Source organism: Cibotium barometz, chromosome 21, assembly GCF_041138505.1.
Source record: "Cibotium barometz isolate CiBa-2024 chromosome 21, ASM4113850v1, whole genome shotgun sequence".
NCBI classification, from domain to species: Eukaryota; Viridiplantae; Streptophyta; class Polypodiopsida; order Cyatheales; family Cibotiaceae; genus Cibotium; species Cibotium barometz.
In genome coordinates, this window is record NC_141066.1 from 16,279,976 (window position 1) to 16,352,064 (window position 72,089).

A 72,089-nucleotide genomic window follows, 5' to 3' on the forward strand; every position below is an offset into this window, starting at 1 on the left:
CCCATCAAGGACACAACTTATTAAGGTTTAGCTAGACTTTCTCCTAGTTAAAACCATGAAAAGAAGACAAGTTTCTAATATTCGCTTGGAACATCTATCTTGGGACACCTAGATATCCCTAGGCTAACCAGATCTTGACATGACAAACACTCATGACACGTGGGAAATACATAAAAAATTAAAAGCGTTGGCTGTTTTTCTCAAATTTCTCATACTACAACTACCCTTACGTTTGCAAGTTTCATGTAATACCAAGTGCCATCAAGGAAGAAATTTCATGTAATACCAGGAAGAAGTCATCCTTGGGAGACCTAGACATCCTTATGCTAACTTGCTCTTGACTCAACAAACACTCATGTACAGTGAGCAATAAGTAAAAAATAAAAAGCGTAGGGTGTTTTTCTCAAATTTGCCATACTACAACTACTCCCCTTGGTTTAAAAGTTTCATATAATACCAAGTTCCATCAAAGAAGAAGTCATCCTTGGAGGAATTTAGGTGAGCTTAATGTATGATCAACTTGACCAATAGTAAAGCTACCCTATAGTTCCCCATACATGGGCAAAGTAACACTGCTTCTTTGTGAAGAAGATATTATAACAAAACCAACTCATGTAACATATTCACCAACATGTAAGACCTCAATGCTAGCAACTATAGTAAGGCTTGTGCCACGCACTCCTCTCAACATGTACATTACAAGAAAGACATCATACCCCTAAGGTTATGGCATGGATTTCCCATTGAGAGTGATAAGTGGTTAAGGTAAGATCTTGTTCATTCAGAATGAGAGCATAACCTTATGCTCTTAATAGCTTAGAAATCCTTATGCCAGTGTGCGCTTTCTTGAGCAAAACTTGCATTACTTTAAACTATGAAGTAAGTTGCCATATGTTGGATTTTTAAAGCAAATAATTGTGTTTTTAATAATTCATGGAAGTATAGATTTTCATAATTAATGACAATGCACTTCAAGACACAAAGTGATGCTTGGAGAAAACTAGATTGAAACCAACAAATGCCACATCAACTAGCAAGATTGCACTATAAATAATGATGGTCACTTCTTTGCAAAATTGATGTGGCCTCCTCTTTTATCAACCCCCACAAATTTGAAGTCTCATCATTGACTATCCCTCGCACTCCAGTCCCATCCTTGTCACTAGAAGTCCTCTTTGACAAAGATACCACCTCACCCATGAATGCCTCTATGATGACATCCCCTGTCTAACCTTATTGTTGATGCCCCCTTTCTCAACTAAAAAGCCTTGACAGAACAACCATGGTGATCCTTCATCACTACACACCCAATCCCCATACCATTATTGAGCAAACCCATGGTGGGGTGACAAGGGACATGCTCATTGCCTAGGGCCAACTTTGAAGGAATTAATAAAATTTGGGTACGCTTGAGATCCTAAAGAAGAAGCTCCAGAAGCAATAGTCCTAGACATGAAAAAAAAGATCAACAATAAAGAAAATGGTGGGTTGTATCTCATAGGTTTCTCCATGCCCATGTATACACAATGACGGTAACACACTCATCTCACTACCAAAGTGGGCCCATGCCCTCACCCCCAACAAATCCCCATGGAGAATCCATAAAGGCCACCAAGGCCAAAGATAAGAAGGCAACCTCATGTTAAGTGGAGCCAACAACATTGGGTGTCCAAATGTCTACAGAAACCTGAACACTTCCATGAGGAGTTTCTAAGGTAAATCTTGTAATCTCACCCTTAAAAAGGCAATAAGAAGTTAAGGAAAGAGCCTAAATAGTGCCAAGACATCTCGTTTAACAAGAAACACCCATACTTGACAACAAAGAACAAAAGGGTTGCATATACACATCCTTCTCTACCTTTCGTTCTGAAGTTGTGCTTACGGTTTGGGTGCCTAATTGTTTAAGCGAAATTGGATTCCCTTTTTTTCCATGTTACCGATTGTGTTCAGCCATTGCCACTTGTGTTAGAACTTCCCCCATGCATATGTTTATGGGGTCTATTAATAAGGTCACTCAAGGGGGAAAAGAGAGTGAGTGTGTGTGTGTGTGTGTGTGTGTGTGTGTGTGTGTGAGAGAGAGAGAGAGAGAGAGAGAGAGAGAGAGAGAGAGAGAGAGAAGGGAGAAGCTAAGCTGGGTTGGAGGGGAGAAGGTGGGTTGGTTTGAGTGGTGGTAGTGGAGGTAGTGGGAGTAAATGGGAGGAGCTAGTGGTGGAGGGGTTGGTTGAGAGCTAGTGGTGGAGCCAAAGTTCACACTAAAAAAGCCCCTTAATTCTAGTTTTAATCAATACTTTATCACAATTATACCTCTGGCTGAAAAAACAAGTTTCTCTTGAGAAGAAACAAATGTGAATAAGCAATGAACATGGGATCGCTTGGTCTTCACTTAAGGAATTATGTTTCCCTTAAGGGTGGATGATTAAGAACAATAATTGAAACCTCTCCTCTATCTTTGCATCATCATGTTACTGGGATTGTCTTCAGATTGTGTTAAAGTTGAGGGGGGGGACGGGGAGGGGAGTGTTATATGTACATTATGTGTGCTATGTTATATACACATTATGTGTGCATATACTAGGAGGCTAACCCACATTAGGCTTGTGAGCATGGGAGCATGGGAACAAGCTCTAGTGGAGCATGGGTTAGGACTAACCTTAAGGTAAGGGTCACACATGAGGAATGGAAAGTCAAGAGTCACTTGAGGGCCCTCCTATATAATAGGGGCATGGGGCACACTCAAGGGGGCTTGGAGCTTGGAGGCTTATGCTATGGTCTCTTGTGTAGAGGTCCATATCTACTCACCTACCATTTCACACTATAGCTACATGCTATTGGATTGTGTTATACCTCTTGATGGTATGGGACATCAAGGTAGAGGTATGATGTATTTCATTCATTATTCATGTGTGCATTCCTTGGGCTCGGGGGTGGTTGGGTGGTTGAGTTTATGCCTGATTTATGCATGTTTATGCATAACAATTATCTAGAGAGATCTTAGGGTTTTAACAGTGGTATCAGAGTAATCTCTATTTAATTGTTGATTTTTTTAGTAAATTTTAATATTTACTAATAAAATATTATTTTATTGATTTGTGTTGATGAAATGCACATGGATCATCGTTATGGTGATTGAAACGTGTGGTACTTCAATTCAATGGACGAATCGACGTTGCGGGGGAATACCGTGAGTTAATGCCATTTTTCTCTATTTTTTATGATTAAAATCGAGCATTAATGGAATTTTTTACAAAAATACCATAAAGTTTATGGTGGATATTTTTGTAGAATGGATTCCCTGAATTTCTAGAATTTTTAGAAATTTTTTCTAAATTTTTAGGAATTTTTTGAGCATTTTTATGATTTAAAATGTATTTTTATACATTTTTTACGGTTTTTTCCGCGGAAATGCGATCAAATTTCTGTCAATTTCTACTAAAATTCAGTAGGGGACAGCGTGTTGATGCATGAGATGCTCTCCCGTGTGCGTGGGACTCACTCCGCCTCTCAAATCTGATTTTTCTTTCTCTTTTCCGGGTGAAAATTCTCTTGAAAATGATTTTTTAAACATTAATCATAATTAATGCTAATTATGATTAAGGGTTTAATTAAAAAAAGCTTAATCAAAGATTAAGCTAATCTCTCTCTGATTAACAGAGAGAGAGAAGAGATTGGAGGAGGGATAGGAATGGAGAGGAAAGGGAGGAGAGAGGGGAGAAGAGAGAGGAGAGAGGGGAGAAGAGAGGGGAGAAGAGAGAATCAAATTCTCTCTCTCTCTTAGGCGCAGGCGGCGAGACGGGAGGGGGGAGGGGCTGCGCTGCAGCCAGGCGGAAAAAAAACGCCCCCCCCCTAAAAAATCAAATTGCTATAAGCTAATTAAAGCTTATATTTATTTTTTTTCATTTTTTTAAAAAATGAGTTTTTTATTTTAAAAAAATGCTTTTGGATTTATTTCCAAAAAAAGCTTAGAAAAAGCCTGAAAAATTCAGAAAAATTAGAATTTGAGGTAAAAAAATCTCCGAAAAATTCCTGGAAATTTCTTAATGAAATTTTTTGGCTTTTCATCTTCCGGAAAACCTTTGGCTTTCCGTTTTCCCGAAACCTTTTTCCGAATTCCGGAAAAACTTTTGACCTTCCGTATTCCGGAAACCTTTGACCTTTCACATTCCGATTTTTTTTGTCTTTTCATTTTCCAAAACTTTTGGCTTTCCGTATTCCGAGAAAACCGTTGGAATTCCGAAATTTTTTGACCGTTCGTATTCTAAATGCGTTCAGGGTTGATTAAAAATTTCAAAAAATTCCTGAAAATTAGTGGAAAATTAGACAAAGGTTATTTTAAATTTTGGAAAAATGTGGGGTTGGTGTTTGGCATGTGGTGTGTCCATTTGGGCGCCCGTGACCATTCAAATTCCTTTAAAAATATATTTTTTGAACCAGAAAATTAGAAAAATCCATTAAAATTAAAAATTTTCATTGGATTTGAGAATTGTCGGGCGGAATTGAAAATTTCGTGAACGATGGGATTCTCAGGGAAAATTAGAAAATTTCTAGAAATTATTTTTAGAAATCCTAAAAATTGGTATTTTTAAAATATCAATGGTATTTTGGCAAATTAAATTGCTAAAAATTTTCTGGAAAAATATAGGTTTGGAATGCCATGAGATAGGTTTGGTGGAATTCAAAATTATTATATTTTGAGGCCCTATAAATTTGGGAAAATTAGAAAAAAATCATGATAATTCTTTTTCTCGAGAATTTAATATTTTCAAGGGTTATTTAATGTTGAAGTACGTTTCCTCGTGCTGACATTAGATAGATGCGGGTTATTCCCACATTATTAATACGATTATACCTCGTATTAATGGATATTTATGTTTGGATTAATTTTAAACGATGTATTCATGATTTTTTTACCATTGTTTAGCCATTCTTTTTGGACGTGTTCCTTAATTTCTTTTGATGGCTATAATTTTCGTTCAAAGTGTGTTTCACCTTTGACATTTTTCCATGATAATTTATTTTGGCACTTATTTAAGTGTGGCTTGTGCTTAATTTCTTAAGCCTCTATCATCATGGATTAGTTGATCGGTTTGTTTTGGTGGATTTTATTGGATGTTTTCCAAGTTTTATATGGACTCATCAGGTTCTGCCTAGATCACTTGTGTCTAGGGTTTTTTTTTAATTGAGTGCTACACACATGTGTTTCACTTTCTTACTTTGGAGTTTTATTTGAACGACAAAATGTTCATATACTCCGGATTGATGAGTTGGCCACCAATTTTAATGCTTCTTTTGGCATGATTAAATGTCCATTAGATGGTATGCATTGTTTTTTATGATCAACTATGTTATTTATGGATTGAAGGAGCTTCTATGCTTTTATCCATGGTTTTATAAGGATCTTTTGATCTTTTGAATATTTACATGTGCTTTGAAGGTAGCATTTGCCTTCGTTTTTTGCACATAATTTTGGAGTATATTTCTTGTACTCTTGTACATTTTCCAACTCGGATACCTAGTCGCTTATATATCTAGGTGAGTTATTTTTCTACCCTAACTTTATTGTATTTTGGGTAGTTATCATTAGAAAGGCACCAATAATTCAATTTCTTTTCTAATGATGTACTCAGAAGGATTTATTCCTTGATGTAGTCTCAAGTATATAGAGACAGGTTTAGTATGTGAAAGTCTGGATAAGGCCATCTTATTCCTTTTATACAGGATTTTATTCATATTTTCCTAGACGGCATACTAGGGAGTTTCAAATTGTTAAGGTATGTATGGGTGGTATAATGGTGGTATGGGACGCTAGGGATCCCTCACATATATTATCTTATGGGATAATTTGGGCTCAAGATTGTTGCTTTGCTTACATCACTTAGCTTGTTGACCTCAACATTCAAAGACAATCTTATTTTCTAAATTCACTAGAAGTTATAGTGTGGGCATTCTCTAGATAAATTTCTTTTATCTATAGCCTGCATGTTTTGATGAGGGTAATCTCGTCGGCATTTTCACTTGTTGAAATCTCTTTCTTTAGAGTTCAAACAAGTTTATCTTATTGAGTTCGGATAAGAAAATTTGGATTCCTTTGTTGGCATTTCTTTCTTTAGTTCCGTACTTTAGGTGATTTACACAATCAACCTGATAGGTTTACGGATGGACATATGTGACTCATCGAGACGTTGATGACTCTATGTTGATATGGTAACTCGAGACGTCGATTATTCCATATGCAGATGTGGGTATGTCGGGGCACTGATGAATCCCTGGTTTCTGCTGTTATAATGCCATGCTTTCCTACTTTATTCCGAATGGTTTACAACGAGGAAGTTACTTTGAATGTGAATTGTTCTGATCATCCGCAGCAGCAGTCTGATGGGCAAACAGAGTGTATGAATCAGATTGTAGAGGATATGCTTCGTGCATGTCTCTAGAAAATCATCATATTGGGAAATATCTTCCAATGATGGAATTTGCCTATAACAGTTTTAAATATACGGCTATTGGTTTTTAGTCTGTGCATACTTATGTATGGGTATCAACCCAGGGCACCTATTGATGTCAGTCTTAAGGACATCGAGCTTGATGCATCGAGGGATTTCTTGCGAGATATGTAGGAAATTCTGACCGAAGCTCGGGATTCTATCAGGAGTGCTCATGATAGGGCACGGTTTTATGCTGATAGGGGACACTCATCTCGGTCTTTTGAACCAGGAGCGTTGATTTATTTTAATGTTCTTAAAGATTCTCAGACTTTGTTAATGGGAAAATGCTCGAATTTTTCTCCTAGATATTGTGGTCCATTTCGAGTTATATATCGGATTGGCACGGTTGTGTATGAACTAAGACTACCTCCAATTGTTAGGGTTCATCCAGTCTTTCATATCGATAGATTGAAAGGGAAACTGGGAGGTGAGGATGACACAGTTACTCCTCAAGAACTCGTTGAAGTCGATGAATTATCCTATGTTCCACATGAACCTGATAAGGTACTTGAATTCAGGGAAAGGAAACTTTGTAGTTGACTAAACCTTGAGGTTAAAATAAGGTGGAAAGATAGGGAAATTGAGAATTCGACTTGGGAGTCGGTTGAGATTGTTCAGCGCAGTTCTTCTTCTTTTCATTGCAAGAGTGCAATGTTTTGAGAGAGGGGAAGTATGTTATATGTACATTATGTGTGCTATGTTATATACACATTATGTGTGCATATACTAGGAGGTTAACCCACATTAGGCTTGTGAGCATGGGAGCATGGGAACAAGCTCTAGTGGAGCATGGGTTAGGACTAACCTTAAGGTTTAAGGTTAGGGTCAGGCATACAAGGGTCACACATGAGGAATGGAAAGTCAAGAGTCACTTGAGGGCCCTCCTATATAATAGGGGCATGGGGCACACTCATCAAGGGGGCTTGGAGCTTGGAGGCTTATGCTATGGTCTCTTGTGTAGAGGTCCATATCTACTCACCTACCATTTCACACTATAGCTACATGCTATTGGATTGTGTTATACCTCTTGATGGTATGGGACATCAAGGTAGAGGTATGATGTATTTCATTCATTATTCATGTGTGCATCCCTTGGGCCAACTTTGAAGGAATTAATAAAATTTGGGTACGCTTGAGATCCTAAAGAAGAAGCTCCAGAAGCAATAGTCTAAGAAGAAGACAAGGCCTAGACATGAAAAAAAAGATCAACAATAAAGAAAATGGTGGGTTGTATCTCATAGGTTTCTCCATGCCCATGTATACACAATGACGGTAACACACTCATCTCACTACCAAAGTGGGCCCATGCCCTCACCCCCAACAAATCCCCATGGAGAATCCATAAAGGCCACCAAGGCCAAAGATAAGAAGGCAACCTCATGTTAAGTGGAGCCAACAACATTGGGTGTCCAAATGTCTACAGAAACCTGAACACTTCCATGAGGAGTTTCTAAGGTAAATCTTGTAATCTCACCCTTAAAAAGGCAATAAGAAGTTAAGGAAAGAGCCTAAATAGTGCCAAGACATCTCGTTTAACAAGAAACACCCATACTTGACAACAAAGAACAAAAGGGTTGCATATACACATCCTTCTCTACCTTTCGTTCTGAAGTTGTGCTTACGGTTTGGGTGCCTAATTGTTTAAGCGAAATTGGATTCCCTTTTTTTCCATGTTACCGATTGTGTTCAGCCATTGCCACTTGTGTTAGAACTTCCCCCATGCATATGTTTATGGGGTCTATTAATAAGGTCACTCAAGGGGGAAAAGAGAGTGAGTGTGTGTGTGTGTGTGTGTGTGTGAGAGAGAGAGAGAGAGAGAGAGAGAGAGAGAGAGAGAGAGAGAAGGGAGAAGCTAAGCTGGGTTGGAGGGGAGAAAGTGGGTTGGTTTGAGTGGTGGTAGTGGAGGTAGTGGGAGTAAATGGGAGGAGCTAGTGGTGGAGGGGTTGGTTGAGAGCTAGTGGTGGAGCCAAAGTTCACACTAAAAAAGCCCCTTAATTCTAGTTTTAATCAATACTTTATCACAATTATACCTCTGGCTGAAAAAACAAGTTTCTCTTGAGAAGAAACAAATGTGAATAAGCAATGAACATGGGATCTCTTGGTCTTCACTTAAGGAATTATGTTTCCCTTAAGGGTGGATGATTAAGAACAATAATTGAAACCTCTCCTCTATCTTTGCATCATCATGTTACTGGGATTGTCTTCAGATTGTGTTAAAGTTGAGGGGGGGGACGGGGAGGGGAGTGTTATATGTACATTATGTGTGCTATGTTATATACACATTATGTGTGCATATACTAGGAGGCTAACCCACATTAGGCTTGTGAGCATGGGAGCATGGGAACAAGCTCTAGTGGAGCATGGGTTAGGACTAACCTTAAGGTAAGGGTCACACATGAGGAATGGAAAGTCAAGAGTCACTTGAGGGCCCTCCTATATAATAGGGGCATGGGGCACACTCAAGGGGGCTTGGAGCTTGGAGGCTTATGCTATGGTCTCTTGTGTAGAGGTCCATATCTACTCACCTACCATTTCACACTATAGCTACATGCTATTGGATTGTGTTATACCTCTTGATGGTATGGGACATCAAGGTAGAGGTATGATGTATTTCATTCATTATTCATGTGTGCATTCCTTGGGCTCGGGGGTGGTTGGGTGGTTGAGTTTATGCCTGATTTATGCATGTTTATGCATAACAATTATCTAGAGAGATCTTAGGGTTTTAACAAGGAGGGAGTAGGACTTGAGGTTGCAATCATAAACCAATGTTGCCCTTAAGGGTGGATGATTAAGCATAATAATTTAAACATTTCCCCTCATCTTTACATCACCATGTTATTGGGATTGTCTTTTGGTTGTGTTAAACTTGAGGAGGGACATTGAGGTAGCAATCATAAACCCATCACATAGCATCCTTAGCGCGTGTGCAATAGTTTTTCTCTTCCATCTCCACTTTAGAATTTCTTTTCTACATGTAAAAAATGATCAATTAGCAGGCAAACAGAGTGCCTCAAGCAATCTTTCATCTCCACTTTAGAATTCCTTTGCTTCATGTAAAAAATGGTCAATTAGAGGGCACATAGAGTGCCTCAAGCAATCTTTGTTTAATAAATGTACAAAACTCACATGTCTTCTACATCTTCTCTAAGACTTTTTCAAGTATTCCAAAAGTTGTATGATATATTGACTTTGACACTCTTATTACTTGTGTTGATAATATTCTAGTCACTTTTGGACTCTTAAATATTGAAAGTCTCTTCAAAGTATGGAGAAAATTTGTGTCACGCATATCAAGTGTGTGAGATCATTCAAAGAGAAAATCACATAACATTTCAAGCTAGTTGTAGTTTCCATTATTGTGTTTTAGTAATTGTGATTTTAATGTGAGTCTCTAAGATCATGATCTATACATTGACACAAAAGTCTAGCGCATATGCTTGAGGAGGTAGTAAGGTAATTTGCCACAACGTGGAGATAGTGAAGTTGAAGCTTCATCCTTATTCATAATTCTTAGCCTTTTGCATACCTCATAAAGGAGGATGAGAATGAGTGTATTTGCTTTTATTGGATTAACCATTGAAGAGAACAAGGTCCTAGTTCAACCCCCTTCCCTTTGCTAAGACCACGATACTTTGGTTGATCATGTTAGAGGTTTTAAAGGGATTAGTAAGGTTAAGATCATTTTAAATGCAAGAAAATTCATTTCGTAATTCCCAAAGGATGTACACTACAAACTCATCTAGTTTGACTAGCTTGGAAGGTCCATTGAAGTGGCAATTTTGACTAAAGTTCTACTCTACATGCTATATTATTATTTGCAATATATTTGTTTCGTCTTTCCCATCCATGGTGCATATTGCTATTTGGATGTGCACTCCAATGGTTGCGGTCTTGATAGGCTTACATTTAAGTTACTGAAGATAAAGGGATTGCCTAAAACTGGCCCAATCTACCATTTCTTTTTGGGGCGGAATGAGATGCCCTAAACACCTATGCTAACTACTATTTAAGTCCGATTACATACCTCTTCATTACCAACTAGTCAAATCTTGGACACTTGCTAGTTTCTCATCCAATGACCTATAGAATGAGATCACTTGCGGCATGACAAAGTTCACACGATCCGTGTAAGAGATGGGCATTGCTAATGTGTAAATGCCATAAGGTATCAACAAGCGATGGTTGATGTGGCACATCTATGCCATCCCCTGAGTGACTTAAGCCACTTCACAAAGGTCGCTTGTCTCTGACGTCTCTTGGAGGGGTGGGGTGGTGTCGTTGTGCTTGCTAGAGTTGTGATGGACCCTGTGTGAAACCAGATGGTGTCTTGACACATGGATCCAACTGGCGACAAAGGTCGCTTGTCTCTGACGTCTCTTGGAGGGGTGGGGTGGTGTCGTTGTGCTTGCTAGAGTTGTGATGGACCCTGTGTGAAACCAGATGGATGTCTTGACACATGGATCCAGCCACGCCTGTTTTTGAGCATTTTGGCCGTAAAATACTTGCAAAAATTTTAAATGTTAAATACATAAAGGTTGCCATAACCTGACGGCAGCAGATCTTTAAATGCCGATAGAAAACGCCTATTGAAAAAGCTCCGTGAGCATACGCTGCATCAAAGCTTCCTTGCACGTGCTCTTCTTTGTCCCATGGAGCCTTCATCCCCCAACCACTCCACGCCTTTTCTGCGTGCGGCAGAAACTACAGAAGAAAGACCATCTCCGGCAGTCCACCTTCATATCCCAGTAAGTCCTTCATATGCATCTTTTTGCTTTTTTTTTTCCTGCTTTATATGTGCTGCTTTCTGTGTGAATCAGATAATCGTTAGTTGCCGCATGAGGTTGATTTTTAAAGCTTATGATTTGTTCCCCTTCCCCTGTTTGATGCTGCACAGTATCCTGATTTTTTCCCGCTGGTTTCTTAAAAATGTAGTTGTTTTTTTTTGGGGTTCAAAATCACACCATAAACACTGGGTTTCATGTCTTAATTTATCTACTCGATGATCAGGGTTCACTCCTAGATTCCGAGCTCGACGTGATGTTATATACTCAAGACGGTTCTATGGACAACCATGGAAGGCCAGCATTAAAATCCAAGACTGGCGGCTGGAAGGCATGTCGTTTCATATTAGGTGCTTCATTGCACTCAATCTATTGATCATATATTTCAGTAGGGTTGCAGGTTTCAGTTTGGTTACTGAAATATGTGTATGTATAAACATGAAGAGAGAGAGAGAGAGAGAGAGAGAGAGAGAGAGAGAGAGAGAACGTTGTTTTAATGTCGTAGGAACAATCCCAAGAGACCTAAGTAGATCTATCCGACAGGAGTGAGATTCGAACACAAGACGTGTTGAATAACAACTCCATGAGCTAACCGAGAGAGAGAGAGAGAGAGAGAGAGAGAGAGAGAGAGAGAGAGAGAGAGCACTAACACTATGTGTCACTTTGAGTAGCTAATTGCATAGCAGAAGATAGGGCTATCCATGGTAATCTTTTTCTGCCCTCTAGTGTCTATCCCATCTGTTGAATCCTCTGAATATATGTAAGCAACTGAAATGATGCATTTATATGAATTGGTGGTGTTGCAAACGCTGCTAAGATGACATGATGTGGAATAGAGGGTGTACTTTGGATAACGTGTGGGAGCTTCAATATCTGTCTTATGAGGTCATAGCCTAGCCAGCAGATCCATATAATGGTGCTGAAGGAAGAAGAAAGTTCTATTAACATCTATAAAAGACCAAAGGGTCTATGAGACCAGAAGTGTTACAATGAGTCCATGAAGTGACAAAATCATGATAAAAAAACCCAACTAGAGCTAAGAGAAGAAACAACAGCCCTATAAGTGCCATTGGTACAATGCTACAATGATACAATGTGAGGGGATCCAAGTGTGTCCTCGACATCTATGATTGTATAGAGACTCTCCACATCCATTGCGTGTGGAGGGGCACTCCTGTATCTCTGGAGGATCTCTAGGATCTGAAGTTGTTGGGTGGAGCATCTCCTTGGACCAGCGGGTCTTGGCCGACTAGCTTGCTGCACATGTGTGGCACATGTGTTGAGAGTTTGCGCTGCTTGTTCGGTCGGATGAAAGAAACTCTGGGATGGTTCGCTTTGAGGTATCTGGGGTTTGCTTCTGTGCCTCTTTGCATAGTGATCTCTGTGGTGGCATAGTGTGACGAGTCCCAAGCATCGCTCGTCTAGTAAATCAATCACTTGAAACAGTCGCCAAAATCCCTCTTTGAAGAGGCAATGAAGCCTCCCTCGTATCTCATAGTACACTGGGCACGTGCAATGGTAGTGCTCTTCTGTCTTGACCTCTAGCGGACAGAATTGGCAGATCTTGTTCTCTCTGGTAGTACCCTTTGCTGGCCCACTCCTCTGTGTCGACCTCTAGCTCACTGGAATGGTTGGTGACATTATGGGTGATATGCTGCTAGTGGTTTACAGGTTGTGAGAGCCATTTTGGTTCATTAGAGTTACGGGAATCGGCAGATCGTGTTCTCTCTGGTAGTGCCCTTTGCTCGCCCTTGCCCAGTCTCCACCCTCAGGCGATGTGAAGAGACTTTGATCTGGCTGATCGCAAGCCTCATGGCATATTACATTTGTCTATAAAGATAGCCAGGCTTCGGACTCTATAAGTCTCATAAAGCGACCCGGTAAAACTACATCTTCGTAGGAAGCTGTAGTGGATCCAACCATGTGATACGGTCTCTAGTCTGAAGAGGTCAGCTTGGATAAATTGAGAGGTAATAGTGCTGCATCCAAACTGTAGTGGAATGGGAGCAGGTGATCCATATGAGCCCGTCCTGGCATACCAAACCCCAACATGTCCCGTCTTGGCTAGTCGCCTAGACGGCTCTAGTGCCAGCCGAGGGAGCCTACCTCCGCCCTAGGTATAGATGCAGTATATGAAGGTCATTGTCTGGAAGAGGGCATCAACTACCAAGGGGGCTGCTCCAAATTGTGCAAGAACAATGGAGTGGGGCACTGCAAGCTTATTCTGAATCACTCGAGAAAACATCATGATGTGCAATTCCTGGAGTCAACATCCCCAAGGTTTGGTCCCCAAAAGGAGGCCCCATACATTACAGCTGGTGTCACAAGTGTGTTAGAAAGCCACCCCTTAGTGCTAGGCTCCTGAAAGTGAGCTTGGAAGCACTGTTGCTCCAATCGAGTCGAAGCCCTATTGTTAGTTGAGCCAGAGCTGCTGGCCACATAGTGAAGTAGGGTCGAGAAAAGATGACTCCCAAGTATACATAAGATGAGACTGATAAAGTTGCACAATGTGGAAGCAAAACAAAGGGGAGAGGGAGAGAAAAGGAGTGAGAGCACTTGTTGACAAGATCACCTTTATTATAGCACGAGGCTTTTACAATGGCAATAGCCAACAAAGAGCATTACAATGTGCAAGGATTGGTTGCTGGGTAGGACATCATCGTCTACATAGAGACACATCAGAGCCCCGAGAGAGGTTTGACACATGTTGTAGGATATGTATGGGAGCCAGTATGTATGCAGGGGAAGTCCAGGACATGTAGAGGAGTTCGAGAGTCTGGGGGGGTCTCAGCTGTCATGTGCACACACATGTACATGCTAATCTCAGGACTAATCTTGGAGAGCAACGAGATAAAGACTTACCAGAACTGTGAGGATTATGTTGTTAATCCCTCATATTGTGTACTAATTACTACTTAAGTACTTAACTTAGAGAACAAGAGACTTCAGGAAAACACTTGAGACAAGATTGAATTGAATTGTCATGAAAGTGGCCGGGGCATTGGTTAACCCAAAAGGTATGACCAAGAATTCATAATTCCGAAAGGCTGTCTTGTATTCATCACCATTACGGATACGAATTTGATGATAGCCGGATTTCAAATCAATCTTGGAAAACACCTTTGCACCAAGCAGCTGGTCGAACAAGTCATCGATGCGAGGCAAAGGGAATTTGTTCTTGATTGCCAGCTTGTTGAGAGCACGGTAATCAATGCAAAGCCGCATTGATCCATCCTTCTTTTTGACAAGCAAAACCGGGGCTCCGAAGGGACTTTTGCTGGGACGGATGTGACCTTTGTCGAGCAACTCTTGTAATTGCCTTTGTATCTCCTGAGATTCAGAGTAAGAAACACGGTATGGAGCTCGGGTTGGAGGAGGTTGAGCTGGGACAAGATCAATCGGGTGATCCACAGGGCGACGAGAAGGCAATGTCGTCGGAAGATCATTCGGAAACAGATCCTAAAAAGGCCTGAAGAAGGGTTGCTCCAAGTAAGCAATTGTTGATGACGAGGCTTGAGATTGCTCACTAGTTTCTGCTTCAATCTCCTGTAACATGACCAAGGCTGTTGTACAGTCATGTTTGCGGACGCTTGACTTGCAGAGCAGAAAGAACAATGATGGGTTTGGCACTGAAAAGGCCACGAAGTTCCAGCTCTCGACCATCATGGTATAACTGGATCGAATGAGAACGAAAGCTGATCACTGGATCATATCGATACAGCCAAGATTGTCCCAACATCATGTCATAATGTGACAATGGCATTACTGAAAAATTAAGGTGATCTTCGTAATCTTGAATTTGGAACTGAAGCTGTTGCACCTTTTTGTTACAATTAAGGAATGAACCATTAGCAAGCTCTACTTGAAAAGCATCCACAAAATGTCAGGTCTGTAAGTGAAGCTTCCGAACCAAAGAAGTGCCCAATTAGTGGAACAGCCACTGTCCACCAGCACATCGATGGGATGGTTGCCAATGAAACCCAGAAGACTAAGGACTTGCTTGGAAAGATTCACCGGAACAGGTTGGTACTTTGCCCATTAAGCATCAGGGTACTGACAACTTTAGAAACTCGAATAGAGCAAGCTATTTGTTTGCCTTTGTCTTTCATAGGAGGTGGGTCATGATCAGCAACTGTCCACCTGAGAATTGCGTCGAGTGTTGGGGGGTTTAAGCAGGGTTTGCAGGTTCGGTTTAACCCCGATGGTTGTTATGTCAAAGACTTCAAAGACAAGTGCAGGTTGGTTGCAAAAGGCAACAGAGTGGGCAGAATGTTTACGTTGAATGTAGACATCCCTGAAATGAGTGCTGCGATGTTTGCAAATGGTTCAGGAATTGTTGCAGACACAGACATTTGGCATAAAAGGATTGGACATGTAAATGTGCAGAGATTGAAGTCTATGCAGACAAAAGGAATTGTGACAGGGCTGCCAAAATTTAAAGTGGAAGGTATGTAGAAAATATGTGAAGCATGCCAATTTGGGAAGCAAACAAAGCATGTGTTTCCACGTAACAGATATGTGAGCAGAAATGCACTAGATGTTGTGCATTCAGATGTATGGGGTCCTACAAAGACTATATCTATGGGAGGCTGCAGGTATTATGTGACGTTTATTGATGACCACACAAGGAAAGTGTGGGTATATTTCATGAAGGAGAAGAGTGAGGTGTTCACTCACTTTCAAAATTTCAGAGTTTTAGTTGAAAAGCAAACAGGAAAATATGTAAAGTGCCTAAGGTCAGATGGAGGGGGAGAGTACTTCTCCAATGAGTTCTCTGAATTTTTGAAGAAGAATGGTATTCGGAGACAGTTTACATGCAGATACACTCCGCAGCAAAATGGAGTTGCTGAGCGGAAAAACAGGCACATTGCTGAGATTGCGCGAGCATTGATGGAAGAGAAGAATATGTGTCACGTGCATCCCGCACTTGGATGCCACGTAGACATTCTGTACAGAAGGTGCAGGACCTGGGATGGTGAACTGGTCCCATGTGAGCCCAGTCCGGGACGAGTCAGCCAGGGATCCATCTCAGATGTCCGAGGTCAGGTGTGCATTGTCCTGCACATGAGTCTAAGGTCAGGTGTGCACCGTCCTGCACATGAAGCAGTGCCAGTCCGCGCTGTGAGTCTCCCTCTGGAATGATGTCGGATGTGCTGTGTATCTGGTTTGCAACTGGATGCCAGACATCTGTAGGCATGTAGTTTGCATGTAGAGATGGGGTCAGCCCATAGGGCTACCCCAGGACAAGGGTTTGCATGTGCATACTTAGATGGGCATGGGGGAGGTGTAGAACCACCCCCAAGGGGCCAGGAGGGCCCAAGACTTTGCCCACCAGCCAAGGCAAGGGCTGGAGGGGCAGTCGGCCAGTTCCAGAGCCTCTGGACAGGCAGCCGACAGAGGGTTTAAGCCCTAGACAGTAGGCAGCCAGGTGTGGGGGGCAGTCCCACACCTCTGCGTTGAATGCCCAGCAGCCAGGGTGCTGTCCCAGAAGGCTGCGCAGGCTGGACAGGCTCTAAACAGGTGTGAAAACACTTGATTAAAGTGTGAAAACAGTTATTTATTATAACACAGTCGTGAGGCTGCCAGAACCAGACGGGGTCTTCCCCAGGACAGAGCCCGGGAGCCTCTGGCTCCAAGAACTCGAACAATGCGTCTAAGCTTACTCCAGACCAGAAAGCGGAGGCAGGCAAGACAGGTGGCAAGTTGAGTGCTGAGGAGCTTTCTCAGTACAGGAAGGAGGGTAGATGTTACTTTTGTCACACAAAAGGACATACTTCTCGGGATTGTCCGAAGAAGCCTCCAAAGGCCGCCGCCGCCTCCACAGCTTCCGTGGTGAGCACAGCTCCGCCACAGATCCCAGCGGCTACCCCTAGTCCTTCAACCCCCGGTGCTTCAGTTGGAGCAATTATTAGCCGGGAGCTCGAAGATAAGCAGAAGGGCGCCCATGACCAGGAGTATGAGCGCAACGAATTGCTCAAGTCCTTTGGCTACATAGGTGGCCAGAGAGTCGTTGTCTTGTTTGACAGCGGCAGCACGGAGGATGTGATCACGGAAGAGGCCGCTAGGCGTGCCCGCTTCGAGCTCACTCCGGTGGACAAACAAGTTGAGGGATTTAGCACAGGTATGACTACGAGCGTCAAGTATGAAGCTCTAGGTGCTAAATTAGTCATTCAGGGCATAGAGTTTGTGCGTGATTTTATGGTTGCCCCTCTTGTAGGAGCAGACATAATTTTAGGTATCCAGTGGTTTCACAAGTTCCTTCCTGATGTCAAGTGGGACAAGCACACGTTCCAGATTGATCGGAATGTGTCAAACACCCCTGTGACCATTAAGTGTGAGCCAGGTATTCCAAACTTTCCGCTCATAAGCCACTTGCAGGCTAAGCGAGCAGTCAGGAAAGGCGCACAGTGTGCGATGATTTACATCCAGACAGCCCAGACGGTGGCCAGTGCTTCCGAGAAGTACTCGGTTCATGACAAGTTCCAGAAGATTTTTCTTCGGGACAGTCTCCCTCCCCAGCTTCCCCCGTCCAGACCGGAGGATCACAAGATTGACCTCCTCCCAGGCTCGGAACCCCCGAGCAAGTTTCCGTATCGCCTTTCTAAGGCAATGGAATCGGAGTTGGACCGCCAACTCCAAGAATTGTTGCAAGCTGGCTTCATCCGCCCCAGCGTGTCGCCGTTTGCAGCACCAATCTTATTTGTCAAGAAGAAAGATGGGTCTTCTCGGTTGTGTGTCGATTATCGTGCACTCAACAAGCTGACTATCAAGAGCAGATTCCCGATGCCTCGAATTGACTATATTCTCGAGAGGCTGAATGGAGCTAAGGTGTTCTCTAAATTGGATTTAAAGAGTGGGTACCACCAGGTTCGGATTGTTGCGGGGGACATCCCCAAGACAGCTTTCTGTACAGAACGGGCCCACTATGAATTTGTGGTCATGCCATTTGGTTTGACGAACGCCCCAGCTACATTTAACCGCATGATGATGCGTATTTTCCGGGAGTTGATTGGAGTGTGTGTGTTCATATTTCTGGACGACATACTCATATTTTCAGCTACAGTTGAGCAGCATGACATTGATGTGGAGAAAGTCCTTAGGTTGCTGGAAAGCAACGAGCTCTATATCAATGAAAAGAAGTCAGAATTTTATCTGTTCCAGGTACATTACTTGGGATATATAATCAGTGCCGAAGGCATTCGACTTGATCCGGCTAAAGTGGCCGAGATTGTTAACTGGGAAGTACCTCAGACTGCTTATGACATTAGATCATTTGTGGGTATATGCCAGGCATATTCCACCCACATTGACAAGTTTTCTGATCTCTCGGCAGACCTCACCGATCTGCTAAAGGGAGTGAAAACAAGGAGGCAAAAGATTCGAATGACTCCACGAGCGTTGGAGGCATTCCAGAACCTCAAGGTGGCTTTGTCTGAAGCGCCTTGTTTAGCCCTTGCCTCGTGGGACGAACCATTTCAGGTGATCACCGATGCGAGTAACATCGCAATTGGAGGTGTATTGCAACAGAATGGTCATCCAGTAGCTTACATGTCTCGTAAGTTACTGCCCGCCGAAAAGAATTACTCAGTCTACGATCGTGAACTCCTAGCAGTCATTCAGGCCTTGAAACATTGGAAACATTTTCTGTATGGCCGTGAATTCGAGGTTCGCACTGACCATCAGGCATTGCGCTGGATTCAGACGATGCCCAGTGCACAGTGGAGTGATCGACAGCACCGCTGGAGTCAGATATTCCAGCAGTTCGGTGGTATGATTGAGTACCTTCCAGGAAAGGCCAATCCAGTGGCCGATGCTTTGAGCAGGAAGGGACAAGTATCTGCGATTCAGACCACTAGACTAGACCTTGTTGGTACAGGACTAGAAGACATGAAGCACACGTACGCGGATTCCGAGGAATTCGGTACACAGTGGGAACAGGCATTGGATGCCACAGGACCATGCCATTTTCTGATACGCGATGGTTGGCTTTACTACAAAGGCCGACTGTGTGTCATGAAATCATTCCGGGCAGCTCTTCTCCATGATGCCCATGACGCCATTACAGGTGGTCATAGGGGCATGAGTTCGACTCTGGAGAAATTAGAACGGCAATACTATTGGCCAAAGATGAGGCGTGATGTGTTTACTTATGTACAACGCTGTGACATTTGTCAAAAGGTGAAAGCTCCTCGTGGAAAGAAGATAGGGTTGTTACAGCCTTTGCCAATTCCTGAGGGTCCTTTCCAAGACATTTCGATGGACTTTGTCACAAATCTGCCTCCCAGTCCGAGTAAGCGTAATACACAGTGTTTGACTATTGTTGACAGGTTCAGCAAATTTGTGATGCTTATTCCTTGCAGGGCCAATGTGACCGCCGAGGATGTTGCCCAGCTATTCATTCGGCATTGGTACCCGATTGGTGGGATTCCTAGGACCATAGTGTCAGACCGAGATGCCAAGTTTACCAGTCATTTTTGGAGGGCATTGTTTGATAATTTTGGTACTAAGTTGAATTTTTCCAGTGCATTCCACCCACAGACAGATGGCCAGACAGAGATATACAACCAGTTGGCCTTTGATGTGCTGAAGTGTTACGTCCACGATCAGCAAGGTAAGTGGGAATCGTTTTTGTCTTTAGTTCAAGCTGTTCTGAATGACTCTTTTTCTTCAGCTACTATTGGCAGGACTCCATATGAGGCAGCGTTTGGAAGGCCTTTCCAGTCGTTGTTAACCAGGACGTCGTCTTCAGTACCGGAGGCGAACAGAGTGACGGAGTCTTACCAGGAGATCCTAGAGTCCGTCAAAGACAGATTGGCTAAAGCGCAAGAGGCCTACACTCGACAGGCCAATAAAGACCGAAGGGACATGAAGTTTTCGGAAGGAGATTGGGTATATCTTCGGATTATGAAGCAAAGATTAAAGCAGGTGGGCAAGCGATGCCCAAAGTTGTCTTTCAGGAGCTTCGGACCATTCCCCATCCGGAAAAAGATTAATGAGGTGTCTATGCAGTTAAAGCTACCTCCGAGTTGGACTATGCACGATGTATTTCATGTCAGTTGGTTAAAGCCATATGCAGGTCCACCCCCTTCCGAGGTCAAAGACGAAGTGGAACCAGACATCATTGATGAAGCAGAAGTAATGGTTCCAGAACAGATCCTTCTGCACCGTTTCAAGCATGGCTCAGGCCGAAGACTACGACAGTTCCTCACGAAGTTTCAAGACCGAGGAACTCATGAAGCGGTATGGCTCGACAAGGAATTTTTCGAAGACTATCCGGCTTTATTGACGGATTATTTGGAGGCTATGCAGCTTCCGTCAAGTTAAGCAGAAGGGGATGTCACGTGCATCCCGCACTTGGATGCCACGTAGACATTCTGTACAGAAGGTGCAGGACCTGGGATGGTGAACTGGTCCCATGTGAGCCCAGTCCGGGACGAGTCAGCCAGGGATCCATCTCAGATGTCCGAGGTCAGGTGTGCATTGTCCTGCACATGAGTCTAAGGTCAGGTGTGCACCGTCCTGCACATGAAGCAGTGCCAGTCCGCGCTGTGAGTCTCCCTCTGGAATGATGTCGGATGTGCTGTGTATCTGGTTTGCAACTGGATGCCAGACATCTGTAGGCATGTAGTTTGCATGTAGAGATGGGGTCAGCCCATAGGGCTACCCCAGGACAAGGGTTTGCATGTGCATACTTAGATGGGCATGGGGGAGGTGTAGAACCACCCCCAAGGGGCCAGGAGGGCCCAAGACTTTGCCCACCAGCCAAGGCAAGGGCTGGAGGGGCAGTCGGCCAGTTCCAGAGCCTCTGGACAGGCAGCCGACAGAGGGTTTAAGCCCTAGACAGTAGGCAGCCAGGTGTGGGGGGCAGTCCCACACCTCTGCGTTGAATGCCCAGCAGCCAGGGTGCTGTCCCAGAAGGCTGCGCAGGCTGGACAGGCTCTAAACAGGTGTGAAAACACTTGATTAAAGTGTGAAAACAGTTATTTATTATAACACAGTCGTGAGGCTGTCCTGAAGACAGCCGACTGCATGATATGAGGGGTATAAAAGCCCAAGTCATAATTCATTTCATCCATCTCATATTTCACCAAGAGCTCCAAGCATTCAAGGGCCAGGACAGCCAAGGGTTTGCTAAAGCTAAGGGGTGAAGGACTGAAGGTCAAGGGCAGGTTTTCCAGCCAAGAAAAGGTCAAGTACTTTGTATTTGTTTTCAGATTTACATCATTCTAATAAAGCAAATACACCATCCGTGGTGGGGGCCCTACAGAGGGTAATTGGGACCCAATACTGTGTCCTTCTCCATCTCCCCCTTCTCTCTCTATTTTCTGCACATCGTCTTTCAGTTTTGTGCGTTAATTCCGTCGCGAAAAGAGTGCTGTTTTCTGAGTTTTGGAGTACCGATCCTTCTCCGAAGCTTCCGCATATCACAATATGCCGCATTGCTATTGGGCTTAGGCTGTTTCTACAGCAGTATACATCATGAACAGGACTCCAATTGCAGTCATACATGATGTAACTCCAGAGGAGAGGTTTACTGGCAGCAAACCAGATTTGTCTCATCTGAAAGTCTTTGGATGCATTGCATATGTGCATGTGTCAGATGAGCTGAGAACTAAGCTGGATCCGAAAGCTGAAAAATGTGTGTTTATTGGATATTCCCTGAGCAAAAGGGATACAGGTGTTATAACCCTGCTACACGTGAGTTGAGGGTAAGCAGGGATGTTGTCTTTGATGAGATGAGCAGCTGGTATGCTGCTGAAAAAGAAGCTGTTGGAGCTGATGTGAGTGGAAGTGTGGTTGCACAGAATCCAGGTCAGCAATCACAGTCTTTGAGTGGACCAGGAGAGTCCTCATCTAGTGGGTCTATTGATAGACCATGGAGTGGCAGGCTGCGTCATAATATCAGTCCTGCAAATGTGATTAGTACATCACGTAAAGGAAAAGAGAAAGTGGTTGAGTCCCTTGGTATGCCTGACATTTCTGCAGGGCATTCTCATGTTGATGGAGAGTCTAGTGGCTCATATATGAGCCTTGATGAGGAGCTTGGGATCCCAGCTATGAGAACACCTGGTGTAAAGAAGGCTATGGAAGCCATGAATGAAAAGCTGCGAAGATCTAGTAGAGTGAAGAACCCTGTGCAGAGGTTTACTTATGATGGTTATGTGGCACATCACTATGCATATATGGCAAAGGTTGTGCAGGTTGTTGAGCCCACATGCATTGATGAGGCTGTTGGAAATGTGTGTTGGGAGAAAGCTATGGATGAGGAGATGGATGCACTATATGGAAATGAAACTTGGGATTTAGTGCAATTGCCTGAAGGCAAGAAAGCCATTGGATGCAAGTGGGTGTACAAAGTTAAACATAACAGTGATGGAAGCATAAACAGGTACAAGGCTAGATTGGTAGCCAAAGGATATGCGCAGACATATGGGATTGATTATGAGGAAACTTTCAGCCCAGTTGCCAAGATGGCAACGGTGAGAGTTGTGATAGCAGTGGCTGCGTCAAAGCAATGGTCTTTACATCATATGGATGTAAAGAATGCATTCTTACATGGGAATTTGCAAGAAGAGGTGTATATGTTGCAGCCACGTGGATATGAGGATGTGGGTCACCCCGAACATGTTTGCAGGTTGAAGAAAGCCTTGTATGGCTTAAAGCAAGCACCAAGAGCATGGTCTGACAAGATTTCTGAATATCTTGTCACTATTGGCTTTCATGTAGCCAATGCAGATTTCTCATTGTATATGAGACATGGTGATAGAGGAGTTGTGCTTGTTGTCATCTATGTAGATGACTTGATCATTACGGGGGACCATGATGCAGAGATCTTTGATGTAAAGATCTTGCCTTAGACAGAAGTTTGAGATGAAGGATCTGGGGGAGCTTAGATATTTCTTGGGCATTGAGGTGATTAGGTCACCACATGGTATTGGATTACTGCAGAGACAGTATGGCTTGGACATGTTGTCCAAGTATGGTATGACAGGCTGTAAGCCTATTTCTGTGTCATTGGATCAGAATGGCAAGTTGAGTGCAGATTCAGGAGAGATCTTGGAGGATCCTACTATGTAGAGGAGCATAGTAGGAAGTTTGATCTACATGACGATCACCAGACCAGATTTGAGCTATGCTGTTGGGTTGGTGAGTCAGTTTATGTAGGTTCCATGGAAACCGCATTTGGATGCAGTGAGACGCATACTGAGGTATGTGAAGTCTACTTTGCATTGTGGACTATTCTATGAGACTGGGACAGAGATATGTGTACATGGGTACACAGATGCTGATTGGGCCGGTAGTATCTCAGATAGAAGATCTACCAGTGGATTCATGTTTTCTTTGGGGAGTGTTGCTGTGACTTGGAGCAGCAAGAAGCAGCCTACGGTTGCTCTATCTAGTACAGAGGCCGAGTACAGAGGAGCTGCTATGGCAGCATGTGAGGTAGCTTGGTTGAGAAAGCTACTTGCAATTTGGGTCTATCAGTGGATAGACAAGTTGTCATTTTCTGTGACAACATTAGCAGTATACAGTTGGCCAGGAACCCAGTCTTTCATGCTCGTACGAAGCACATAGAGGTCCACTACCACTTCGTCAGAGAGAAGGTCTTAGCAGGAGACCTTGACCTTGTTTATGTCAGCACAGAGGATCAGGTAGCTGACATCTTCACCAAAGCATTGGGTACAGAGAAGCTCCGCAGATTCAGGGCTTCCCTTGGTGTACATGAGATGGAGTTGAGCTCGAGGGGGAGTGTTGAGATATCGAGCTCGTCTAGTGAGGCGGTGGACACCGATGACCCGCCTGGGGGATAGGCCCCACACTTACACCACTGGCATGGTTGGTGAGATCTTGGGTGATATGCGGCCAGTGGGATGACAGGCTGTGTGACAGCCATTCTAGAGACTGGCATAGTTATAGCGCCAGCTCATTTAGTCGGGTTCACACTATAGAGAACCTGTGTATGTATTGGTTGAGTACCTTTCATATTATGTGTACTCTTATCATGTATATGGTGTGTTGAGTGTTGAGTAGAGAAGAAGAAGATTTTCAGCCTCTCACCTTGTGTGTTCTCTATTAGGGTTTTGTGAGTGTGTGCGCGCGCTTGCAAGAGCTCAAGCTCTCTTCCCCCCTGCATCTTTTCAGGGGCTGCCCGGACAGGGGAGTCTGGGAGATTTGGAATCCACCCAGCATCGGCGGGAAGTGGCACCGGTTCCGGAGTGGGGGCACGAAGAGGGCTGTGTTCGGGAATTAGAGCCTTGGGGATCTCGTCGATGTAACTTAGGTAGTGGATGTTCATGTAGGGCTTCTCCGGAAAATTGTCCATGAAGCATGCACATGAATGGCAAGAGCGCGGGGCACACAGCGTAACGTGGGTAGAGCCGGGAGAGAGGACGGCAGCGAACGTGCAGGAGGCGGCATCCTGATAGCCGGGAGGTTAAGTGTCGAATCGCCAACAGAAGGGGGGAGGGGGGCGCGCTTCACACACGCGCATGTAAGAGCACGCTATTTTTTTTTGTTTGTTGATGAGGGGCCCAAATGCCACGTAGCTTGCCTATATATATATATATATATTTGTTTTTTTTTATTTGTGGTTTATGGGTTACGGCTGCCTGGAAATGTCACGTACACGGATGGAAGAGGGGGTGTGCCTCTTCGAAGGGGCGCAACCTGCATTTGTACGAAGCGAGGAGGGGGCGCTCGATACTTAGCAGAGAGGGGGGGCTCATGGCCTGCAGCGAAGGAATACCACCACCAGCAGTAGGGAGGGGGTCATCCAGGTATGCAGAAAGGGCTCCGCTCTCTGAGACACGGAAGGATGCGTGTGTGGGGGTGTGGAAAAAAATATTTTACATCACCATGGGCAAAGCTTTACGCCAGGTCCACCATCGCTCCGCTGCTTCCATACAACACTGAGAAGAGGGGTGGAAGGGAGAGTGCCGCGGAGAGAGTGAGGGCTTCACAACCCACGGGTAGGAAAAGTTTTTGCTCTGATACCACTGTGAGGATTATGTTGTTAATCCCTCATATTGTGTACTAATTACTACTTAAGTACTTAACTTAGAGAACAAGAGACTTCAGGAAAACACTTGAGAGAAGATTGAATTGAATTGATTAAACTGAGTACAATAGGTCTCTTATATAGGAGATGAAGAGACACATTTGAAGAGGCATGTCCTTTAACGAAAGGACATGACCATAGACGAAAGGATACAACTTTAGGCTAAGGAATGTGTCTATTCGATGTAGAGGCACAACCATTCATCAAGGGATACAACCATTCGTCGAAGGGATGTGGCTATTCGATGAAGAGGTACATCCTTTGGCGAAGAGTCGCAACCAGTCGAGGGCAGGGGTTCCCTTGGCTGGTTACTCTTTGCATCTGCATTAGGAATCAGCAATGAAGAGAGAATCTGATACATACATACGTCACAATCGTGACAAGAACCAAGGATTTGGAGTATATGATGCTGATTTGGCAGGGATTTGACTGATTTGGCAGGGATTTGACTGATTGGTGGACATGGGGTGCTGTCGGCCAGAATACGTAGGTTTATATCCAGTCGGCTGCAGCAAAGGATTAAAGTTATCAAGGAAGTTGGCTGACTTTATTTGGTCATGTCCAGCCTATAAAAGGCTCTTTTGCTCATTGTTTTTGATCATTCAGCCCCTTTACTTGGCTGGATCATAGATTAGGCCTAGATGTATGTATTTCACCTTTTCCAGAAGGCAGCCCATGGCTGCAAGGAGTTATGTACCTTTTTGTACCATATGAAATACTGAATTTCCAGCTTTGTCTCTATCTCTCCTCTCCCTTCTGTTTGCGTTTTTGCATCAGCATGTTCTAGATGGTGTTTAGGGTTGAAAGAAGCATCTGAGAGCTTCTGCATGTAACATTGGTATTGGAGCATTAGGCTCAGCAAGGCTAAACCCTGATTTAGTCCCATATGAAGGTGTCAAGGTCCAAGGTACAGGAAAGTGCACAGGTACAAGGCCCAAGGCAGGGAACACAAGACCGGGAAGAGCTCCCAAGAGGTTGGTTGGTGGTGTTCCACAAAGCCCAAAGGGGATGGTAGTCCTGTGAGCCAAGAAAGGCTTTTGGGTAACGGTTCCAAGGGAGGATGATCCTCCAAGGGATGGAGTGAGAGTGCCAGACTCATTTCTCAGGAATGAAGACCAAGATAGTGTTCAGAGACAGGGCAAGAACGGAAAGGGGATTGGATGGAACAGATGCATAGATCTTCTTCAGAGTTAGAGTGGATTTGGAGACCGCTCTCATGTGCGTACTGCAGATGCTGCACATGAAGTTTGGAAGGCTTTTGCAGATCTCTATGAGATTAAGTCTCAAGGTCGGATTTTGGCATTGGAAAAGCAACTTATGAACTTATCAGTTTCTGCCTTTCCATCTTTATCTGCTTTCATCTCGAAGATGAAAGATCTCTGGGACGAGCTTGCTGTTTGTGGCAAGGACATCTCCACAGAGGACATGGCTATTCGGCTGCTCTCCAAACTTCCAGAGAGGTTTGATGCATACTTTCAGTCTCTTGTTTTTTCTCCTCGTCCTATTCCAGTTACTTGGGAGGAAGTTATCCTCTCCATTATGCAGATTGAGTCTCGCTTTGAGGAGCGGAGTGGCACCTCTGGTGGCCCTGATGGAGCTTTGGCAGCACGAGATAAAGGGAAGAATTAACAAAAGAAAGGAAAAGGGGGTTCTGACAAGAACTCCAAGGATTCCCACAAGGATAAAGACAACAAATCTTCAAAGAATAAGGACATTGAATGTCATTATTGTGGCAAGAAGGGTCACTTCACATGAGCCTTGGCGTCGTGCTATGCAGGCAGAGCTGGATGCTATCGAACAGAATGGCACTTGGATTTTGGTGCCTCAGCCACTGCAGCGTAAGGTGATTGGTGTGCGTTGGATCTTCAAATCGAAGTTTCGAGCTGATGGCAACTTGGACAAGCACAAGGCGAGGTTGGTTGCCAAGGGTTATGCTCAGCGCCTTGGTGTCGACTTCGATGAGACCTTTGCTCTGACGGCCCGGATGACTACTATTCGTACTGTTCTTGCACTTGCAGGACATCATAGATGGCCCGTTTTCCAGATGGATGTCAAGTCGGCTTTCCTGAATGGAGTGATCAGCCACCAGGATTTGTTGTTCCGGGCAAACAGGATCATGTGTACCGGGTTGAAGAAGGCTCTATATGGTCTAAAGCAGGCTCCGCGGGCTTGGTACCAACGGATTGATGAGTTCTTTCAGAAGCTCGGCTTGCGCCGTTCTCACGCAGATTCGAACCTTCATATCCTCCTTGAGAGGGGGTTGATTGTTATCATTGTGGTCTATGTTGATGACCTCATCTTTACAGGTTCTTATTTATGTGTGGATCCGTTCTGTTATGGATGCTTTGGAGACAAAGTTTGAGATGACGGATCTTGGCCTCTTGCATTATTTTCTTGGCTTTGAGATTTGGCAGATCTCGAAGGGCATTTTCTTCTCTCAGCAGAAGTACACTCGGGAGATTCTCGACAGATTTCAAATGACTGGGTGCAAACCAGTATCTTCTCCTATGGATATTGGTGAGAAGCTTTCTTCAATTGATGCTTCTCCAGGGACTGATCAAGGACAGTATCGAGTTCTCGTCGGTTGTTTGGTATGGTTGACCTACTCCCGATTGGACATATGCTTCGCAGTCAGTTTATTGAGTTCCTTCTCATCCAAACCCCGTCAGCAGCATTGGCGGTGTGCTCTCAGAGTTCTTCGGTACTTGTGTGGCACTTTGGATTTTGGCATCTTTTATGGCCAAGGATGCACTCTTGTTGGATGGTTTGACTCAGACTGGGCTGGAGATCCAGATACACGGCGTTCGACCACTAGTTGTGTTTTCTCACTTGGGTTTGGAGCCATTTCTTGGAGCAGTAAAAAGTAGCCTACTTCGGCGCTTTCCTCTATCGAGGCAGAGTACCGTGCAGTTTGTTATGCTGCATGTGAGGCGATATGGTTGCGGAGATTATTGGAGGAGCTCCTACCGGATCTACTCTTCTTTGGTGTGACAATCAGAGTTGTATCGCCATCGCCAAGAACCCTGTGTTTCATGCTCATACGAAACACATTGAGATTCAGTATCACTATGTTCGTGAACGGGTTCTTGCTGGAGATTTGCATTTCGAGTATTGTCCTTCCGCGGAGAATGCTGCAGATTTGTTCACCAAGCCAGTTTCTCAGGCTTCCTTGGCTCCTCATCTTCGGATTCTCGGAGTTTGTTCAGCATCTGGTGCTGAGAGGGGGTGTTAGCACATTCATCCCCATATTCTGCTCTTTTATGGTGTCCATTTGGTCCCTTTTGCATGGCCCTTGCTTGTGGGTTGGCCACCCCTTTTTCTAGTATTTTTCTGGGATTTTTCCTAGCCTTTCTTGCATTTTCGAGTCGGCCATGTCCAGTAGCTCCAATCGGTCTGTTTTGCAGCTCTAGTCGGCCAGCCTTCCCCTACTATAAATAGTGGGTGCTGGCCTCTCTTTTCTCATTCAGTCTTGTACATATTTTGCTCCCTCACTTCTGAGACTATCTGTGTCTCTTGCTTGGGACTGTTTTGCTTCAGTATATTCAGCATAGTTCTCTCCATATCTCTCTCTCTCTCTTGCACTCTCTGTTCAGCACATTCTAGTGCCACTTTGCTTCCGCTCTGTGCACTCTTTCAGTAGGCTATACACACACACTCATGTATCTAGATATGCCTATTGGCATCATCATTGTACATATAGCTAGTTGTTCTTTTCCATGATTTAGTTCTCTCATGGAACTATTGTAACACTTTGTTTGGGTCTTTTGAAGACATTTAATCTCTCTCTCTCTCTCTCTCTCTCTCTCTCTCTCTCTCTCTGTGTCTCTCTCTCTCTCTCTCTCTCTCCCCAACACACACACCCCATTATAACACACACACACGTGCGTGCGCGCACACATGAAATTTTTTGTTTGAGTCTGCGCTGGTTGATCAACATGTCAAATTCTTATTAATTATGTATTCAGATGTTATGCCATGTTTTTAAAAAAAGTCTCTTCTAGAAACTTTGATTGATGAAATCTGTTTGTGGTACACTTAATCAGCAAATGAATGCTGTGAAAGACTGGCATACTATGGGATAAACACCAACTTGGTTACATACTTGACAACGGTGTTAAATCAAGGCAATGCCACAGCTGCAACTACTGTTAACAATTGGGTGGGCACTTGCTACGTCACGCCCTTTATTGGGGCATTTCTCGCTGATGCATACTGGGGTCGATATTGGACAATAGCAAGTTTTTCACTCATCTACTTTATGGTAAACTCTACAGGCTTTAATTAATTTCTCAAACCTTGCCCTCTTAAGTACTATTTGATTTGAAATTAATGCAAAATCTTCCTGTTATGCTGCAGGGTATGACACTTCTGACTCTATCAGCAGCCATCCCCACACTCAAGCCGTCAAGCTGTTCGTCTGATACTTCTGGTTGCAAAGCTACGGCGGGTCAGCTATCTGTATTTTATATTGCACTATATCTTATAGCACTGGGCACTGGAGGCATAAAACCATGTGTGTCATCATTTGGAGCGGATCAGTTCGATAACAACGATGCAACCGAGGGCAAGAAGATGAGCTCATTCTTCAACTGGTTCTATTTCTCCATCAACATTGGAGCTCTTGTCTCAAGCAGCGTTCTCGTTTATATCCAAGATAACTACAGCTGGGCATGGGGTTTTGGGATTCCTGCTGCTGCCATGGGGCTCGCCGTCTGTAGTTTTGTGTTCGGGTCCCCTCTATACCGACATCAGAAGGCTGGTGGCAGCCCGTTGACTCGCATGCTACAAGTCTGTGTTGCAGCCTTTCGAAAACGCAAGGAGAGAGTTTCATTGAATTCAAGTAAACTGCATGAGACGGAAGAGTCTTCCATTACAGGGAGTCGAAAGTTGGAACACACTGATGCGCTTATGTGAGTACTGGCCGGGCACCTTGCTCATCTTCTTTACATGCTCTAGTCTAGGGCAAATTTTGAAATGCTTTCTTTTCTTGTTTTCCTTTGTGGCGTGTATTGTCATGGAAGATGGATGGCATGTGCATCTTGAATTGGTCTGAGTAGGACACATAGAGAAGGGGCTGGTTAAGGGTTTTTTAAAAGAATTTAGAGAATACTTAGTGGTTGTGTTCAGAATACAACGCTCAATGCTTTGGAAGGCAACATGGCATACAAACAATCAACATTATTCATCTGTTGCCTTGGGGACAGTTTACAACTTGAGAGCTGAAGCAGTGATCCGAGGTGGTATAAGATGCTAGAGTAAAGGCTATTGGCTGCACTTAGCCCCTCAAAAACAATGTTTATGATCTCTTCTTGCTAGCTGGCACTTTATTTCCTTAATCCAAGGTGATGTTGCACTTGTTGTCATGAACCAGGTCATAACAGGTGCTGGCAATATGATGACTTATTATTATAATAATAAGTGGTCTAAAGTGACTTTTTAGTTATGACTAGTGTGGAGTGCCCATAAGTAAGTGACACCATTAGTGGGTCTATAACTATGAGTTGAAAGCTCATTTGTGGGGTTCTCACAGGAGGATTCGTTGAAACACTGAAACCTAGAGCAGGAATATGCCTAGTCCAGCCAAATACCTAGATTGGTGGACCCTGTGGTATAGGATGCAAGGTTGTGGTCAGGAGAGGGCGGGGTGCTTGGATAGCTTCAAGATCAGAGGGAGATCCATGGACTTGGATCTATGGCTGTGTGGTGAGCTGCTAGGTCCCCCCTTATTGGTCCTTGCTAACGCTTGGTTTGATTCACAGGTTTGAGCTACAGGGGCTCGTTGGGGACTGGTTGCCCCTTCCTTGGATGCTTGTTTCTTTTGTAACCAATGTGGCCTTAACCAACTTGCTTACCAGCACTTTTGAACGCTATTCTCAATGGTGTTGAAAGCCTTGGCTGGCAAGTTGGAACTTGGGATGCAAATGTCTCAATGGCTTCTCTAGTGTTAGGTAAGCCATGTGTCAGGCGTTTTTCTGAAAGGCATTTTGGGCTCGTGTATATATGGATGCATGGCTTGTGTGAAGGGTTTTGCTATGAAGGGCGTTGCCAGGTGTTCAGTGTGGATGGATTTGATTTGAGGTTTGTGCAAGCTTGTCTGGAACGAGGTCTTCTGAGGTGATTTCAGCTCCTCAATGGCACGTATATGTACGCGTCCCTTTAAATGAGTGGCATGTAGGGCAGCTGCTGGGCGAGAGGAAAAGACCCTTGAAGTGGTGGTGATAAGCGTGAGACGCAAAGTGGGCATCGAGGTTGTATTTGAAGTATGTGGAGATTGGGGGCGCAATTGATGATGTGGCCAATGTGCCTTGACATGGTGTGAAAAGAAGCATATAGTGGCCATCTCTTAGGCATTAGAGGAAATAAAAAAATGAAATATGATAGTAAACGTGGCCATTTTGTGCAAAGGCCACTTGGGAGCTTTAGGTGGCTGCAAGCGGGTCTTAGAAGCTTGGCGAAGGTGGCGAGCTGGCAGCGTGCAGAAGAAAAGGAGAGAGGCCGCCTTGTTTTGTTGGAGGCTCTCAAGCGTAGCCGCGGATAGAGACAAGGTGAGCGGGGAAAGTAGCGAAGAGTTCTCGCCGTGTGGGCCGTGTGGAAGCCAGTGGACAAGCTGCTGGAGTGACTGGCGAAGATAAACGGGGGGTCCTCCCATGTAAAGAGCTGCTGGGCGCAAGCGCTAGTGGCAGAGGAGCCGCCTGGGTTCTGTTTGGTCCGCCAGAGAAGCGGGATGTAAAGGACTGGAACAGCGGGGCAGAGCGGCTGGCGAAGAGGAACTGGAAGGCCGCCAGGGCGTCAAGGTGCAAGGCAAGACTGAAGCGTAAGGCGTGAGCGTGGAGGGCACGCGTAAGAAAAGAAGCAGAGGAGCCGCCTTGGGGTGGTTAGCAGAGAGGGCCGCGTAGGTGAAGCCGACAGAAGACAGAGCAGGGTGCCGAGTGAAGAAGAGATATGGACAGGTGTTGCTGCTTGGTGGTGGGCCGGTAGCACTGCAGATAAGCTGCAGAGAAGTGTTCAAGGGTGAGGCTGACAGAGGATCAGCACAGAGAGAGAGAGAGAGAGAGAGATGGTGGTCGAGCTGCTGCTGACGACACATACAGAAGTGATGGGCTGCAGAGACTTGAGGGTTAGCTGGTGTGGGCGCCTTCTGAAGTGAGAGTGGCCGGGTTCATTCTGATGTGATTGGTACAGCAGGCAGGCCAGTGGTTCGTGGTGATTGGGGATGTGGTGTATCCTCGGCACTTTCAGGCCTGAGTGTTTGTATGGTGTGTGAGTAAGGCTTCTGTGTCGAGAGAAGCTTGTATGAAATGTTGTAACTGGGTATAAATTACTGGATGTTTGCTTGGGTCTATGGTGTCCCTGTTTTTGCTGTCTGTTTGGCGTGGGTTGGGTGGTGAAGTGTGAGAGAGTGTTCCAGCCGGTGGCTGGTGGTGCCCCCGTTCGTGTGTGTATTCCAAGTTTGCGAGGTGGAAGGGCTATAGAGGCAGGGTTTTCTTTCTTTTTTTCACCTCACATCCTTCTGGTCCCCCCACTGAGGATAGCTCTGGCGTTGTTCTTTGCCTAGAAGGGCGTATGTTTCACTGAGGAGAGCTCAGGGATTGGTATAGATTGTCATGATGTGGTCTTATCCAGAGTTTCATGGCAGGAAGGGTGAAGATGTGGTTGACTTTTTGGAGCAGATGGAGTTGGCATGCATTAGCAATCATGTGACAGATGAAGAGCAGGTTCTGAGGCTGATAAAGATTTTCTTGAAGGGAGATGCCCGAAGCTGGCTGAAAGATTTTGAAGCACAGAATGCTGGTGTTCTGACCTTAGACAGGTTGAAAGAAGGCCTTTTGGAGCGTTTCCAGCAAGTGGAGGATTCTAGTGTGATTTGGCAGGAGTTGAGCATCTTGAAGCAGGTCCATGGGCAATCACTGGACGATTTTGTGAAGGTATTTTCATGTTTGTGGAGTAAGTGGTGTATGACATTGAAGCAGGAAGTTCCTCCTATGTTTCTGAAGAAGAGCTTGTTTATTGATGGTTTGCTACCTCATTTGAAGGTCAGGGTTGAGTTGAAGAATCTCAGGTCATTTGATGATGCAGTTAGGGTTGCTAGGGAAAAGGAAGGCAAGATTTTGAAGCAGATGGAGATGGGTATTTATCCGTATGAAGGTATTGTATCTGCAAGGGATAAGCAGGTAAATTTGGTTGAGGTGGATAAGAGTCCTATGCAAGGTTTGATCAGACAGGAGCCTCAAAGGCCAGTACAGGTACAAAGGGGGATGTTCTATATGCCTTTTGATTTTTTTCCAAAGTTTTTAAAGCAGGTACAAGTGGATGAGAAGCATGTGCAGGTGGACGAAATAAAGGTGAATGAGAAGCAGGTGAAGGAACAAAGTGAAGATGAGAAGTTGCCAGTGGATTTTTCTTTGGATTTGGAGGTCGTAGCTGTGCAGGACAGTGATTTGGAAGGTCCTACTGAAGATCATTCGGATCTGGATGATATGCATGCACAGGGAAGTAAAGAGGATGATGCCTTGGGATTGGCTGATGATAAGAAGGAAGAGGAGCTGGATACAGAATGCTTTGAGGATGATTCTTTGTCAGATTCTACAAGGGAGGAGGATGGGGTAGAGACTTCTGATGAAGTGAAGATGGTTTGTGATGCGGATGTGGAGAGCATGGAGGAAGATCCTATTATCCTGGATTTTCTTGGACAGCTTGATGGTGGTCTGGTACCTGCGATGGATGATGTGGATGTTTTTCCATTGGATGCATTAGGTGCTGGGGAGTCTTTGGACGATGATACCAGGGGGGTTGGCAGCACTCAAAAGGGTATGCATGAAGATTTGGCTGATGAAGAGCGTTGTGAGGAGAGTGTTGTGCTTAAGGATGATATCTGGGAAGTTGCTAGCCTTGATGAACAGGAGCCAAAGGTGGAGATGGATGCAGATATGATTGAGAGTGTAGCTAAGGCTTCTTTGCGGATTACTGAGATGCTAAAGGTAAAGTGCATGGAGGACAAGGGTTCTGAGCCAGCTGAGCTGTATGGTTGTGAGGAGATGCCTGTTTTACAAGAGCTGGAAGTGCTGGTGGATACTGCTGTTGGAAAGGATTTGGATTTTTGTGTGGATAAAGGTCAAGATACTGGAACCTGGCCTTCACTGGTAATAATGAATAGGATGCTAAATGCTGCAATGACACAGGTTTTTAAGACGAGGTTGGTTGTGGGTGAAGAGCAAAGGCTTGAGGATGATGCTGTGTGGTCAGACTTTGTGAATGCTGATCAGATGATGGATAGAGATGATTTTGTGATGCATATGGTTGATGTTTGGTATGCAGTGATGCAGCCATTGTGTTTTACAGATGCTGGGGAATGGGATGGTGAGTTCTTGTTTCCTTTTGATCCTGGTGGATAGCTACTGGGCTTTGTGTTTTTGCTGCTGAGCATGAATGCTCTAGCAGATTGGGGGTTTGGCAAAGTATGTCAGGCGTTTTTCTGAAAGGCATTTTGGGCTCGTGTATATATGGATGCATGGCTTGTGTGAAGGGTTTTGCTATGAAGGGCGTTGCCAGGTGTTCAGTGTGGATGGATTTGATTTGAGGTTTGTGCAAGCTTGTCTGGAACGAGGTCTTCTGAGGTGATTTCAGCTCCTCAATGGCACGTATATGTACGCGTCCCTTTAAATGAGTGGGCATGTAGGGCAGCTGCTAGGCGAGAGGAAAAGACCCTTGAAGTGGTGGTGATAAGCGTGAGACGCAAAGTGGGCATCGAGGTTTATTTGAAGTATGTGGAGATTGGGGGCGCAATTGATGATGTGGCCAATGTGCCTTGACATGGTGTGAAAAGAAGCATATAGTGGCCATCTCTTAGGCATTAGAGGAAATAAAAAAATGAAATATGATAGTAAACGTGGCCAATTTGTGCAAAGGCCACTTGGGAGCTTTAGGTGGCTGCCAGCGGGTCTTAGAAGCTTGGCGAAGGTGGCGAGCTGGCAGCGTGCAGAAGAAAAGGAGAGAGGCCGCCTTGTTTTGTTGGAGGCTCTCAGGCGTAGCCGCGGATAGAGACAAGGTGAGCGGGGAAAGCAGTGAAGAGTTCTCGCCGTGTGGGCCGTGTGGAAGCCAGTGGACAAGCTGCTGGAGTGACTGGCGAAGATAAACGGGGGGTCCTCTCGTGTAAAGAGCTGCTGGGCGCAAGCGCTGGTGGCAGAGGAGCCGCCTGGGTTCTGTTTGGTCCGCCAGAGAAGCGGGATGTGAAGGACTGGAACAGCGGGGCAGAGCGGCTGGCGAAGAGGAACTGGAAGGCCGCCAGGGCGTCAAGGTGCAAGGCAAGACTGAAGCGTAAGGCGTGAGCGTGGAGGGCACGCGTAAGAAAAGAAGCAGAGGAGCCGCCTTGGGGTGGTTAGCAGAGAGGGCCGCGTAGGTGAAGCCGACAGAAGACAGAGCAGGGTGCCGAGTGAAGAAGAGATATGGACAGGTGTTGCTGCTTGGTGGTGGGCCGGTAGCACTGCAGATAAGCTGCAGAGAAGTGTTCAAGGGTGAGGCTGACAGAGGATCAGCACAGAGAGAGAGAGAGAGAGAGATGGTGGTCGAGCTGCTGCTGACGACACATACAGAAGTGATGGGCTGCAGAGACTTGAGGGTTAGCTGGTGTGGGCGCCTTCTGAAGTGAGAGTGGCCGGGTTCATTCTGATGTGATTGGTACAGCAGGCAGACCAGTGGTTCGTGGTGATTGGGGATGTGGTGTATCCTCGGCACTTTCAGGCCTGAGTGTTTGTATGGTGTGTGAGTAAGGCTTCTGTGTCGAGAGAAGCTTGTATGAAATGTTGTAACTGGGTATAAATTACTGGATGTTTGCTTGGGTCTATGGTGTCCCTGTTTTTGCTGTCTGTCTGGCGTGGGTTGGGTGGTGAAGTGTGAGAGAGTGTTCCAGCTGGTGGCTGGTGGTGCCCCCGTTCGTGTGTGTATTCCAAGTTTGCGAGGTGGAAGGGCTATAGAGGCAGGGTTTTCTTTCTTTTTTTCACCTCACACCATGCAAAAGCATCTTTGTTCACACAAGTATTTAAGTCTAAGCACATGCGAAGTCACGTTTTGGCCATTGCCTCTGGCCACGTGTCCACTGCATGATGGACACGTGGCCCATGTATCTCGGATTCTCCTTTTCTAATTAATCCTGCCTTTTTTTGAAAAAGATGAGGGAAGTTAAACAATTGTCTATGAGCTTATAGTGTTGTGTAACAACAGCCAAGGTCCCATTCCCCCCTCCCCCCGAGAGGAATTAATTTGTCTATGATCAGAAACTCCTTGTTGTAATCCAGACCCTGAAGCATTGGAAACATTTCCTATATGGACGCGATTTTGAGGTTCACAGTGATCATTGGGCTTTGTGTTGGCTTTAGACGATGCCAAGTGCGCAATGGAGTGATCGGCAGCACCGCAGGAGTGAGATCTTCGAGTAATTCGGTGGCATTATTGAGTATCTTCTAGGCAAGGCCAACCCAGTGGACGATGCATTAAGCGAGAGAGGAGTTATTTCCTACATCCAATCCGCACGGATGGAGCTCGCTGGTAACAGTACTAGATGAGGTGAAGCAAAAGTACGCGGATTTCAATGAATTTGGTATTCACTACTGGGAAGAGGCATTGGATGCCATTTCTTGATATGGGATGGTTAGCTTTCTACAAAAGTCGACTCTGTGTCTTGATGTAGTTTAGAGAAACTATTCTCCATGACTTCCATAATCCCATCACTGGTGGACATAGGGGCATGAACTCAATGTTAGAGAAAATCGAGAGGCAATAGAATGAGGCAAGATGCGTTCACATATGTAGAACATTGTCCAATTTGTTAAAAGGTGAAATCGTCGCATGGGAAGAAAGCGGGTTTGTTACAACCATTGCCAATTCCTGATGGCCCTTGCCAAGATATCTCTATGGATTTTGTGACATATTTGCCTTCCAGTCGAGGTAAGCATAACATGCAATGTTTGACGGTTGTTGATCGTTTTAGCAAGTTTGTTATGCTTATTTCTTATAGGGCTAATGTTACTACTGAAGATGTTTTGCAAAGTTGTTTATCCGGCATTGGTATCCAATTTTTGGCATACCTAGGACCATTGTATTAGATCGTGATGCCAAGTTTACGAGTCATTTTTTTCCTGGGAAAAAGATCCTTCTATTATTTGCATGGTGCCAATTTTGAAGCATTGTCTGACAATGCAAGTCTTAAATGGTTAAGTACTCAAAAGGAGTTAAAGGTAGGAAGGCTAGATGGGCTGAAATCCTATAAGAGTTTGATTTTCAAATCAGATATAGAAAAGGAAAATTTAATGTCATGGCAGATGCTCTAAGTTGAGTACCCATGATAAATGAGTTGAGTTTTACTTAACTAGAAAGTGAGCTGTTGACTCACTTAAAAGGAAAATGTGCTAATGACCCTAGCTATCAAGTAGTTTGGAATTACTTGATTAAAAAAGATAACTCTTAAATAGAGAGTAGCTGCTAGTGATAAAAGGGTATCACTTAAAAAAGATAGTGGTTCAAAGGAATTATTTAAAGAAGGGTCAATGAGTGAAAAAGATTGTTGGAAATTTTTTTTCATCGATAATGGGTATTTGTTATCTAAAGGTTGCATTTGTGTACCCAAAGAAAAAAATATTTGTGAGAATATTTTATTACAATGTTATGACAATCCAAGTGTGGGACACTTGGGAATTTCTAAGACCTATGCACTTGTTAAAAGACAGTTTTATTGGGCAGGTTTAAGGAAGGATGTCGAGAATTATGTTATAAAATATCCTAAGTGCCAAGTCAATAAAGCTGAGCACCTAAAAGTACGTGGAATATTACAACCACTACAAATACATGAGGGTAAGTGAGAAAGTATTTCTATGGATTTCATAGTGGGACTATCCCGAACAAGTAGAGGGCATGATTCAGTGTGGGTAGTAGTGGATAGGCTAACCAAGTTGGTACAATTTATACTAACTAAAAAAGCAGTAAAAACACCAAAATTAGCTAGGATGCTTATCCATCACCTATGCACTTGTTAAAAGACAGTTTTATTGGGCAGGTTTAAAGAAGGATGTCCAGAATTATGTTATAAAATGCCCTAAGTGCCAAGTCAAGAGAATCCACAGCTGGAGGTGTAACAGAAGAAGAGGGAGGAGGAGGAGGCGGAGGTCGAGGAAGAAGAAGCTCACCACCCCTCTCTGAAGATGTAGGAGTCTCGTCGAACACCACATCACGGGTCACAACAACTTAGCCGGCCTGAGGATCATAAAGACGATATGGCTTGGACACTGTTGTATTCGAGAAAAGTCATGCGCTGAGACTTCGAGTCCAACTTGGAGCGATCCTCCTTAGGCACATGAACATACGCCGAACAACCAAATATTCGGAAATGAACAACGGAGGGCTTCTCACCATGGAAAGCCTCAAATGGAGTTTTATCTCGAAGAGCAGCAGTAGGAGACTTGTTTTGAATGTAGACAGCAGTGGAAGCTGCCTCAACCCAGAAACGTCGAGGTAATGAAGAATGCTCAAGCATAGCACGGGCCATCTCCATAATGGTCCTATTCTTTCTCTCTGCAACTCCATTTTGTGATGGAGTATATGCTGTAGTAAGCTGTCTCCGAATGCCATGGGTCCTGCAATATTGCTGAAACTCTTGGGATGTAAACTCACCCCCTCCGTCGGTCTTGAGAGCCTTGACCGAGCGACCGGTGTCTTTTTCCACCTCAACTCTCCAATCACAAAAGTGCTGAAAAGCCTCATCCTTGGTCTTCAGAAAGAAAACCCAAGTATATCTAGAGAAGTCATCCACCATCACGAGCATGTACAACACCTTACTCAAAGACGTGGTACTCATAGGACCACGTAAGTCTACATGAACAAGAGCAAGTGATGTCGAAGATTGGTGTGTCGCCTCCTTCGGAAAGGCGGCTCGGTGTTGCTTCCCTTGTAAACAAGAGGAACAAGTAGAAGATGGAGCCTTGATGGTCGGTAAACCCTCAACCAACCCATCCTTCGAAGCTCGCTGTAGAAGCTGATAGCTCAAATGGCCAAACCGAGTATGCCAAAGAGCAGAAGAAGCACCAGAAGAAAGCAGAGCGGTCAACTTGTACATACCACTATCTTGGACTCCCTGAGCCAAGATGCTACTAGTCTCCTTATCCCTCTAGCAAGTTCGAGCAGATCTGTGCCTGGATTGTACTATCAGATAGTTCGTGATTCTGGGTTACGTGAGCTTCCTTTTGCTCCTTCGCTTGGTTCTCTCCGGTTATCTTCCAGAGTTACAGGGAAACAAATTCATGAGGGCAACATGTTCGTTAACTAGCTCGTATGTCCTCTATCATTTGTGGTCCTTTTGATCCCACTTCTGTGGATGAGGCTCTTTCACATGAGCCTTGGCGTCGTGCTATGCAGGCAAAGTTGGGTGCTATCGAACGGAATGGCACTTGGATTTTGGTGCCTAGGCCATTGCAGCGTAAGGTGATTGGTGTGTGTTGGATCTTCAAATTGATTGTTATCATTGTGGTTGATGTTGATGACCATGATCATCTTTACAGGTTCTTATTCTGTGAGGATCCGTTCAGTCATGGATGCTTTGGAGACAGAGTTTGAGATGATGGATCTTGGCTTTTTGCATTATTTTCTTGGCTTTGAGATTTGGTAGACCTCGAAGGGCATTTTCTTCTCTCAGCAGAAGTACACACGGGAGATTCTTGACAGATTTCAGATGACTGGATGCAGACCAGTATCTTCTCCTATGGATACTAGTGAGAAGCTTTCTCTACTTGATGCTTCTCTAGGGATTGATCAGGGACAGTATCGGGTTCTTGTCGGTTGTTTGGTTTGGTTGACCTACTCCCGATTGGACATATGTTTCATAGTCAGTTTATTGAGTTCTTTCTCATCCAAACCCCGTCAGCAGCATTGGCGGTGTGCTCTCAGAGTTCTTTGGTACTTGCGTGGCACTCTAGACTTTGGCATCTTCTATGGCCAAGGATGCACTCTTGTTGGATGGTCTAATTCAGATTGGGCTGGAGATCCAGATACTCGGCGTTCGACCAAAACCACTGGTTGTGTTTTTACACTCGAATCTGGAGCTATTTCATGGAGCAGTAAAAAGCAGCCTATTGTGGCGCTTTCCTCTACAGAGGTGGAGTATCGTGCGGTTTGTTATGCTGCATGTGAGGCGATTTGGTTGTGGAGATTTTTGGAGGAGCTTGGCTGTCCTCCTACCGGATCTACTCTTCTTTGGTGTGACAGTCAGAGTTGCATCGCCATTGTCAAGAACCCTGTGTTTCATGCTCGTACGAAACACATTGAGATACACTATCACTATGTTCGTGAACGGGTTCTTGCTGGAGATTTGCGTTTGGAGTATTGTCCTTCGGCGGAGAATGCTCCAGATTTGTTCACCAAGCCGATTTCTCAGGCTTCCTTGGCTCCTCATCTTCAGCTTCTCGGAGTTTGTTCAGCATCTGGTGCGCAGAGGGGGTGTTAGCACATTCATCTCTAGTTTCTAGTTTCTGCCCATTTTTGGTGTCCTTTTAGTCCCTTTTGCATGGCCCTTGATTGTGGGCTGGCCACCCCTATTTTATATATTTTACTGGGATTTTTCCCAGCTTGGAGGTTTTTTTCCTAGTCGGCCAGCATATGCAGCTCTAGTCGGCCAGCTCTCCCCACCTATAAATAGGTGGGCTGGCCTCTCACTTTTTCATCTTGCCTTGTTTATCTTTTGCTCCCTCACTTATGAGACTGCTTGTGTCTCTTGCTTGGGACTGTACCACTTCAGTATATTCAGCATAGTTGATCCATATCTCTCTCTCTCTTGCACTCTCTATTCAGCACACTCTAGTGCTCTTTTGCTTCTGCTCTATGCACTCTTTCATATCTTGATACAGAGTTCTACACCCACTATTGGGCACTGATGACGTTAGTGGGGATGTCGTAGTATCTAGTCCATACTATGCATAATGGAGTCGATCGTTATATAGTTTTGTGGGTTGACTACCATGAGTATATAACATGCACGTTCCTAAAAGGTGAATATGGGCATGTTCCTGGATTCATCTAGGTATATAGTATTATTACAAATAACCTTAGGTCAAGCAACACAATTGTTTATGGTACACCTAATGAACAAGAAATTGTATGGCTCTCTTTTCGGATGGCTACATCTAGAGACAATGGAAGATCTAGTTCTGTCACTTTTTAAGAGGTATGGCTAAAATTTTGTGGTTTGCATGCAAGCTTATTGATGAGTTATGAACATGGAGATATGATAAGCTTTCTGTTCATTGTAGGTGTCTTGACAAGGCTGCAATTGTAACAGAGGATGAAGCTCCGGGTGCCTTGAGCGCATGGCAGCTATGCACTGTGACACAAGTAGAGGAGCTCAAATTGATTTTGAGCATGCTTCCCATATGGGCCACAACGATAGTTTTTGCAGCAGTATACGCACAGATGTCGACGCTTTTTGTTGAGCAAGGAAGTACTATGGACACATCAATGGGTCCTCACTTTGACATCCCACCGGCAGCTCTATCAATATTTGATACATTGAGTGTGATAGTATGGGTTCCCATTTATGACTTCTTCATCGTACCTTTTGCACGGAGGTTTACGGGGCATCATCAGGGCTTTACTCAGGTCCAGCGGATGGGCATTGGGTTGATCATCTCTATGATGTCCATGGTGGCAGCTGCCCTTGTTGAGATGAAGCGCCTGGAGATAGCTAGAGAGAATGACCTTCTTGACAACACAGACACACCCGTCCCTATGAGCATTTTTTGGCAAATACCTCAGTATTTCTTGGTGGGGGCTTCTGAGGTTTTTACCAATATTGGGCAGCTGGAATTCTTTTATGACCAGTCACCAGATGCAACACGGAGCTTATGTAGTGCACTCTCTCTTGCTACGGTTGCACTAGGCAGTTATTTGAGCTCTTTGATTCTAATTATTGTGACAAGCTTGACCACCAGAGGGGGGAACCCTGGGTGGATTCCAGATAATCTCAACATTGGCCACATTGACTACTTCTTCTGGCTGTTGGCTGGGCTAAGCCTTTTGAATTTCATTGTTTTCTTGGTTTGTGCACATCGGTACAAGTACAAGAAAGTGAATGGCAATGCCAGCACAGGAAAGTAACTGTAAATAACTGTAGTAATCTTCACTGATCATTCAAAGAATTTTATGATGCAGTTGACCACTGCACAATAACATCCAGCTGCATATAATATTTATTGAAGATATTCTTTACAACGTTAAGAGTAGCTCCTTGTGCTTTTTGGGCTCTGCCATTGTCAGGTTGCTGATAATTTTGGTAAATAGATCGGGTGGAAGCTGGGATATCAGAAATGCTGGTTCGGTATTGTAAGAAGCCTATGGGGATTGGATCTTCAAATAGCTGGACCACAGTGTACTGTACCAAGCTGTAGTGTTTGTACTTCTGTGTGAGACTGGACCATTGTGTACTGTACCAAGCTGTGGTGTTTGTACTTCTGTGTGAGACTGGACCACTGTGTACTGTACCAAGCTGTGGTGTTTGTATTTCTGCTTCCCACTTTGATGGTTGCCCACACATAGTCAACTCACGGTCTTTCTCCTTCAAGTACATTTTCTTCATACTGTCCACTTATTCTTGCATTGACCATCGGTGAACTCGGTGCCACATCGAGTATTCAAGTCGTTTGCAACAGTGACCCAATATTTGGCCTTGCAGTTACCCCTATTGATTGAGATCCACTTGTTTGTGAAAAGGTCCAATAAAATGAACACCTGGGATTCATACCACAACTCACTACTTTTCCTCTTCTTGGTAGATTGTGGGGTGTTATCCTCAACAGCATCCATCATTCGAGAAGGTTGAACAGCCTTTAACCCTCAAATTTGTAGCTTGAATATTAGAGAGACATGGCAGGGTGGGTTTTCCAAAAGGTTGTTCTTTCAGAGCTCATGAAGTTCTTGAGTTAGTGCATTCAGATGCATGGGGCCCAGCAAAGACATTGACTTTGGGTAGATCAATGTACTTTGTTGCATAAATTGACAATCATCAAGGAAGATCTGCGTATGTTTATGATCATAAAGAAAGAAGTATTCTCCTGTTTCCAGGAGTCCAGATCTATGGTGGAGAAAGGAGGAATAAGCAAATCAAAATCTTGACTGATAATGGTGGTGAATATATGTCCAGAATGTTTGATGAACTCCTCAAGCGTAATGACATCAGAAGACGGCTCACTCCACAACAAAATGGAGTAGCTAAGCCCAAGAACGTTACTATGGAGATGGCTGGAAGCATGTCGAAGCACAAGGAGAATACACTACAAGGCAGGCATGGGATTAGCACTACGGCTGTTGCACTACTGTGTCACCATCATAACCACCCAAGTTCCCCCAGCGCCAAGGAACCATTTGACATCCACAGAAGACCAGAGATGGGAGCTAATGGCAACAATGCCACCTGTCACATCTGTCACGCGCGGTACAGCAAGGTCATAAAGGGCCTCCTAAGGAGACTACTCATTCACCCCCTACGTGGCTGTTGGGAGAGCCTCCAGGGTGGAGCCCAAACCTTCCTTACCTGTGGCGACAGAGGCATCTCTTGGGACTATAGGCCCTTTGCTAGTAGCCAGTCATGGAGGGAGCACTCACACCTTTCCTCTTTAGAAGGCTGCTATCATGCATTTGTACATATTTTACTGATAGAAAGATCTATTTTCTGGACTCACCCTGCCACTTCAAAATTCTCAGAGTACTTCGAACTTTCTTGGGGATTAAGCAGTAAACATGTAACCATAAGACACTGCGTTCATTTTGCAAAAGAGCCTCACATAAAGGGTAATTTTCAAGCTCCTGGGGATGTCAGGTTCATCACAGCGTCAGACGTGCTACTGCAAAGGTAGCTCTTGGGGGGTTCAGCAGTAAACATGTAACGGTAAGACACTGCGCAAAAGAGCCTCACATTAAGGGTAATTTTCAAGCTCCCGGGGATGTCAGGTTCATCACAGCGTCAGACGTTCTGCTGCAAAGGTATCTCCACGTGTAAGCAAATGGTACGTTGTCCTCCTGAGCGGCTAGGGACGAAACGGGCGTTTGCAAGAAGCAAACAGCTTCTCTTTCGTCTTCTGACAAACCTCTCTTCTTTTGTCTGCCTCCAGATGGAGTTGAGCGTGGCAGTTCAAAGCCCAAGCCCAGCAGTCGCCACCAACTTTTCCAGGTTGCTGGGCACTGCATCGTACAGGCGCTGTTGTTCGTGCGGGAGGGCGCAACATATTCTACAGTGTGCATGCTATTGACGACCGCCAAGCCCAAGCCCAAGCCCAAGCCCAACAGTCGCGCCACCAAGTTTAATCCCAGGTTGCTCTGTGCTTTAGTTTGATCGTACTGCTTCTGCTGTTCGTGCAGGAGGGCATAGCACATTCTACAGTGTGCACACTGTTGACGACCATCAAGCCCAAGCCTAGCAGTCACCACCAACTTTTCTAGGTTTTTACCATCATCCCAAAACTATGCTTTGCATGATTTCCACACACACGGCCTTGGCTGTTGCAGGCTGGCGTTGTTAAGATACCCATATCACTTTTGCCACAGCTTGCTTTGAGTCTTCTGTGAAAGAGTATATGCTTCACCTCTTGTGTTTTGAGCTCATAGTTTATACAGCCCATTTTCTATGTATCCCTTTGCAGTCACCTTGAAGCCCTTACTCATGTGCATTGATCTGCATAAAATTTTACTTTCAGTTTCTTTGTTTCATCTTGCTGATTGAAAGACAATTGTTTGTGATGCCAGGTACATACGGTACATTAGTATTACCATTGATGGTGTTATGATTGGGACTGATCCTACGCCATTAACTTCACTTGTAGCTCCCTTCCCGCCCATAATTTGCTATCCAATGCCTTCTTCTTTAGGATCTTTGAATAGTTCCATCTTCCTGATCGTGTGTTTGCTAGTCCCTCACCTTTGTCTTCAACATAATGTGGAGGAAACCTAACTTGTCCTCTTCCATGGCCACGACCTCTTGAACCCGTTGCAAGTCTCACTTTGGGAGGCTTGGACACTATTGCTCGGGCTAGAGCTCTGTGGCACCTGTTTTTTAACATATTACGATACATCACTATCAATTGTCCTGTTAGGTTAATTTTCTTGTCTTCTCCTTTTATTATTTAATCAAAGAGTCCGAGCATGGTGTGTGGTGAAAAAAAGAAAGAAAACCCTGCCTCTATAGCCCTTCCACCTCGCAAACTTGGAATACACACACGAACGGGGCACCACCAGCCACCGGCTGGAACACTCTCTCACACTTCACCACCCAACCCACGCCAGACAGACAGCAAAAACAGGGACACCATAGACCCAAGCAAACATCCAGTAATTTATACCCAGTTACAACATTTCATACAAGCTTCTCTCGACACAGAAGCCTTACTCACACACCATACAAACACTCAGGCCTGAAAGTGCCGAGGATACACCACATCCCCAATCACCACGAACCACTGGTCTGCCTGCTGTACCAATCACATCAGAATGAACCCGGCCACTCTCACTTCAGAAGGCGCCCACACCAGCTAACCCTCAAGTCTCTGCAGCCCATCACTTCTGTATGTGTCGTCAGCAGCAGCTCGACCACCATCTCTCTCTCTCTCTCTCTCTCTGTCTCTGTGCTGATTCTCTGTCAGCCTCACCCTTGAACACTTCTCTGCAGCTTATCTGCAGTGCTACCGGCCCACCACCAAGCAGCAACACCTGTCCATATCTCTTCTTCACTCGGCACCCTGCTCTGTCTTCTGTCGGCTTCACCTACGCGGCCCTCTCTGCTAACCACCCCAAGGCGGCTCCTCTGCTTCTTTTCTTACGCGTGCCCTCCACGCTCACACCTTACGCTTCAGTCTTGCCTTGCACCTTGATGCCCTGGCGGCCTTCCAGTTCCTCTTCGCCAGCCGCTCTGCCCCGCTGTTCCAGTCCTTTACATCCCGCTTCTCTCGCGGACCAAACAGAACCCAGACGGCTCCTCTGCCACCAGCGCTTGCGCCCAGCAGCTCTTTACACGGGAGGCCCCCCGTTTATCTTTGCCAGTCACTCCAGCAGCTTGTCCACTGGCTTCCACACGGCCCACACGGCGAGAACTCTTCGCTGCTTTCCCCGCTCACCTTGTCTCTATCCGCGGCTACGCTTGAGAGCCTCCAACAAAACAAGGCGGCCTCTCTCCTTTTCTTCTGCACGCTGCCAGCTCGCCACCTTCGCCAAGCTTCTAAGACCCGCTGGCAGCCACCTAAAGCTCCCAAGTGGCCTTTGCACAAATTGGCCACGTTTACTATCATATTTCATTTTTTTATTTCCTCTAATGCCTAAGAGATGGCCACTATATGCTTCTTTTCACACCATGTCAAGGCACATTGGCCACATCATCAATTGCGTCCCCAATCTCCACATACTTCAAATACAACCTCGATGCCCACTTTGCGTCTCACGCTTATCACCACCACTTCAAGGGTCTTTTCTCTCGCCCAGCAGCTGCCCTACATGCCCACTCATTTAAAGGGACGCGTACATATACGTGCCATTGAGGAGCTGAAATCACCTCAGAAGACCTCGTTCCAGACAAGCTTGCACAAACCTCAAATCAAATCCATCCACACTGAACACCTGGCAACGCCCTTCATAGCAAAACCCTTCACACAAGCCATGCATCCATATATACACGAGCCCAAAATGCCTTTCAGAAAAACGCCTGACATACTTTGCCAACCCCCCAATCTGTAGAGCATTCATGCTCAGCAGCAAAAACACAAAGTCCAGTAGCTATCCACCAGGATCAAAAGGAAACAGCAACTCATCATCCCATTCCCCAGCATCCGTGAAAAACAATGGCTGCATCACTGCACACCAAACATCCACCATATGCATCAGAAAATCATCCGCGTCCACTTCACCCACAACAAACCTCCTTGTCTTCAAAACCTGTCGCATTATAGCATTTAACATCCTATTCATTATTACCAATGAAGGCCAGGTTCCAGTATCTTGACCTTTATCCACACAAAAATCCAGATCCTTTCCAACAGCAGTATCCACCAGCACTTCCAGCTCTTGTAAAACAGGCATCTCCTCACAACCATGCAGCTCAGCTGGCTCAGAACCCTTGTCCTCCATGCACTTTGCCTTTAGGATCCACATCATCCATCGTAGGTACCAGACCACCATCAAGCTGTCCAAGAAAATCCAGGATAATAGGATCTTCCTCCATGCTCTCCACATCCGCATCACAAACCATCTTCACTTCATCAGAAGTCTCTACCTCATCCTCCTCCCTTGTAGAATCTGACAAAGAATCATCCTCAAAGCATTCTGTATCCAGCTCCTCTTCCTTCTTATCATCAGCCAATCCCAAGGCATCATCCTCTTTACTTCCCTGTGCATGCATATCATCCAGATCCGAATGATCTTCAGTAGGATCTTCCAAATCACTGTCCTGCACAGCTACGACCTCCAAATCCAAAGAAAAATCCACTGGCAACTTCTCACCTTCACTTTGTTCCTTCACCTGCTTCTCATTCACCTTTATTTCGTCCACCTGCACATGCTTCTCATCCACTTGTACCAGCTTTAAAAACTTTGGAAAAAAATCAAAAGGCATATAGAACATCCCCCTTTGTACATGTACTGGCCTTTGAGGCTCCTGTCTGATCAAACCTTGCATAGGACTCTTATCCACCTCAACCAAATTTACCTGCTTATCCCTTGCAGATACAATACCTTCATACAGATAAATACCCATCTCCATCTGCTTCAAAATCTTGCCTTCCTTTTCCCTAGCAACCCTAACTGCATCATCAAATGACCTGGGATTCTTCAACTCAACCCTGACCTTCAAATGAGGTAGCAAACCATCAATAAACAAGCTCTTCTTCAGAAACATAGGAGGAACTTCCTGCTTCAATGTCATACACCACCTACTCCACAAACATGAAAATACCTTCACAAAATCGTCCAGTGATTGCCCATGGACTTGCTTCAAGATGCTCAACTCCTGCCAAATCACACTAGAATCCTCCACTTGCTGGAAACGCTCCAAAAGGCCTTCTTTCAACCTGTCTAAGGCCAGAACACCAGCATTCTGTGCTTCAAAATCCTTCAGCCAGCTTCGGGCGTCTCCCTTCAAGAAAATCTTTATCAGCCTCAGAACCTGCTCTTCATCTGTCACATGATTGCTAATGCATGCCAACTCCATCTGCTCCAAAAAGTCAACCACATCTTCACCCTTCCTACCATGAAACTCCGGATAAGACCACATCATGACAATCTATACCAATCCCTGAGCTCTCCTCAGTGAAACATACGCCCTTCTAGGCAAAGAACAACGCCATAGCTATCCTCAGTGGGGGCACCAGAAGGATGTGAGGTGAAAAAAAGAAAGAAAGACCTTGCCTCTATAGCTCTTCCACCTCCCAAACTTGGAATAACACACACGAACGGGGGCACCACCAGCCCCCACCGGCTGGAATACTCTCTCACACTTCACCACCCAACCCACGCGGCCAGACAGACAGCATAAAACAAGGGCACCATAGACCAAGATAAACACCTAGCAATATATTTCCAGTCACAACACTTTATACAAGCTTCTCCCGACACAGAAGCTTTACTCACACAATCATACAAAAAACACTCAGGCCTGTCATCACTGCCGAGGATACACCACATCCCCAATCACCACGAACCTCTCGCCTGCCTGCTGTACCAATCACACCAGAATGAACCCGGCCACTCACTCTTCAGAAGGCGCCCACACCAGCTAACCCTCAACTCTGCAGCCCATCACTTCTGCATGTGTCACCAGCAGCAGCTACCCAGACCATCTCTCTCTCACTCTCTCTGTGTGCTGATTCTCTGCGAGCCAGTCCAAACCCACTTGCAGCTTATCTGCCCTGCTTACCGGCCCACCACTAAGCAGCAACACCCGACGCTGGGGGCCCCTACGCTGTCTTCTGTCGGCTTCACCTACGCGGCCCACACCAGCCCTCGTAGATCACTTGTCCACAGCCACACGCTGTCCACCTGTCTTCAGCGTCCACTCTGACTGACCGAACCAAGGCCACACCACCTTAGTCCGTCCACGCTCCAGCCTTTGCTTACGCGGCCCACACCAGCCTACGTTTTGCTCTCCCCAAACCTTCCTTTGTCTTGCATTCAGCTGCACCTGCAACTGCACATCCAGTTTTTCCTCACCTCAAAGGCGGCCTCCCAGTAGCTCTGCACTGACCACCTCCACGCATGCCCCCTCTACTGTCGTCTAGCCAAATGGCCTGCATGCCCAAAACCAAGGCGGCTATCCTCTATCTTGTCTGCCCGTTCACAAAAGAGGTCTCTGTCGGCAGCTGCGCTGCATAGCCCTTGTACCTTCACCTTCTTCTCTCAATGACCAGGGCGCCTCCCCAGTCGCCAACCACACGACGGCTTGTCCCACTGGCTCCCACACGCGGCCAGCCTCTCTTTATCTCCTCGGCTGACTCCAGTCACCTGCAACTATACCTCAACGGCGGCCTCTTCTTTCACACGGGAGGCTGCACTTCACAAGGGAGGACCCCTAGCTTTACACGACGGCTTATCCGCCTGGCTGCACATCGCCCTCCTCTTGTCAGCGTCCGAGCGGCCCCGTCACCTTATCTATTTGCAGACAGCTGCGCCTCTCCTCTGCACTCACCTCTACCAGGCGTCCTTCACATCTTCGCTCTACACTCCAGAACTCGGGGGCCACCCCCTCAACCTGGCCAATTCTTCTTTTACCACCTCTCCTCGCAGCCACTGCAGCAAAGACCGCTGGGCTTTTCATGTGCAAGGCGGCTGCTCCACTACTCACACCACCTGGCTATCACACCTCTTCGCCCGTGTCTGCATAAGTGCCCGAACCTTCTACTACTAGGCGGTCACCACGCTACGCCTCACCTTTACTCGATCACCCGAGCGCTTCTGCTTTAGCTACCTGCGTTGGCTCTCCAAAAACATCAGAGGCGGCCACCTTCTTTGCTCCACGCTCTCTAGAACCTCAGCCAGGCGTCCTTCGCGAACCAGGCCGCTGCTCCTCACCTCTACGCCTTCACACGAGAGGCTCCCCTTTGTGTACCTGCAGCCCGTCAGCTACGCATCTCTTTGGCGCCTGCACCCGCTGCAATTTAATCAGAGCCCCCTTTGCCTTCGACTCTGCCCACCTGTCAGCAGACGGCCATCACTTCCTCAGTTCCTACCTGACGGCCTTCTTTGCTTTCGCCTGCAGTCTCTTCACAACTGCGCTTTTCTCCTTGCTCTGTACCAAGCTGTCACCTTAACGCCATCTCCTGCCCGTCACCTTAACGGCGGGCATCTTCAACTAGCCAAGCCCATACGCCTACCAGTGCTTCCACAGTTCCCACATGGCCCTGTCCGCTCCAGGGTCCTTCTGCTTCTTCTTACGCGTGCCCTCCACGCTTACACTTTTCGCTCCAGTCTTGCCTTGCACCTTGACGCCCTGGCGGCCTTCCAGTTCCTCTTCGCCAGCCGCTCAGCCCCGCTGTTCCAGTCCTTTACATCCCGCTTCTCTGGCGGACCAAACAGAACCCAGGCGGCTCCTCTGCCACCAGCGCTTGCGCCCAGCAGCTCTTTACACGGGAGGCCCCCCGTTTATCTTCGCCAGTCACTCCAGCAGCTAGTCCACTGGCTTCCACACGGCCCACACGGCGAGAACTCTTTGCTGCTTTCCCCGCTCACCTTGTCTCTATCCGCGGCTACGCCTGAGAGCCTCCAACAAAACAAGGCGGCCTCTCTCCTTTTCTTCTGCACGCTGCCAGCTCGCCACCTTCGCCAAGCTTCTAAGACCCGCTGGCAGCCACCTAAAGCTCCCAAGTGGCCTTTGCACAAATTGGCCACGTTTACTATCATATTTCATTTTTTTATTTCCTCTAATGCCTAAGAGATGGCCACTATATGCTTCTTTTCACACCATGTCAAGGCACATTGGCCACATCATCAATTGCGCCCCCAATCTCCACATACTTCAAATACAACCTCGATGCCCACTTTGCGTCTCACGCTTATCACCACCACTTCAAGGGTCTTTTCCTCTCGCCCAGCAGAGCTGCCCTACATGCCCACTCATTTAAAGGGACGCGTACATATACGTGCCATTGAGGAGCTTAAATCACCTCAGAAGACCTCGTTCCAGACAGGCTTGCACAAACCTCAAATCAAATCCATCCACACTGAACACCTGGCAACGCCCTTCATAGCAAAACCCTTCACACAAGCCATGCATCCATGTATACACGAGCCCAAAATGCCTTTCAGAAAAACGCCTGACACATGGGACGAGACAAGAGTCTATCCCAACTGATGCCTAAAGCCCCACCTTATGCTAGGCATAAACCTTCTCTTCCACCTAGGACTTCTAGAAGGATTCTTCCATTATTCAACCTCCTTCACATGCCCCCACATGAGATGACTTGGAGGGCTAAAAGTTCTCTCACACTTGCACTCAATGGCTTTTACGTAAAAAGACCAAATCAGGGCCTTTACATACAAGGGGATCCTCAAAAAATAGATGCAGTTTGGGGATGAAAAGTTGTACACATGCGGTACACAACTTGGTGAGCGTTAGATTACATTTTAGGAACACACCCATCTCCCCACCTAGCCACCCACCCACACACACACAACCCACAGTTGCTCGTAGAGACAGGGACATCCACCCTCCTGTCCACCCTATTTTCATAGAGGGGTTTTGGATTTAATGGCATAGGCCTGTAAACACCCTCAGATTTCATTTTGAGTCCCATCCGAAGGATTTTGAGATATACTTTCTTCACTTACATAGGAGAAGAGTAGAAGTGTTTGAGGACACTTACACTGACCTGGGCATGGTCTTTTCTAGGTATTCAGCAAGTATCCTAGACTTCAATATTTTTTGAGGGAGCAATGTTTGCAATCTAAGGAGGAATCTTTACTAGCCAGGTAGGTATCACAACACTTCTAGAGGCTCACCATTAGCAGCTAAAGGTTCAAATCAATCTTTATAATCTAGATAAGGAGAAATCTTTGCAAGCCATATAGGTGTCACAACAGCTTGAGGCTCTCCATTTGGATACATATAGCCAAGGTTCAAGCCAACAAGAATTGGTTCTTCTTCTTTATTTGGCAAAGCCATTTTTGGAAATAATTGAAAAGGAGTCTTACAGGCTAGTCAATGTGGTCTCTAAAGCCATTTGGCAAGGGATAATGAAGCTAGAACCTACCTAAATCTTAGGTAGGTGGTTGGCCACAAATTGCTTTGAGTTGTTAACTTCCACATGCATGAACTTGTGGAGATGAGAAAGGAAATCCCCTCGATGCTAGCTTGGTGCTTTCCCTTGCAACCCTTGAGGGCATATTGACCAATGCAATTCTTTCTCTTGCCTTTGCAGGACATAGTGAAGAGTAGGATGGCTTGGTAGTCAACAGTCATATCTTAAACATCTACATTTATTCAATGAGAGTGTGATTTGCAAAATTGATGGTGGAAACGCTAAAATATAGAAGTCCTGAAGTGAAAAAAATGCCTACCTTTGAAGTTCAAAAAAATAAAATAAAAATACAAGTGATGTCTCACATTAAATAGCTACCTTTGGAGTCTTTCTAATGCTCATCTCTAGAGTATTTTCAAATTTGGAGTCTTTTCAAATACTTACCTTTGGAGTCTTTCTAATGCTTATCTCTAGAGTATTTTCAAATTTGGAGTCTTTTCAAATACTTACCTTTGGAGTCTCAAATGTGATGATTAAATAACTATTGCAATTACAACTGTAGTTAATCAAGTTAAGTGCTTACCTTAGCCTTGCAATCAAGTGTCATTGGGTCTTGCCTACAAGCCACAAATGCAACTCCCTAATGTGGGTGTTCTAGATCATCCATCATGTCCTCACTCTGTTGTCACCAGAATGCTTCATAGCTATGGGAGTGAAGGAAGAGCTCTCTTTGCCTAGATGGAGGCAAGAAGAGAATGACGCTCACCTCAGAAAAAGTATATGGAGAAGAGGCTAATGAGAGGGAGCAACCTACAAGCAAACCTATTCAAGCAAGAAAACCATCTAGCATGTAAGAATCCAATAGAACACAAGCTAGCAAGAGTAGAGAAGAAGGAGAGCTCACAAGTACTCTATTACAAGGGAATGAATGTGTATTGCTTAATGTCAAAATTGACTTATATGCAAATGACTAGCTTTCACACTGGGCCAGACGAAACTTCATAGTTGTAGACTACTAGTTCTAGTCTTAAGCAAATATGTATATGAAGTTGGTGACTTCCGTATATGGCATCAAGCTCAAGGTAAGGAAGTCTAGCGGCGTTGACTTACAAGAGTTGGGCTTCCGTTACATGTAGGTAAGTGTTTTACAATATGTTGGGCATATTCCCCTTCCTAATGGTGACCACGTCCTCATGTCACCAAGCTTGGATAGTAAAGATGTTGCCATTCTGAAAAGGTGTGGATGATGGAAAGTAGTAGATGGGGGCTTGACATAGGGTGAGACTTACTAACTTGCATTTTTTCCAAAGACACCACTAGTCTCATAGAAGGACATGATGAAGAGCTTGTGGGGAAAGTTGTCAACTCGATCAATGGGTTTCTAGAATCCGATATCTAGCATGTCTTCAAAAGTGATCAATGTGAGGCAGTGGAAGTATTGACCATGCCGTAAAGATTTATTTGCGGGTAGAAGTTGGAAACTTCATTGAGGTCTTGTTGGGGTCGGGTTTGGCTATTGGGTATTTTCTTTGTTGCCCACATTGTTCGAAGAGCTCGTTAGAAGAGAGCGCCTCATTGGCTTGCAGGGTTTCTTCTCTAGAAGGTTGATGCCCGCGCCCTGTTTTTCTTATGAGGGATCTTCAAGGTCATCCTCTTTATCTGCAAGCTTGTGGCTTTGGAAAAAGGCATAGGCCTCAAGTGTGTCATCGATGGAGATGCCTTGCGGGTAAGCCACATGGATGGTATGAATGTTGGCGTCTTTGATGGGTGGTGAGGTATTGCTCGAGGTAAGTGAAGACTGTGATATAGTTAGAGGATGCCCTGTGGATTGTATTAGTTTTTGGTCATGTGATAAAGCTGGAGGTAGGTGGACTTGCCGAGTTTGAGTAAATCTTCATAGATGTGGAAGTTGAGGCCTAGCAGTGCCTTGAGGTCGAGGAAGTGATCTTCCTTAGTAAAGTGTAGAATTGATGAGAACAGGTGGCACAATGTGGCATGATTGGACACAAGCGGATGGGATTCAATGGAGTACAATAGTGTGGCGTGGCTTGGTTGAAGAAGAAAAAGGTGGCGAGGGTGAATTGTAGAGTGGGGTTGATGTGAGCCAAGATTGTGTGGATGGTGGGGGGTTGATATATGGTATGTTAAAAGGATAATTAATTGAAGCAAATAACGGGCCAAGGTGTCGAGGTCAGTGGCCCATGAGAAAAACATGTCTAGAATCTTTGGTTGATGAGGTTAACTGCATCTATGGGGGACCCACTCATGGTTGGCAAGGTATGGAGGTTAGTGGTGCATATGAGAAAAGCATGTCTAGCTTCTTTGGTCATGCCCTTCCAACAATATATCATCCGAGGTAATGGTTTTCAACTTATGATTTTTGGCATTTTCCTAGGTGATGATGAGGGCTTCTTTGTAGTGGAGTTCTTAGTGGGCTATTTCTTGAGTAGGCCCTTTGGTCATGGCTTGGTTGTACTCTCATGGACTTCAGTAAGGATTTGGTTGCCTCTTTGGTTGCTATGAGAGCATCGTCACATTCCTTTGCAAATTGGTTAGTCGCATGGACTAGTTCGACTTCTTTGGCTTTAGCTTGCTTACGCTCATTTAGGAGTTGGGTCTCTCTGGGCTTCATGTTTCTAGTCTAATGAATGTGGTGTGGAATTCCAATCCTTCTATGCTAGTGTGCACTTTCTCTCAATCATCCCTATAATGGTTGTACTATTCTTTGGTCTACCATTGTAACTTGGAAAGAAACTTCCTTCATTTTTTTTTATTTTTAGCCTCCTTTGAGTTTTCTCATTCATAATGTTAACACCTGTTCTTCTATCAATGATGACACCTTCTATTTTATGACCCCTTTGCACTTTACAGCTAGCGTTGGAACTACTACATTGTCAGGAATTGGGACTCCTAGTTCCCTCTCATATTCTTCTGCCTTGCCTTTTTGTTCTTGAACCGATCTGCTTTCTCAACTAAGGTCCCTTTTCCCAAAGTTGCTGAAAGAGACCAATGAACAAGTTGGGAAACTATCTCAAAACCAACCAAATGAATGACATGTTACTTGTCATGTATAAGGGAAAGGCAATCCCCACAATCTTGGATAGTGGTGTTGGTGTTAGCATAATCACCAAGGATCGATGGGAGGCCTGGGGAAGCCCAGCACTCATAGACACCAATCTCCTGGCCAAGCTGGTCGATAAGAATACAGCTAAATCATTTGGCATCCTCCAAGATTTGAAGAGGAAGACCTTTACGCTAAGCTTCAAGTGAGCTTGGAGACTCAAGTGAGCTTGGAGACCTCAATGGAGACGAGCTTGAAGCATTGGTAAGTGTCCTACGACAGTTTTGTTCTATTGCTCTTTCTAAAGGTGAATACATTGAGTTCCTTCTTGGAGGTGTGGTAGCCCATAACATTTTTGGCGCCGCTGCCAAGGAAACACCTTTATTTCTTCCATCCTCTTTGAGTTCAACTCTCATTACATAAGTTTTATCATTGCCTTTGCATTCTGGTAGTGCATTGTGTATGGAATGAATGGATAAGATTTGAGTGGAAGTGAAAGTTTGTGAGAAATTGGTTGTTTTTGTTGTGTGGTTGTGTATTGGAGTGACCTTGGAGGAAAGCTACACTATTTTATCCTTTCAATTTTGATGTTTGTATCACCAAAACCGTGAACGTGAACGAGCAGGGTGATACTCTGTTTTTCTTTCTTTGAAAAAATCCACAAAAATCATAAAAATAAGGAGGCATTGGTTGTGTCTTGAACTTGTATTACATTCTTTATGCCTGGCACAATCATTTTGGAAGCATCTGGATAGGTACCCAAACCCCTCTCTGTTGACGCGGGAATTTTTCACGTGAAACTGCAGGAAGTTCATGACGTGAACTACTCCCTGTAATCTCATGGCATGAAACGCTCCCGAAATCATTGCCGCAATTAGCGTCACAATTCACCGGATTACCTTGCTAAAAATAGGTCATCTCACGACTTAACCAGATCCAGCTCACAAACCTGGTATGGTCAGATTAAGGTTAGGGACGTGCTTGAAACCAGTAAAAATTAGAACAAGGCAACATGGATTTTTGAGTTCGAATAAAAATTTGGAGCACGGAAAGTACAAAAATTGGTTCATGATGTGAACGGTTTACCATTTCACGATATGAACGGTTCTCTGACTTCCCATGCCGTGAACTATTATCTGCACTCTCACGGCCTCAGAAAACAAATCGATAATATCTTACCAAAATTCAATTGGGGTAGCAAATTAGCTTATCAAATCATATTCACATGTACTTGAGGTCTAGAAAGCTCATCAGAGACGACCTCACTCTCGATAATAGTGCATCAAATCACCCAAGATCTTCCTATCAAAAGAGTGTTGGGTCAAGCCATTCAGTGAGCACTCAATTGAGTGTCTTATAACGAATCTAACCATCGTCTCGAGACTAGTAGTGAAGAATCCATGGAAGAAGGGCTACGATTCTCTGGGTTTGGGGAAGAGGAGAAATCACCCTCCCCTACTAGATCCAGTGGTATCATTGATATAGCTCGGGGATTTTTTGGTCTCCAAACTAGCAAACGATGAGGAAGCACAATCTGCGGGGGCACGGGTCCGTCAACTAGCGCTGGACTTGGTCCAAGGCAAGAATTACCAATCCAAACTTCAAATTCCAGGTTGTCTATCATTGGCACCCCCAGAATGAGAAGAGACTTGGAAAGTGCAGACAGGACAGGTCAAGTATTCTTCTCAATCTCAGAGGAATTAGAATTAGATCTGAAAAAGATTGAAGTAGAACAACAACTGCGAGAATTGAGCTTAAGGAAACAAGAGCTCGATACTCAAAGGGCTAGGGCCGAACAAAAGGAGATGGGAAATGTGAACCTATTTCAATCATGTGGCAAAGAGCTAGAAATGGTCATGGGCAGGAGTGAGGGAGAAGTTCCAAACTTAGAGCCCATTAATGAAGAGCCAAGAGCGGAGGAAGGGTTTGTAACCCAAGATGAAAGGAAAAATCTACCGAGGGAAACGGGTGAAGTAGAAGACCGCCTGTACACCAAGAAAGACATTGAGCAAATGATCAATCATCCCACGTTCTTACAGGATATTGAGCTCTTGATTCTACAAAGGTGTACAGAGGTTGCTAATGATGAGCCAATCCAGAATGAAGTGGCCGGCGGACCATCCTATAGACCAGAAATGCCTAGAAGAGCCAATCTTGGAGGAGGACGAGGTCTAGGTAGGGGGGGAGTAGCTCCTCAAAGACCAAGGGTGGATCCAAATATAGATCTTAATGTGGCCACAAGGTTAGATTTATTGAATATGGCTGCGGAAATGGGTCGAGGAATGGTCAAGGAATTAGGCACTGTTCTAGAATCCAGACCATCCCAAATGAAGCCACTCATCATTTCAAAGCTCATACAAAAGTTCTTTGGGGATGGGGATCCGATTCAACATGTAGAGATCTTTGAGTCCACATGTGAAACCTGCGGGCCAGTAAGTGATGTAACCATGATTTATGCCTTCTCATTGACCCTAGAAGGAAAAGCTCATCAGTGGTTCCGAACCCTCAAGCCAGAAGATAAGATTAATTTCACGCGGCTCAAGAATGTTTTTGTGCCAAGCTTTGCCAGAAGTGGCGATAGATGGAGCCCTATGGCACAGCTGCATAATATCAAATAGAAAGAAATTGAGTCGATGCGTGACTATGTGTCCCAGCTAAAGTACTTGAATTCAAGATGCAAACTATGGGAGAGGCTAACTGATGATCCGTTATTGCCATGCTTTCGGAGAGGAGCCCGAGACCACAAGATGTATGATTATCTAGTATTATCCCGACCAGCGACTCTGGATGCATGTTGTAAGCTGGCAATTGAATATGAAGACAATATGCTGGAATTGCCACAACCAGAAGATGTCAAAATATCTTCGGTAGCAGCAATTTCACGAGTTTCGAGTCACCAAGAGATTAGAACTCGGAGCAAGCAAGTTGGGAACATGACTGTGGACTCAGTAATGCCATACTAGAAAAGTTGAAGGTGAAGGATGGAAGAGAAACCTTTGGGCATAGGCATACCCATCTTTACCCTCGTAGAGATTTGGTGTGGTGTTCTATGTGTAGATTGAATCACACTACCACTGAATGCCCATAGTTAAGAGCAAGGCCATTACTCTATTGTGCACACTGTGTAAAATTAGGAAATCATGACACCTCCATGTGCAGGTATCCAAGGTTCGAAACTGTAGCACAACTGTCGGCACTTAGAGCACCACTGGCCTTACGACGAGCACCACCCGTGCAAATTGCTATAGCTGCAGGACAACCAAACCATTCTTATTTACCTAGGGGGATGTTTCGAGTACATGACACTTCACCTCTGCCGCCACCTATTCTATTACCACCACAGGCTAAAATCAAAAACCAAATGAACCTGACCAAGAAGCGCAAGGGAAAAGACCATCACCCCCTAAAGGAGTCGGTGAATACCCAAATGCTGAGACGAAGAGATAAGGAATCTTGAAGAAGCTAGGGCCCTAGTAGAGGTGAATGACTTTACAAAGCTGAATTATGGGCTAACCGGGCGAGGGATACAATGTATCCAAGAAACGAACCAACAAGGGAAAGGGAATTGGACGTACCTACTCCAATTCCAGAAGAGTCGGACGAGGGATCTGAAGGAAACATGATGTCAAGAATGTTTGAGGAGGTTGCACAGGATGAGTCCATTCATTCATTCCCTAGGGATGGATATGAGACGCACACATGGAAGGAACCCTCAATTGCCAGAGAGCCCAAAGACATAAGCAGTCTCACAGCTGTACTGTCCTCTTCTGTGCAAATGCCATTGGGACAATTGCATGTAGTTCACCAACATTGTACACAGCCATAAAAGAATGGGTAGAGGGCGGACTCAGGCCATCTGACACTACAGAGGAGATTCAGTCACCTCTAGCAAAAAGAACCTTAAAATACGCAAGGGAAAGAACGACCAGAGTTGTCAAAATACCGGTTAATTAACTGGGGTGTTATTACGAGAGTGATGACACTAATGCTACTACCCCAATTCATTCATAAAACGAATACCAGCTATCCTGGATGGTGGAGCAGGGGTCAACATCATCTCACAAAATGATGTTGGAAAATTGGAAAAAACGCAATTTGAAAAGAGAAGATCTTATCGTAACAATGGAAGACATAACACCTTCAAGACCCATTGGGCTTTTAGAGAATGTGCGACTCAAACTCTTTACATTTTGCTACCATCATACATTTGTGGTAATGGACTTTCTGTGCCAACCAAACTCATATGACATAATATTAGGGAGACCCTTCATGAGGGAATCGAAATTGGTGCACGATTAGGCATTAGACCATATGTATGTTCGAAGGGATTCACAAATTTTAAAGATAGATCTGCGAACATGGAAAGCACACCCCATGGAAGGGTAATTGTTTGGTATTGATTCGGTCACAACTGAGCGAACCACATCCATATAAATATGCCAGCCTATGGTGGAAATTTCCAAAGAGGAAGAGGAAGAGGAACATCACTTTCTCCTTTGGATTTTAATGAAAAATGGATGCATGTGCTAGCCACCACCATAGATGTGATGCAACCCCGAGGAACCCACCCCGAGGAACCCAATACATGGAATCTGGGACTGTGCCCACTACCTCTGTCTCTATGGTCAATTGGCAAGCCATTGATGAGGAATCGGAGGAGGAAGTTTCTAGCATAGAAGGGATCGGATCACAAGGCCATACTAGTGCCCAACGCCTTAGAAGATGGCGAAAGAAGAAACGATATATCACTCGATGAAAAGCCCTATTATATGAAGCAAACCCATGGATGCCCAGAGGCTGAGATACCTCGAAGCTACTAAGGTACATGACGAGTTTTTTAAGAATTGGGGCGAGGAATTGAGTAAGATATCCCTTGAAGGGAAACATAGGGAGGAATTCACTCTTCGAGAACCGAAAACACCTAAGCTTACAAAAGCTGGGTGCCGAAAACGAAACAAAGCTTTGGTAAAAACCGAGCAAGAGGCTAAGAAGGTGATGGCTAAAACAAAAAGTGAGAATGAGGATAAACCAGACCTGCTTTCAATACCAGACCATTTCAAAACATACACAATTGACGAACGAAAGGTGGTTCAATTGACGGCAAAAAGAATTAAGGCCACATCATACAATGGCCCAACTGAAGTCAAGGAAATTGATATTGCTGCAGAACTAGGGGAGGAAACCAAACTTGTATATATCGCTAAAAAGACGACTCCCGCGGCTAAAGAAAAGGAGCTTGTAGCTCTTCTTAAAGAGTTTAAGGATTGTTTCGCCTAGAACTACAAAGAGATGAAGGGTGTACCACCTGAAGTGGTGCAACATACGATCCTAATCATGGATGGATCAAGACCAACCATGCAAAAACCATACCAGATGAATCCTAAATATGCAACAATTGTGAAGGAGGAAATTCATAAACTCATTGCTACGGATTTCATCTATGAGATGAAACATACGGATTGGTTGTTACCAATTGTAATAGTGTCAAAGAAGAATGGAAAACTTAGAGTCTGTGTCGATCTCAAAAAGGTCAACGCAGCTACTAAGAAGGACCATTACCCCATTACCTTATACAAAACACGTTTTTGGAGAGAGTAATTGGTGAAGAAGCTTACAGCTTCTTAGATAGATTTTCAAGCTACAATCAGGTGTTTATAGCACCCGCCGAAGACCAGCATAAGACAGCCTTAAATACAATGTGGGGGACGTTTTCTTACAAAGACATGCCTTTCAGTCTTACCAATGTCCCAGCAACATTCCAACGATTAATGTGTACAGCCTTCAAGGACTACTTGCAAAAGTGGTTGGAGGTATTCTTGATGATCTGTGTGCACAGTCTTGATGGAAAAACCATTTGGGTTACTTGAGAAAAGTGTTTGAGCGATGTCAATTGTATTCTATATCCTTAAACCCTTCAAAGTGTCAATTTTGGGTCAAACACGGTGTGATATTGGGACACATTGTCTCTAAGAATAGTATATCCACCAACCACTGACGACAGCAAGGTCAGGTTGATCTTGCAATTGTCCCCACCCACTAATTACAAAGGTGTGTAGAGATTTATGGGCCACATTGGGTATTATTTCCGCTTCATAATATTTTATGCTGAAATTGCCAAATCATTATATAAGGTACTCATTGTCTTTGAATGGATTGAAGAATGCGAGGAAGCATATGATAGATTGAAGCAAGCACTGGGCTAGTGCACCAATTCTGAGACCACCTAACTGGGACCTTTTATTTCATGTGCACATCGATGCATCGAACTTTGCTATTGGATGCGTATTGGCACAACCTGGTTAGTTCAAATTGGACTACCCAATTTGCTTCGCTAGTCACCAATTGAATGATACACATGTGAATTATACCACCACAGAACGAGAAGGATTAGCCATGGTCTATGTTGTCAATAAGTATCAACATTACCTATTGGCCAACAAATTTGTATTCTTTGTGGACCATCAGGCTTTATTATACTTGGTGAACAAGCCTTGCACCATGGGAAGAATCACACGTTGGTTGTTATTACTATTGGAATTTGACTTCACGGTTACGGAGTGAGAAAGGGAACACAACATGTGTTGGCCGATCATATGTTGAGAATTCCAAATGGGGAACCAGCAAACTGGTGTTGATGATGACCTCCCTAATGCTTATTTGTTCAAACTGGACATGGTGCTCGAATAGAGCAAATAAATATCAAATTATGTAGCTTATAGTTTTTCGCAAATAATGACCCTTGAAAAAAGATAAAATGCGTCAGCTTGTTAAGCTAGCTGCACCTTATCAATCAATTGCTGGAGAACTATACAAGCTAGGTAAGGACAATGTCTTAAGGAGATGCATGCGGGAAGACAAATTCGTCATCATCACAATATTGGATGAAGCATACTCAGGGATAGCTAGAGGACATTTTGCTGGAGAGATTACAGGTCGCAAGGTGCTTCAAGCAGGACTATGGTGGCCTACGTTGTTCGGGGATGCCATAGAGTTTGTTAAAAGGTGCGAAGAGTGTCAGCGATTTGCTATTCCACAACAAAGGGACAGGATGCCACTTACCCCTGTTATTGTAAGTCAACCTTTTGAGAAATGGAGAATTGATTTTGTTGGACCTATTTGTCGAGCTGCGCATCCATCACAAATCCCGATATGTGATCGTGTCCACCACAGACTATTTCATGAAATGGGAAGAGGCCAGAGCCTCTAAGCGAGTTGATGCACGAACAATAGCTAAGTTCTTATGTGAACAAATCATTTCAAGATTAGGCTGCCCACTATTAGAGTTAGTCAGTGATCGCAATTCACACTTTAGTGAGGTGATTGATCACTTACTTGTTGGATTCCTTGTAGTCCACCGGAAGTCATCCCTTTATTATCCACAGGCTAATGGTTAAGCAGAGAGTACAAATAAGATTTTGTGTACTATCTTGACAAAAACATTAGAAGCAAGTTGAACACCTTGGGAACATAAGCTAACAGAAGCTTTATGGGCATATCAAACATTGTATAAGGTAGCAACGAGATATACTCCCTTCCATCTAGCTTATGGTGTTGAAGCGGTAATGCCTATGGAGTACCTAGTTCCAAGCCGCCTGAGAATTGTAGTGCAAGAGAGATTTACTGAGAATGCATTAAGGCTGAAAGGCTAATAGACTTAGAGAAACTTGATGAAACTAGACTAATTGCATCACATGGTCTTACGGTCGAAAAATTACAAAGAAAACGTTGCTTTGACAATAACTTGAAACAAAAGGAACTAGAAATGGGAGACCTTGTCCTCATGTATGGTGTAGGAAGCACCTAAAAAAAAAAACAAACTCAAGTATGGAGGCTTAAGACCTTTCGGAGTGTTTGAAATCACACTTCCAGGGTTGGTTAGAATTGAAACTATTGAGGGCGTACAAATGGAAAGTTACATCAATGGAAGCAAGCTTAAAAAAATATTTTGGAACACTGACCCAAGAGATGCTTATGCAAGAACATCTTTTAAAACAACGAAAGGAGCTCGCAAAAGAAAAAATTAAGCAGGCTCAAGAAGAAGCTAAGGCAAGAGAGGCCAAGGCCAAGCAGATACCTCAGAAAAGGATATTGCATGTGAACATGGATTCACTAACCCTCCTTAATGAGGATGAACTGGACATTGAGCCAGCACGGCTCAAGGTGGAAGTCTCTACGACTAAAAGTCATACAACAAGCATTGCATTGATAGATACGGGATTAAGTCATAATCTGATCTCATATGAGACATGGGTAGCTCTAGACAAACCACACCTTGAGGAAACCAATGCACAAGTACGAAGTGTGCACTTGACAACTACGAAAGCTGAGGGATTTCTAAATGTTAATGTTTCTATAAGAAATAATCCCTTGTTTGGAAAAGCGTTTGTTATGCCTGTAGGATCTATGGAGGAGGAAATGATCCTGGGACAATCTTGGATTTGCGCCGGTAACTATAATATCCAATGGGAAAAGAGAATGACATAACTGAATGAGGGCAATAGTGTCATTTCCGTGTCCTTATGGAGCCCAATAAATAAAGGGAAGCAAGCCATGATTGAGGATATGGAAACACCAAGCACGGTAAGAGTAGCTCACGTACCAGAGAAGGCATCAACCCCACAATCCATACACAAAAAACAGCCAAAGTCGCCAAGTACTCAGCAGTGGGTGCCTAAGGGTCAACTTGGAAACCAACTATACAATGCTGAGAAGGGAGTAAATAAGGAATCAGGGAAAAAAGTTTAAAAATCAGACAAGGGATAGATGACCTTCAAATTTAAGCTGGCAGTATTCTAAACAAAATAGCACTCCACAAGGTTCTCATAAGCATGGGTTCGAAAGGAATTGCTAGTGGCATAAGGCTATTACTAGGTTAATATAACAATATGGATGCCCAAATCCCACTCAAGACCCATTGTTGTTGCAAATACCTTCAAAAACAAGGAAAATGACAGTAAGGGTAACCAAAGCCAAATTCTGACTAAAACAAATGCTGGAAATGCACAAACATTTGTGTGGAGAAAGAAGCCAAATCAACATGATGAACTAAAGATAAAAAACCCGCCACTTGTACCCACCACAATAGAGGAGCCGGGCAATGTTATTGAGAAGAAGAAGGGAATTGTGCAACAAATGAACACAGATACAAATCCCAATCAACAGGATTCAGTAGAAGCACTCTTCAATTGGATGGAGGGAAAGATCAAGCACTCTCACATGGAGTTAAAATGATTGCAACAACGAATGCCCATAAGTGCCAAAGTACCACCTTGGTTTCCATGGCAATAAACAAATGGAAGTACAAAGGCATCCATTACTCAAAAATGGATACAAGGTAAAGACAGGAACATTCACTTCATCTAACCTTTGAATGCATGATTGAGTGTTTGAGCATGAAAGGAATGTAGGGTATCAACCTTGCACACACTCGGCACAAAATGTTTCACATCGTGAAACAGTCCAAACAATTCAGGCCGTGAACTGGTTCTCAAAGGTTCATGTCGTGAAACAGTCTAAACAGTTCATGCCGTGAACTGGTTCTCAAAGGTTCACGCGGTAAAACGATCACATTTTCTTTGACCAATCATGAGAAGCCATGTGGCATTCTTCATTAAGGTAGCCGCCCAGTGCGACGGCCATGCTATAAAATCAAATTTCTTTCCCTTTTCGTGAATTCTGAGTTTGTCGTCTCCATCGTGTGTGCGATCCCTGCGCTTGCATCTCCACGCTTTCGATTCTCGTCTGAGCATCTGCCTGTGAAATCAACATATCCGGATTGAGGTGGGAGCTTGTACCTTGCCTTTGCGTTTTCTTTTTCGTTTTTTTAGTTTTTTTGTTCTTGAGCATAAATTGCATGATCGGAAGTTCACACAAATACAAGAGTTTAATTAATTGCATAGGCGTGGTTGATTGCTCCCTGTATCTTCAAAAACATATATTCTGATCGTCTCACAAACCCCGCAATCACGTAGGTAAATCACACCCTACACTCTCATGGTACTCTATATTCACAAAAATTGATTGCTACATACGAATCTTTTGTTTTCGCGTGACCTACCACTTCATTAATTACACTCACCAATTTACTCTTAAACAGGGTATAAGCAAAAAAATGTTTCACAGGATAGAACCTTGCACTTTCATGAAACAATGTTTCATGGGACTTAACCCTGTGCTTTCACGGAAGCAATGTTTCATGGGACTTAACCTTGCACTTTCACGGAAATACCATTTCACGGGTTTAGACCATTTCACGGGTTTAGACCATTTCACGGTTTTAGGCACTTTCATGGTTTAGTCCATCTCACGAAAATATCATTTCACGGAAATACCATTTCATGGTTTTAGGCACTTTCACGGTTTTAGCCCGTCTCATGGAAATACCATTTCACGGTTTTAGGCACTTTCACAGTTTTAGACATTCACGGAAATACCATTTCACGGTTTTAGGCACTTTCACGGTGTTAGTCCATCTCATGGAAAAATGTCTCACGGCTTTACACCTTGCACTTTCACGGTGTTTACCCACCTCATGGGTTTTGTACCCTGTCATCTCACGGTACATTAACATGCACGTGCTATCACGATGTGCACTTTCTCAATTAGAAATTCATACCTCCTTATTTGCTCACACCACTAGCACACTTCTCATCAAATATAATCTTGCAGACACTTTAAAAAGAAGATGAAGAAGATGAAGAAGAAGAAGAAGAAGAGAAAACAACAAGGCATGTCACATGCCCTCACCAGTCATTAGATTGACCTTCTTCTCATTGTTCATAGATGTCGACCTTAGCTACCTCTGACCCAAAAGCCAAAGAGACTCTAGCAGTGACACAAGCCAGTGCAACTGGATCACCAGTTAGTAGAAGGAAAGGACCCACAAGGGGCCCGAAATTGAGCTATTTGGGTTAGTATGCACATGCATTCCATGGCTCCATCATAAGCAAGGAAGTCCACACTGCGTATGGAAAGATCACTCTGCAATACCACAGCCCTGGGTGCTTGCATATTTTGGAGGATGCAGAAGTCAAGGAAAAACTAGAGAAAGTTGGCCTAGGGCGGATGGTAAAATGTCTCCCCCAAACCATTGATACAGAGCTATGTGCAGAGTACCTTAAGTCATACGACAAGGCCACTAAGAGGGGAAAGGTAACTAAAGCAAATGGAACCACAAAGCAGGTTTTAATCATAGAAGATTTGATATGGGAGGCCCTACAGTTACCACCACCACTTAAGATACACTCTCATAATTACGAAAAGATGCCCCTGGACGCCATGCTGAAGAAAAGTTCTTACAACTCCAACAACGGGGCCGAGTATGACAACATCCCCCCTTAACATGATAGCCAAAGTACATGAAGAAAGAGAAGATGACTGGGCATATTATATCCGTAGAGAAATGGAGAATTATCTGAAGGCACACTAGTCAAAGGTATGCAACCCGTACTTGATAGAGCAAAGGTGCTGAATCACATAGCTCAGCGGCCTCTTCTAGATTCAGAACCGAAAGAACGGATACAACTGCCAATACAGATAGCACCAACACTTACCTCTGAAGAAATGCAGGAAGGACAAGCCATATTAATGGACACAGAGGAAATCATGAAATCAGATAGACTCATGATGAGAAAAGAGTTAAAGAGGTGGTGGCAACCCATTTGGCGACTCTTCGTGAGATCTGTTCATCCGTGGATATGGATCGTGCTCAAAAACAAATGTACAAGTCCTGCTGTGATGCTCAGGATGCCATTGACAAGGAAGCAGAGGACACAAAATTGATTATGGTGACGGTAGAGGCACGACGCTTGGCTCCTTTGAAGAAACCACCACCTATCTGCAAAGAAGTAATCCTCCATAGCAAGAATCAACCAGATCTAGATGGGGATACCAGAGTAGGTGGTGGCCAAGAAGGTTCTCATAGCGTGGATACCAGAGTAGGTGGTGGCCAAGAAGGTTCTCATAGCGTGGATACCAGAGTAGGTGGTGGCCAAGAAGGTTCTCATAGCGTGGATAAGCCACAATCTTCTACAGGGTAAATCGAGCCTCCTTCTTCAGAAGTTATGCTTGAGAGTCAGGTAGATCACCTGCAAGAATAGGTGGTTGTCCTTGAGAAGAAGCTGAAGCTTGCACGACAGAATCCAAACGACACATGCAAGAGGTGGCAGACCCCAATCAAAAGAAAAAGTTGATTTTAGCCATTGATGACCCTTTGGCAAATCTAGATGTTTTTACACTGCGGGAGCATGCCTTAGTTCTTCAGAAACTAATGGACGATGAAATTGAAGAACTCTCTAAGGAAAATAAGTAGCTGGCAGAGTGGATAGATTCCCTAAAAACTTTGGTCAGCGGATTATCCGCGGAGATACAATACAACACATGTGCCGGTTCAGATCATCTTTGCCAAATATAAAAGTACAAAAAATATCACTAACTTGTTTATAATAGGGATAAGATTATCTAACTTGTTTATAATAGGCATAAGATTATCTAACTTGTTTATAATAAGCATAAGACTACTATGACAATAAAATTTAATATTTTTATTTTTCAACTTTTGTATATGTTTTAGTGGTTTTGTAATAAAAATAAAGTGGAATCTTCTTCAAGAAGATTGTGGCACACCTACAAATGGAATGACGACATGTCTACCTTTGATGGCTACTATCTTGACAATGGATTTTAATAGGTTGTACTTCCTAATGTTTTATTTCATATGCCAATGTGCACATTATTGTAGATACCATAAGTATGCTGTATAAATACTTTGGTATGGTTTTTTGATCTAGTGATATGGATATAAAAGTGGGACTTATACCTATATATCTTGGTAACTCTATCAAAACTAGATGGCAAACATATGCCAAGCTTGTGGATGGTGTTTGGAAAGCATGTGGAGAAGTGAGAAAGGATGCATAACAAAGAAGAATTCTTCTAGACCTATGTGGACTAAGGAGACTTTTAACATGTGTACATTAGGGGTCTTTATGTGTTATCAAAGTGGGGTTAGATACTATCTCCTAAGTCAAGGATTCTTTGAATAAATGATTCAAGAAGACACATGTCAAAATTAGCTAAGAAAGAGAATTGATAGTGACATTCGGCCTTATGTCATAGAGGGATTAAGATTTCTAATTTTGTAATTTGTAACAAAGTGAGAGAGGATGATTCTCCATCTATTAAGGGAGTTCTCCTCTCCCTTTCAAAGAAAGGAATGAATGAAGGGAGAAAGAAGAAAATTGAAAGGAAGATGAGAGGAATTATGCCTAACGTTGAAGGGGAAACACAAAGAATAGAGCCCAAGCTAGCCCAGGAAATAGCATCTTACCAAGGAAATACTAAGGTAGTAGGAAGCAATAAGTCTCAGCTTATCAGCACCTCCAAAGAGCACAACAACATAGACACATCATCAAACCCCCCCTCCAAGTCAATTGATTTTCAAAAACCTTTCCCCTCTTAGAAGTTTAACAATGTCAGATACACCTGCTTCTGCTGAGCTGCATAAAGAGACTCAACAGGAAAAGTTGCAGAAGCAGAGCACCAAGGCCACGAAGAAGCCACATCACTCCAAGAAGGACTCCCTGAAGAGAAACTGTGGATACAAGGAAACGACAAAGAACTGAAGAGACAACAAGCCCTAACAAGAGGCAACGCGTGGATGATGCATAGGGGATTCAAGAGATGTCCTTCCTCCATAACATGGATTATGACAAATTCTTTCATGAGACTGTGGAAGGCCTGGAAGGTCTCTTATAATTTCCACACTCTGGCCTGGAAGGTCTCTTATAATTTCCACACTCTGGCCTGGAAGGAGCAACGGAAACAAGTGCTTCTCTTTGGGAACAAAAGAAGAGAGTGTGGCGATGCCATCTTCTGTAAACTCATATGCTTCATGACAGAAATGCAACGCTATGGAAGCAGGTCCAGGATGCAACCAATCAAGTTCAAACACTTCAAGAGCATCTAACAGCAGCAGAAGCAACACACAAAGATGTAATCCTAAAAAACTTAAAGGTTGCCGAGGAGCAAGAAGTGAGATACCAAACACTGGCAAATAATAATCTTGTTCTTAATCAAACCTCAGTACAAAGAATCAAGGAAAATACAGACTTGAAAGCGCAGTTGGAACAGGCAAAGGAGCACATTCAAAGAGAAGTGGCACATAACAAGGAACAAGCAACCATCCAAGCTAAACGGCTACAGGAGCTCCAACAGACCACCCAGGCTAAGGAAGAAGAACTACAAGGCAACCTGAATTCACTATCCGGAACCCTTTAGGATGTTGAACAAAGAGTGCTCCAACTCCAACAAGAAAGATAACAAAGCAATAAAGCAAATGCAGAAAAAGTACGAGCACTCAATGAGACCATTAGCATCAAAAACTTGGAAATGCAAAAGATGATGGGATACACACAAAGAGGCAATGCTGCAGATTACACAACAGCTCCAAGCTAGTCTTGGCCAAAGCCTTGGCCGCAGAAAGAGTTCAAAAGATTGCAGAGGCTCAAGGAATGGAAGATGCGGCCAGACAATCCTTGGAAATACGGCCAGACAATCCTTGGAAGATGCGGCCAGACAAGCACAGGAGGAAGCAACAAGGCGATTTGAAGAATTGGATGCCGCAAGAATGGTGCGAGAAACGACTATATCATATCTTCTCACCACCAAGGATTCTTGCATACAAGAATTGGAGCGCCAGTTGGCAATTTAAAAATGCAGCTAGAGAGACAAGATCCAACCGACGAGTTGCAACTACTCCTTGAGCGAGCCTCGGTGATAGGTTCGTTTGCCAGTAACTCGTCGGGCCCCTCCTCAAACTTTGACTCTCTTTTTGTCTACACTAACACTCTCTTTACTACAATATGATATCAATTTGTCTGATGATCTGAGCTGAGCCTAGGAGAATTAACACTTATTAAACAAAATACAGAACATGATGCTGACCCTATTGTAATCATGGGGGATTTTCAGGAGGGGGACCTAGTACTGATTGATCCTAAGGATATTTTCTTCTATCCATTGCACCCCATTGTCCTTAACCTTTGTAGTTGGTGTCGGGTGCTACAAAACTCAGACATCTTGGACAACAGTGTCAATAAATTATACCTGTTTGTTCCTGATAATATTCCTGAAACACCAGCCAATTACGAGGTTGTAGCTCCCAGTTACCAGTGGATTATAAGCCATGGGTGGTTAGAAGTATATAATATTCACCAACATTTAAATCGTTGTGAGTCTACACTATATCATCCTTTTGGCATTCTTAAACTCTATATCAGAATATTCACAAACATCTAGAAGCCATGTTGACCACCGTACTTTACAATTTCGATAAAATACATATTGAGTATCCTAACATATCTCCGGAGAATATCACTGAGCTACAAGAATTTATGAAGCTCCACAAACCCAGCCACCCACCCCCTAGTTCTAGAGAGGGTCAAGAAGAAGCATCAAGTTCATCACCTAATTCAACTTACCCTATATATTCAAATGTTGCAAGTAAATTACTTAATCCATACCTAAGTGCTCCACCTTACTGACAAATCTCAGGCCGACTGTATATTTTCTAGACTTCTTGCTCAACCTTTAGATTTTTCCACTAACACTCTCACCCCCCTGAGGAGTTCCGTCTCCACCATGGCCAACTCAAGAGGTTAGTCATACTCTACCCCAAGATACTCTTGAGCCATTTATCGATAATTCTATTCTTGATTCTTTGTTTGTTGCAGAATACGAAGCTTTAATCAGAGCAGGGAATCCTCTACTCAAGCCAAAACTAACGTTCAAAGTGTTAATGCAAATAATACCTTTTGAACCTACTCGGCGGATCCTGCCAGAAGCCTATTCGGATGTTACTCCAACGAAGGAGCCATATGTACCATACCCTCTCCGAGCACTAAAGCCAAAAATAGAAGAGTAATTGCCCTTGGTTGGAGAGGGCACATTATGGTCAAATGTGGCACGACATACAAAGCTGGCAAACCCACACTTGGCAGATCTACTTGAAATAAGAATTGTTACATTCATGATCAGTTACTGCTTCCGAGGTGGAGAAAGGCTTATCCAATCCATACACAAGGGGGCACAGATGATGCCAACCCCAAACTGGAAGATTTCAGTATAGAGCCGGCATGGAGGAAAGAGTAGCTTACCATTCCAGAATATAGTCATCAATATATGTGTGCCAACACAGAGATTGAACCCTTTGTATATGCCACTGAAAAGAAGGTGGATACCATTGGAGTTCCAAGAGGCAAAGAAAAGAGATTCACATGTCTGCTACAACTTTCCTATATTCTTGCCCCAGCAACATTTATAGATATAGGAGAATTGCTGACTTGGATACATGCATGGTACCACATTCTAGACCTGGCAATTGTCGCCAGTGTCTACTTCTTAAAATTGATTGTGGTCCTCATAGATCAACCTAAAGAAAGATATGATGGATATGATGCTGATCAGCTA

At 44.4% G+C, this 72,089-nt stretch overlaps 1 protein-coding gene across 1 annotated transcript; it reads left to right on the forward strand.

Moving 5' to 3' along the window:
* Nucleotides 1-11,045: 11,045 nt before the first annotated feature.
* Nucleotides 11,046-42,566, forward strand: LOC147626908 (protein NRT1/ PTR FAMILY 8.1-like). The gene is made up of 5 exons (XM_086815459.1): nucleotides 11,046-11,230; nucleotides 11,493-11,616; nucleotides 29,369-29,586; nucleotides 29,682-30,235; nucleotides 41,612-42,566. The coding sequence occupies exons 1-5, from the start codon at nucleotides 11,135-11,137 to the stop codon at nucleotides 42,453-42,455; spliced, it is 1,836 nt and encodes a 611-aa protein (XP_086671585.1). The 5' UTR covers nucleotides 11,046-11,134; the 3' UTR covers nucleotides 42,456-42,566.
* Nucleotides 42,567-72,089: the final 29,523 nt, after the last annotated feature.

Bases quoted from the DNA above. Each gene is read 5' to 3' on its own strand.
- LOC147626908 (XM_086815459.1), top strand. From the start codon at position 11,135: ATGGAGCCTTCATCCCCCAACCACTCCACGCCTTTTCTGCGTGCGGCA. The intron at 11,231-11,492 runs GTAAGTCCTTCA...CTCGATGATCAG, and splicing joins CAGTCCACCTTCATATCCCA to GGTTCACTCCTAGATTCCGA. The intron at 30,236-41,611 runs GTGAGTACTGGC...TGTTCATTGTAG, and splicing joins GAACACACTGATGCGCTTAT to GTGTCTTGACAAGGCTGCAA.